Genomic DNA, 71,149 nt, shown 5'->3' on the forward strand with positions numbered 1-71,149 from the left:
AGGAACCAGGGGCCCCATTAACCGGTGATGGCCCCTCGTCTCCCGACGGCCCGAGCCTCGATGCTCCTGGCCCCCAGGCATGCCCCGACGCCACCATGGGGGAGCAGGAGGCCCTGGCGGGCGGCCCCGAGGTCCCTCGCGCGGATGCAGGAGGAAGCCCCCTGGGGCCCCAAGAATTGAGTGCCCTGAGACTGGCGCCCCTGACAACAAAGATAGACCCCGCCGAAAGGTGCAGTGGCCCGCTATTTTGTCAGCGAGGCGCTACGGGACGCAAAAACCCGATACCCTCAAGCTTAGAAAATGCTTTATGCAGTTCTGATGGCCTCGAGGAAGCTACGCCATTACTTTCAGGCGCATCGGGTTTCCGTGGTAACGTCCTATCCTCTCGGTCGGGCAGATCCTGCACAACCGAGAGGGTACCGGACGGACTGTGATGTGGGCCATCGAACTAGCGGAGTTCGATCTGCACTTCAAACCACGACACATGATAAAAAGTCAAGTCCTAGCTAACTTTGTTGCTGAGTGGACACCAGTGGATGATCCCGACCTACCCCTCGACCCTTCCCCCTCCAAAGGCGGGGGGGGGGGGGGGGGGACCCGAACACCGACATCGGGGTAATGCACTTTGATGGTTCTTTGAACCTTCAAGGTGCCGGAGCCGGAGTCACACTGACCTCGCCAAGCAGGGACGTCCTTAAGTACGTCATTCCTCTCGATTTTCGAGCAACGAATAATATGGCAGAATACGATGGACTCCTCGCGGGATTAAGGGTTGCAGCAAGAATGGGCATCCTCGGCCTCCTCGTCCTGGGCGATTCTCAGCTGGTGGTGAACCAGGTCTCCAAGGAGTACCAGTGCACCGACCCGCAGATGGACGCCTACGTCCGTGAAGTGTGACGCATGGAGCGCCATTTCGACAGACTCGAGCTCTGACATGTTCCCAGGCGCGACAACGCAGTCGCTGATGAGCTGTCGTGTCTCGTGTCAGCGCAAGCCCCACTCCCCCCAGGAGTCTTTGAAGAAAGGCTCACGCAGCCATCGGCGCGCTCGGATTCCCCGAGGGTGCCTGACGCTGCAATCCCCACCTGACGCCTCGCGAGCCACAGTCCTCGGGGCCCGAGGGGGTCAACCCCGACCCTCCACGTTAGGTCGCCTAGATGGCCGACATCCGGGCATACCTCGACAATCGCACTCTTCCCGAGGATCGCGCGGAAGCCAAAAAGCTCGTGCGCATCTCCAAGCGCTATGTGCTAGTATAAGGGACCCTCTACAGGCGCGGTGCCAACGGAGTCCTCTTGAAGTGTATCTCTCGGGAGCAAGGCATCGAGCTCATCGCCGACACCCATGAGGGAGAATGCAGGGCCCACTCGGCCTCGCGCATTTTGGTCGATAAAGCTTTTCGGCAAGGCTTTTACTGGCCAACCGCTCTCCAGGATGCCCAGGACTGCGTCAGGCGATGCAAGGCTTGCCAGTTCCATGCCAAGCAAACTCATCAGCCGGCCCAGGCTCTGCAACTCATCCCTCTCTTGGCCTTTCATGGTCTGGGGTTTGGATATCCTAGGGCCCTTCAAGGCGGCCCGTGGCGGGTACCAGCATCTGTACGTTGCCATCGTCAAATTCACCAAGTGGCCCGAAGCTTACCCGGTCATCAAGATCGACAAGCATTCGACCCTCAAGTTCATCAGAGGCATCACATCCCGATTTGGAGTGCCGAACCGTATCATTACGGACAATGGCACCCAGTTCACCAGTGAACTATTGGTGACTACTACGACAACATGGGCATCAAGTTATGCTTCGCCTCACCCGCCCACCCCAAGAGCAACGACCAAGTCGAGCGCGCCAACGCCGAGATCCTCAAAGGCCTCAAGACCAAAACATACAACGTCCTCAAGAAGCACGGGGACTCTTGGCTAGAAGAACTGCCTAAGGTGCTGTGGGCCAATCGGACCACCCCGAGCAGTGCAACAGGAGAAACCCCTTTCTTCCTGGTATACGGCGCCGAGGCGGTCCTACCGTTGGAGCTCTCCCTAGGCTCGGCTCAAGTTGCGCTGTACAACGAGGCAGATCAGGATGGGCTCCGTCGCGACGACCTCGACTATCTGGAAGAGCGAAGAAGGCGCGCGGCCCTCCGGGTGGCGTGCTACCAGCAGAGTCTGCGACGCTATCATCAGCGCCACGTCCGGGCCCAATTACTGCAAGTCCATGACCTCGTCCTCCGCTGCGTCCAGTCGCGCTTAGGATTGAGCAAACTCTCACCAATGTGGGAGGGAGCATACAAAGTGATCGGCGTCCCCCGACCAGGCTCAGTTCGATTGGCCACGGAAGACGGCACAGAACTACCTAACCCCTGGAATATCGAGCACCTTCGCCGCTTCTACCCGTGCTACCAAGTGTCAATTCTTGTATTTCGACATCCTTTCTAGCAATAAATCTTTCTGTTTATTTAAAGCCATCGCGTGTTTTCTCGTTCCCTTCCTGAGTTTTATTTTGGCTTGGGAGTGGTTCGTGCTTACTCTCGTCCCTAGGCGGCGTCGGGCAACCTGAAAAGCGCCGGAGGTAGCCCAAACGCGGGCCGTGCCCCGGGCCGCAGCGAACCCCGGGGGCTCTGAAGGGCACACTCGGTCGTCCCCGACCCCCAGTCGCCGCGACTCCGGCCTGGCCAGTCCCGCTAAGCGGCTCCCCCGAGGTGACGGCTTTGCCCCTCGCCATCAGGGTCCTGAGTGCTAAGCGCGAGCTCCTTTCCTCATCCGAACAAACCCAGGGGGGAAACGGAAATAGCATTCCACCCGCTAAGAAAATAATTGGCGAACCTCCCGATTTTCCCATTGCAGGCATTCACAGATTGAAAGAGTGCAAGCAAGACAAGGAAATAAGATTTATGTACATACTGGGGGTGGCACGAAGGCCTAAAGTCATCAAGTGTTCATCACAAAGACACAGCAAAAAAGAAGAAAGGGGGCAGTCATGGGGTGCCCGGGCCTCCAAGTCCTGCGCCGCTGAAGACCTCGTCCCAGTCCTCGCCGCCACCATCGCTGCCGCTATCTTCGCCCGAGGGTAGTGCGAGGTTGAACCGAGGGGCCGTCCCCACGAAGATCAACACGATCACATCGGCCGCCTCTTGAACCTGCTCCCGGGCCACCGCCTCAGTCCCCGGAGGGAAGTCTTCAAGCGTGCACCAGGGGAGGAACTCGGGATTGTGGGCTTGGTAGCTCGCTAGGACGAGCTCCACCGCGGGCCGCGCCAGGGAAGCCGACGACGACTTGAGGACCGTGTCAACCTCCCCCTGCAACTTCTCCAGGTCGACCGCCATCTCGTCCAGCCGGTGTGCGAGCGCTGGCCTAGTAGATGGTAACTTCTTGTCCCGGCACATCGAGATGCCCACCCGTCGTCCCGCGCGCTCTAGCCGTTCGATGGCGTCGTGGAGGAGGCCAGGCCCCACGTCGTTGGTGAGATGAAGGGCCCTGATCTCCCCGGCTTGGTCCTGCATCAGGCGCTCCAGAGCGGCGAGGGCGTCCTGAGCCGTGGCGAGCCGGTCGGCTAGATCGGTGTCACTGCGCTGCTCGCGCGACGCCAGCGCCTTCTCCCTAACCTCCAGCTCGGACGCCCGCGCTGCCATCATTGCGGGCTCGGCCCGGGCGCCTTCCAGGTGGCAAGCCTCGCGGCCGGCGACGGCCTCCTCACACTACGTGGGATGGTCGCCCAGCCGCCGTGCCGCCACCTCGCAACGGGTGATGTCAGCCTCACGCTCGGCAAGTGCGGCATCACGCTCCCGCCAAGCCTCCTCCCGGAGGCGCAGTTCCTTCACGCGTCGCGCAACCGCTGCCTCGGCGGCGGCGGTGGTGCGGGCATGCTCGGCGGCGGCCTCCTCGCGGAGGCGGAGGGTGGACTGCGCCCGGTCCAGCTCCTCCTGCTCGCGGTGGGTGCGGTCGAGGACCTCGACCCACCACCGGATCGCGGCCTCAGACTCCTGGATGGAGCGAGCGCGCCTCTCCAGGTCAGACGCGCGTTCGTCCAAGGTCCTGCCTTGGGTCGCCAGCGCCTCCTCCCGAGTCCGCAGGGAGGCCTCGGCCTCCGACGCCCGCCATTCCTGGGCCGCGACCGTGTTGAGGACCCCGCGGGCGGCCTCAGCCCGCTGCACCAAGTCCTCGGCGTGGGCCTCATACTGCAGGCGGATGTCGCCCAGCGCCTCGTCCAGAATGCTGGAGGCGACGAGGGCCGCCTGCCACTCCACCTCCGTCTCGCGCATGATGGAGTCCAGCGTCTCCTCGCGCGCCTGGATCTCAGCCAGCTGAGCCTGGTGCATCTTGTGCCCTGGCTCGACCAGGGCATCCACGGTGCGGCGCCCCTCCTCCCCTCGCGCACGGTCTGCCGCGACCTGCGCCCACTCGGCCTCCAGGGCCACACGCTCATCCGCCAGGGCCTGAACTTGGACGTTGAGCCCCTCCCGGACAGTGGAGTCGGCGGTGGCGAGGACCTGCAGAAACGGCTCCATGCTCACGGGAATAAGAGTAGAGAAGGGCAGGGTCCACCCTCGTGATGACGGAGTCCGGCTGGTCCCCCCACGGGATTGCGGGCTGCGCTCGGAGCCCCTCCTGCGTGTCCGAATCCGAGGGCGCCCCAAGTGCAGAGGGGTGTGGGTGCTCTCGGCACCCTCCGCCTCGAGACCACGAGCCGACTCGGTCTCAGCCTCGCGCTCGGGCTCAGCCTCAACCTCGGCCTCTGGGCCGCGCTCCTCCTCGACCTCGATTTCAGGGCCACCCCCGAGGTCGATCTCGGGGGCGCGTCTGGCATCCCCCTCAGCCTCGCCCCCGGAGCCGCCCCGCCACCGACCCCCGGTGGCGTCCTCTCCTTCCTCACCGGGACGGTCTCAGCCATGGTGGACTCAGAGTCGGACCCAGTGTGAGGCCCTCGGGCCCTGCTGGAGGGTCGTGCGGTGTCCGCGGTCCCGGTTTGGCCGGCCTCCGGCCACCCCGACCTTTCAGGCTTAGATCCCCGGGGAGACTCGCTGTCGAGCCCCCTCGGGAGGGGATTTCGCTGCAACAAAATCCCAGGGGCGCCTGTTAAAAAAAACATAGAGAGAAAGGCAAAGCTAGAGTGAAGAGAGATAATGGAATCGGAAGGCGGCAGATGTACCTGCAGGCGGGGAGGGGGGGCGTTTGAAGGTCTACTCCGGGGGCTCGATGAAGCTCCCCCAGCACGGCTCCGTCTGCCCCATCTTCCGGAGACGCTTGTGGCTGGTCGGTGGCCGGTCGACTGTGCGCTCGGCGCCGCCGCCATGTGGATGGGAAGGCGGCTCGGACCCAGAAACCTTCCGCTTCCCTTTCGGGTTGGCGGCCGGGCCTCTACCGGCCCCGTGGCTCAGGCCAGGCGCCCTGGAGCCGCCATCGCCGGAACCGCCAGCCCGACCGCCGCCCGCGGCCGCACTGCTGCTCTCAGCGCCGTCGCCGCCGCCCGCCACCCCCAGCGGCACCCCTGCGGGACCGACCTCCGGCGGTGCCAACCGCCATCATCACGGCTAGAATACTCTCCCGGTCGCGGTCGCTGCAGAGGGGAAGGATCTCGTCCGGGATCAGCGTCGGCTCGACGGTGTCCAGGCTCAGCACCTGACGAACCACCGCCCGCGCGTCTTCCTCGCCCCAATCCAAGCATTGGCCCACATGGGTGTGCATCGGGTCGTTGTACCCAGTGTAGGCCCATGCTCCGCGGGACCGTTCTTGAAGGGGCGCGATGCAGCGGCGGAAGTAGTGGCCGAACACCGTCGTCGCCGTCAGGCCTCTGCTCCGTAGGCCCGTAAGGCGGTCTAACACTGCGTTGTATTCCTCTCCAAGCTCCGAGACCGCCAGCCAGCCAGCGGATCGCTCAGGTGGGCTGGTGGGGAGCCGGAGGCGGAGGTGGTCAGGCAGCGCGGTGTAGAACCAATCCCTCTTCCAGTCGTCCCACTTCTTGCGGAGGTGGGTCTCGATGTACTGCCCCATCACCCCCGCGCGGGGCTGAAAGTAGCATCCTCCCACCACCGCGGACTGCTGCAGCTGCGGGACGAAGAAGTACTGGAATAACCGCATGGATGGCCTCACCCCGATGAACATCTCGCATAGGTGCGCGAAGATGGCCAGGATCATCATGGCATTGGGGGCGAGGTGCAGGGCGTGGATCTCGTAGAAGTCCAAGACCTCGTGGAAGAAGCCAGAGAATGGCGGGATTAGTCCCGCCATGGCAAAGGACAGGAGGTGCACAGACCGCTTGTAAGTTCAAGTGCCTTAATTTGGTTTTGGTGATTAATGACAAATCTAGTTATATGAGACTAACATTTTTATGAGCTTTTGTTTGACTAGTCTCATTTGGATATGAAAGTAAAAATGATTAGATGTATGTATTAAACTTCACATATTCTAACTTGGTCTCTCTTGTGGATCCAAAATATAGTGTGAGCTCCCTCATTGATCTTGATTGATTATGTGCATATGTGTTCCTTTATATCCATATGTATGCACATCTTGAGGGGGAGGTTATTCTATATTTTGTTTATTATAAGATTTCTATCTTGATTTGAAATCATCTTTCATCTCATCTCTCTATATTGTTTATATCGGATTATTATCTATCACAAAAGAGAGAAAAGATTGAAAGATCTTGGATTAAACAATTTGTGTAATTGTTGCTTTGGTGATAGATGATAAACCGATGTTTATGGGATTAACCTCTCTTTTACATAAGTTTTCAACAAGGTTATTTCCCGATAATGAGATGTGGTAGATATGCATTCTTTGATGATGGACCTTAATCATGACAAGGATGAAATTCGATGAAATTCATGGAGATAAAGCGATATGTATCACTTCTTATCTCCTAGTTTTGATAGGTTCATATATATGATTTCCATGTTATTGTTATATAAGTGTGAGACTAATGTTTACTTGAGTCTTATCTTATTTAGTCTCCTTTACATTGAGAACATGGAGATCATGAAGGTATGTGTTTTTTGGTTTATCTTTATCATTGCTACATGCCTTCTCCATGTGTATAGGATAAACCCCATTGGTTCTTCATAACTTATGCATACACTTGCCTCTCTTGTATATTTATTTGTATGCATATATTTAGGGGGAGCAAATCCTATACATTTATTGTGCATGTTTTAGATCCACGTTGTTCACCTATTATTTATATTGGATCTTTGCATTTGAGCTTGCATACGAGTATATGACACTTGCGATGTTAATGAATACTCAACAAACATATCCATATCTTTCATATGCAACCGGTTGGTCACCAAGTGGAGGATGACAACCGATTTGTTGGTACTAATGTTCTTCTTTGAGATGTGCAAAGGAATAGGTCTAATTGTGATGAGGCTAATGGATGACACCATGGATTGATGGTCACCAAGCCAAGGGCATCGCCATGTCGACAAGAATGAAATCAAGCTTGTGATGAGAAGAAAGTCCTGACAAATGATGGTAAATACCTTGGTATAAACATGGTTGAATCAAATGGTCACAAGTGTTGATCTCGACTCAAGCTTGACCCCAAGATGGATGGCGCAAGGCAAAGGTATAATGTAGCTAAGAATGTTTTCTTAGTCTTTTCCCGGTCTTGGTGTTTGGTGTAGACCAGATTTGCTAGATAGGCGACGTACTATCAAGAGGGGTCTATGAAGCGAGCTTGTGGATGATCTTGTACCATATTAGTTCATATGCATGTAGGTGCATTTGGTGGGCTTGTCTAGCCAAGTGTGATGAGTTTTCTCAAGTCCTAAACCAAGAGAGAAGTGGGCATGTCCAATAGGAGTGAGTGACATCTTGTGGGTATGTCCGGTGGATATCCTTTGGAGTGTGAGCCCTTTATACTTGACTTAAGTTGTGTTTCTTGGATGGTTTTTTCATGGGTTGGATGGTCCTTTGAATAAGCTTTCCATAGAGTCCAAGAACGCCAAATTCCGAGATCCGAGTCAAGAGATATCGCCGTTTTACTAACAGTCGGTTGAGCTGAAAAGTGACCTGCGGTCTGACCGTGGGCCTTAGGCCGGTCTGACCAGACCTGTTAGCCGGTCTGACCGGCGTGGTAAGGCCGGTCTGACCGACCCCACTAGTCTGTTGCACTGGTCTGGTTTTTGGTGGCGATATAGAGCCGCCAGAGCCACAACCGGTCAGACCGAGCCGATGGCGGTCTGACCGAGCCGTGGACGGTCTGATCGGCTACTACACTGCGGTCAGACCGGCCAGGTTGAGTGGGCTCAATGATTGCCCTGTAACGGCTAGTTTTCTAGCTGTTACAAAGTAGTCCGGTCTGACCGGCCACTCTATGGCGGTCTGACCGGCAGAGCACAGAGTTGGGGATTTTGACTCCAACGGCTAGTTTTGGTGGTTGGGGGTATATATACCCACTCCCCAACAGCAAGGGCAAGGTTTTGGCACTCCATTGCATTATCTTGAACCCTTGCAAGAGCTCTCACACCCTTGTGCACTTAGTTTATCTAGTGAGGTGTTAGAGAGTGAGTTGAGCCAACCCTTGTGCACCGTTTGTGAGTGGTTTGGAGTTCACCACCTTCGGAGTGAAGGAAGAACTACCCCGAGTGATCGAGGCTTGGGTAGTCCTCTCCGTGGGCCGGCTCCCGCCTTGCCCACCCCTTGACGAAGGCGGCGTGCGGTGGCTTCGTGGTTGAGTGGTGGAGTTGGGCTCGCCTCAACGGGGATTAGGAAACCGGCGAGTTTCCGAACCTCGGTGAAAAATTCCTTATCTCTTGTCTCATTTATTTGTTGCATTTACATTTGTGCTATTTACATTCATAGAGACATATTTGAGTCCATATCACTTAGGTTTGCAAAACTTAACTTAGTTGCTTAGTTAACCTTGCACCTCACCTTGCTTAGCAACTTAGGTTAGTTTTTTTTAAGTGCCATTAAGTTTTAAAACCGCCTATTCACCCCCCTCTAGTCGGCCTCCTTGATCCTACACCGCTCCGGGTACCGCGGCCGCGGCCGCGGCTCCTCCGCCCTCACGACGGCGTCCTCCGGCATGAATTTGCGGACGAAGCTCACGTGCTTCCTCGACGTGATGCGCGAGGCCGGAAGAATGGCGTTGCCGGCGTCTTGTGCCATGGTGACCGACGAGAGCGAACAGGGGTTGGATGAGAGATGTGGTGGTTGAGGAGAGAGATGCTGGGGGCTGAGGTGCAGGAATGCGAGAGTGAGAATGGCGAAAGGAAGAAGAAGGGGTCTCCTCCTCTCCCCCTTTTATACTCGCCTCGTCTGGGCCCGCCTCCTCAGTTCTCTCAGTCGCTGTTGCCGCCCTCTTGATTCTCGCGCCCGCTCATCCCACTCGCCCCGCTCGTCCCACTACGTCCATGTCCCGCGTTCAATGCGGCTGACGTCGGCGTAACCGACGTGGGGCGCGCGATGATTTCGGATGTGGCCAGGCTGGCCCACCGATAATGTCGTTTCGCGTACCTGACGGACGCGCGATTGATGCGACGCCAAGCGATAATTCCGGATGTGGCCAGGCGGGCCCTCCGTTTTCCCAGATTGCACGCCCCCGTGCGTGGCGCGATCACCCATGGGCGACCTGTCATCATGGTGAGCACTTAAAGCTGCCCACATCGGTGACGGCTGCTCAGATTCCCCGCGGGGCCCACCATCACAAGACGGAGGTTATTAGGCACCGCACCAGACCGTCCCAGGTGGGGTGCGGTCGGACGTAGTGCCGGGGGCTACTATCGGTGATATGGGCCCAGGGGTACCCACGTTAGGGGGAAGGAGCGGAGGAGCCCTTCCCCCCTAGCCACGTGTAAGCAGCCGAGAGGTGCCCCGCGTCCACCTAGGGGCCTCGGGGTACCCCGTCGCACCCCTCGGGCCCGAGGGGTTGCGCCACCCCGAGGCCCCCGCTCAGCTACCACTCGGCGACTAAGTGGGTGGAGGAGGGGGCGCCGCTGGCGCATTTATGAACGGCATCCCAACCACCCACGCAATGCGGCGTGGCTGGTCGTGTGACGCCGCCCAAGTGATTGACGTGCGTCAATCACTTGGACCGGTCTGTGACCAGTAGCAGATAGATGGACGGGTGGCAGCGCACGCACGCCCCGCCCTGTGTCAGGCGACGTAGGGGCAGGTATGCCCCATCCCATCAGCCATTAGGGCTCAGCACGCACGACCGGTGCATTCCCGGTAACATGAGCCCACAAAAGTCTTCAAGGCTTAATGAGGGAATGACAGGGGATGTCCCCCGTGTCAGATGGGAGACGGCGCTGGGACCCACCACGGAGCAAGCAGCCATATTGCTTCCGGTCTAAGGCATAAGCGGGAGCAGAACCCGAGGAAGAGGGACCCCCCCTCCAAGAAAGATAAGACGAATAGAGGCAGTGCATGTGGTATCCCCTTGAACTATAAAAGGAGGACCTTACCCGCCGAGCAAGGGGACGACTTTTGATAGCTTGAACTCTAGGGGAAGCACAGTTAGGTTTTCCCAGGAGCCCAAAATCTCTTGTAAGAACTTAAGCATAGTTCCACACACAGGAGTAGGGTATTACGCTTCCGAGCAGCCCGAACCTGTATAATCTCTGGTCTCACTCCTGATCACTCTCGACAACCTTGGCCAAATCTTCGGCTAAGGTTGGCTCTTGATCGCTCGTGCCCTATCCCCTGGCCGAACTCACAAAGGGGGATCTCACGTCCTCCCGCTAGATAGCTAGGGTTACTCTTCGACATAGTCCTTTAGTATGTGTCATGAAATATAAGTACACATGAAATGATAACCGTGCAAATAAGTTGAGCTCTATCTATAAAATAGTTTTATTGGGAATATAATTAATTTGATATCACATATACTGTACCGAGTATCAAATATTGTAGGGTTCCATAAAAACCAATTTAAAAAGGATATGTTAAATTTAACTTGAGGATTGAAATTAGATAGAATTACCCTAGTCACGTAAAGGATGTTCCATCGGAATATTTAAAACATATCGTCAAGTCTCTCAGGACATAAAATTCAACTCGGCAAAATAATTTGCCACACAAATAAACGGAGGCAATGCTTTATTGCCTCTATAATGGTCCTAGTTGAATATTTAAATCAATATAAAAAAGTTATAGCAAGTCCCTGATTTCATTGGGATCAAATCTAAATTAAATTAAGGCAAATCATTTGTGGGAAGAAATCAATAATTCAAATTCAAGTGAAATATTTGAATTCCTAATAAAATTTTCAAATCCAAAATGTATAGAACTACATTTCAATCCAAATTCCTAGTCTCAACTATCAATTTGCAGCCAAGTCCCTCCCTTTTCGCTCTATTATTTTCCTTCTATTCATCTCTCAGCCAGCACTGTTCATGGTCCACCAAGGCACCAACCCGTTCGATCTGGGTCTACCCAAGAACGAAATCTCTCCCCAGCGCAACCCAGCCGCGCCGATACTGTACATCTCCTAGCGTAGCGTCACCTCCAGAAAACCCGGCGATACGCCGCACTTGCCCGCGCGAGCGTCCTGCTCCCGTCGCGCCAGGGTCGGCGCCGCGACCGTCCCTAACCCTAGCCGCGCCGCACCCATGTCGGACCCGCGTCGCACTGCACCATGCCGCTCCCGTGTGCCGCGTCGCGTCCACTCCGCCGCGATCCCGCTCCCCTGATTCTCTCCGGAGAATCGGCACCACGCCGTCCCGTCGCGCCGCGCGCGTTACCTCGATCGCCTCGTCACATCACCACAGTCGCGTCGCCATCACCCATAGCACATCGTACGTCGCCTCGCCACCGACGGATCGATAACGGCCGCCACGTCGCGCCATCGTCACCATGCTACGCCGCGTTTGCTGGTTAGAACCGCGCATCCCTAACCCAAGAACCCTAACCACGCCCTACGCCGCGACGTCGCCCGTCACCCTCACCATGACCCCGGCGCCGTATGAGAATACCATCGCTCCGCGCCGCCTCCGTCGGATAATGACGCGCTCTCCGCACCAGTCTAACTTCTAGCCCAGCATCTAGCTCGACTGCCCATGTCCTAGCCAGTAACTTTTCTATATTTTTTTTAAAAGAACACATTGTTTATTAGTTGAGAGTATTTTCTTTCCACTGTGCTTGTCTCAAACACAACCTAATACTCCCTCCGTACTACTTAAAGTGCAGCAATGATTTTTCGTGCCCAATTTTAATCGTCTGTTTTATTTAAAAAAAATTAAAAAAATAAAAATATAAGTAGTCATGCATAAAGTACTATTTATATTTTATCATCTCATAACAATACAAATACTAATTATAAAAAATTTTAAATAAAACAAACAATTAAAGTTGGACACGAAAACTCATGGATACACTTAACGTGGGACGGAGGGAGTATTCTGCATCGTCTCACTCGGACAGAGATGGCGGAGAAGAACCATCAACTTACTATCACAGTATTGGATTTGGACCGGTCTAAAGAAGCGTATTTGTTTAATTTCTCTGTCTTGATTTCAAGATGCCATCGCGAGATGATATATCCGGAAGAGGTGCTATGAGCTCTTCGACCAAAAATTAAACCGAAACTACTGTTTCACGTGGCGCTGAAAATCTAAAGCGAGCAGCTGTTGTTTCGACAGAAAAACTTAATTTCGAAGGGTACTCTTTGTATTGCCGGTACCAGGTTTAAGAGTGAGTAAGCTACTACAAATTATTCCCCGTCAGTATAATCGGTATAAAATTATAGCGGGAGCTAAACCAAAATGACCAAGAGCAAATAAGATAAATTTAGAGTTGGGTTACGATTTTTTAGGCCTTCTTAGCCTGTTGGGCCTTTTAACAACCTCAAACAAAATCTACATTAGCCCCTCATCTATAAATATATGGACCCCCGCCTCCACACTGTCTCAGCCCTTGTGTGGAAGGGAGGAGAAAGAAGAGAGACAGAGCAGATATGTCGCGAGTGAAAGCGCAAGATAGAAGGGATTAGGTTTGGAACTATAGCTATAGTACTCTATACCTAGTACAAATAGCAAGTCTAAAATTAGGGTGCATTCTTTTTACGGAATTGCTAACCTTCAGTCGACATGAAACCCATCTCCAAATCTTGCAGATTTTGGGCCACCGGATGAGCTTCGTGATTCGTGCCCCGGGCCTTCTCCTCTAACTCCGGCGACCTCCTCATCTTCTCCGGCGCTGATGACACCCTAGACTCCGACAGAGAACTCTACGGATTAGGGTCCCGGGTTGGGGTGGTGGTGGGAGGGGGAGAGGGAAGAGGGGGGAGTTCGCCGGCTTTAGAGGGATGGCCGTAGGAGGTGGCAGCCCGGCGGTGGGCGGTGGCGGCGTTATCAAAACCGCAGGGTCGAAAGCTAGTAGTGGGCCGGTGTAGATGCCAGGGGCAAAGCAGAAGGGCGTGTTAGGAGGAGGCGGCCGGTGTTGTAGCCCCGTTGCCGGAGACGGGGAAGACGGTGGCGCGCCGCCGTTGGCTTAAGGAAAGAAGAGGAGGAGAGGGAGGGGAAGGAGAAGGGGAGGAGGCCGGCCGGGAGGGGGGCAGCCTCACTGGCACCGTTGGCGCCTTTGGGCCAGCCGGCGTGGTGGGCGGCAGCGCGATGGCGGTGGGGGATCGGGCAGAGCGAGATGGAACCCACAAGGGGAGTGGTAGCGGCGGAATGCACGAGCTTGAGAGGAAAGGGAGGAGAGAGTTAGGATTGAGGTTTTGCACAAATCTTAAAAAGCATATCTAGCGGTCCAAAATTTGAAAATGGAAAGGGTTGAGGATTTTCTATCAACAGATATGTAGACAGTCACTTCTTTTTAAATTATGGGTTTAGGTGATTAGCTGCACACAAAAGTATGAAACAAGAAACGTGATTAGCTTATAGTTAATTAAGCATTAATTATTAAAAATTTAAAAAATGAACTCATTTTTAAATCATCCTCTATATATATGAAGTTTTTTACGGAACACACCATTTATCAATTTGAAAAACATGCTAAAAAAACGAGAAGTAGCTATAAGCTTAATTAGCTATTTAAAACGCATCCTAGATTCTCAACGCAGCTTACAAGCCAAGAAGCAGCAAATGAATTGTTGGAAGAAAAGAAAACTGATGGTGTTCAGGAGGCGCGACGACTTCCACAAACCATGAAATAGTTTCCACATATATAGTTAACATTTAAACTCTCTAGTCTCTAGACAGAGAACATACTACGAAATGTGAAGAGTGCAATTGGAGCTTGTTAATTCGACCACGATTAACACGAGTTGCCATCTGAAGCTTGCAAGAGCACAAGCTTGTCCGTTGGCGGCCAAAATGTCCTGGGTTGCTGATGAAGGACGAACTTAGCTAGCAACAAAATAGAGGCTCAACATAAGGCTGAACTCAACCTCTGCGCTCCATTTTGTCTTTCTTCATGGCCTCCTCGGCATCCCTGCAAGGAGAAAAAAAAAAAGCATTGTACTACAGAAACGGAAAAATCTCTACATGGGTCCCCCTTCCCACTTATAGCACGAAGCACAAGAATCATTCAAATGGCATGCAAGAAATTTTCCCGAAACGGTAACTAGGCACACATGCACAAAGGCACCAGGGAGATCACAAGATGCTACTTTCCTGAGAAGCAAAAAAGGCTTGCATACTAACCCGATTCCACATTTATAATATACATTCTTTTCTACTGAATCTATAATATAGTGGGCTCTTCACAGGATGAAGATCCAGAATAATTACCTTAAAGCTTTCTTTATATCTTCATTTGCAGGGTCCAACTTCAAGCCATCTGCAAAAGCTTCACAAGCTTTTCCATAGTCCTATACACAAAAGAACAGATCAAATTTTTGACAAATAAAATCGAATTTTAAAAAAAAATGCTCTTTTAGTCTTTTTTACCTTTATAAACATGAAAGCTGCCCCTTGTCGATAGCATGCTTTGGGCCAACTGGGCCGCAACATTCTGCACATGTTAGCATCAGCAATAGCCCCAATGCCGGTTGACAAACGCAACCAGCATAGGCTCCTGTTTGCTAGCAGGGTTGCCTTATCATGAGCACTTGTGCTAAGTTCTATTGCCTACAGTAAAAGTACATGCAACTTTTAGCAATACATAAAATGGAATGTATTGTTTGTCTATATTACTCACCTCAACTGTAGGTCTGTAGCTATTATCATGTCTTGTTAATTACGTAATCCAACAATGCTAGAGGTAGGGATGAAAACGGAACGGATAGTTTCCGCCCGCTCCGGAGAAAAACGAATACGGATACCTTTCGTATCAGATAATTCTCAGATAGTTCAGATACGGATACGGATATTTTCTCCGTCAGATACGGATAATAATTCGGATATCCACATAAGTTATGAGACATACCCCCATTTTTTTATAACTCTATGACCTTCAATAGACATTTTTAGATTTTAATTGTAGTTCATCTCTTATCACTAGTCCACACTATTAATACTATTTAAATTTTTAAAAATATTTATAAATCATACTACATTTTATATAAAATGAGCTAATTATATATGTTGATATTTGTTTCTATTAGAAGTTGAGTTGGTTTTCGTGTTCTGAGAAAAATTTGTTTCCGTATTCGTGTTCGATCATATTCGATTATTACTCGTATTAGAGATAATCCATATTTGTTTCCATATTCAAGCTATCCGTATTTGTTTCCGTGTCCGGCAAAAAATATGAAAACAAACATGGTATGAGCATTATCCGCTCCGTTTTCATTCCTAGCTAGAGGTAGTATACTGGTAGTATTGAAACAACTTTTTTAAGGGTGAACAGAGAGCTACAATGTTGACATGAATTGTCTCCAAAAAAACAACACATTTAGGCACTAAAGATGTGTTGCAATGTCTTACGTTAGTGTAGTGTTTTACTGCAAGCGCATAATCATTTCTCTCGAAAGCCTCTCTAGCTTGTAATTTCAGTTCAGCACTTTTCCTTTTAGACAGATCATTATCCTGAGAACAAAGGATTATCAGTAAGAACATGCATGTATAACTAATACCAATATGAAGCTGCATCTATGAAACGATTGGTTAACAAATATCACAGTCAATGATTCACATATCTTGCATAACCTGTAAAATATCCAGTTTGATATTCCAGTACTACTGCTTTGAAATCAGTTGACTCAACTACGAACTAGTAAATATCTGTGCACAGCGCATAACAAAATAACACATGGAAAGAACTCTCTAGCTTTCTATAAAAGCTGGGCCACTCAGGCCTTTTATCCAAAAAAAACACATGAAAATAAATGTTCCATATTACTCTAAAATTGCTTTAACTGTTCACATTCAGTACAACAACAAATATATACTGTTGTGTTGTGCTCATCAGCCTCATCATAACCATAACCGGCCACGTCAAATGAAGAAAAATACATAAGGAATTACCATAATAACTCTCAGGGGAAACAGAAGGGAAGAAAAATACATGAGAAGCTAAGTTTGCATTTGAGGTGGTGTGTTACTAATATCCATGTTTGTGATGGCACTAGCCTGATTTTCCAAAATAATTGATGGGGAAATGGACGAAAAAGATAACAAAGCTAAAAGAGTTCAACAATAATACAAGGAAACAGAAGGTGGCAAATGAATTGGCAAGCTCATCAAAACTAACTGAGAACTATAAATACTATCTATGCCCTAGATGTGCTTGAAGTGAAGAAAATGTTTTTTTTTCTACATATAAAAACAGTTAGTGAGCTAAAAATACTAAACTATCAAGTAGCAATCCAAATCAGCATGATTGACCTACGTACCAGAACATGCATCCAAGACAACATAAATTTTACTGATTAGGTGCCAATCTTCATGAATTCAATGATAAATAGTGAGCAATTACCTAATACTAGATACCCACATATCTTTTTAAATAACTAACTGAATGCCCATGCTTTGGTATGGATAGAAGAAATAATATTGTCTGAAATTAATAAAAATATATTTTCCTAGAAATGAGTTACCCATCCTCGTTTTGCCATAGGGAACATTCATCTCAATATTAAGAAGTCCAAGGGCTAATTTGCAAAATTTACAATGAGTAGGTGCCTAGGTGGGCTGGCAGATTCACTACCACCACCCCTGCCTTCTTTGTATAGATATAGATATTGTCTGAAACTAATAAAAATATATTTTCCATGAAATGTGTTGCCCATCCTCGTTTTGCTATATGGAACATTCACCTCAATATTAGGAAGTTCAATGGGTAATTTGCAAAATTTACAATGAGAGTAGGTGGGGTTGCAGATTTACTGCCACCGCCGCTGCCTTCTTTTAAAGTAGTATAGATATAGATACTACATATGCATACTTATTTTTGGATAATACGATATACTCATAGATGATTATTCAGTTCACCAGATATGCCTAAGAACTAATAAAGTTTAATTGACAGGATATCATGAGAAAAAAAATCGAATATCAAAAGAGGAATACTATATTCCAAAAGGAAAAAAGTCGACATTTGGACCCTCAACTATGGCCTCGGTCCAATTTCCATCTATGAACCATGAAACTGTCCACAATTGGTCCCTCAACTCTCAAAATCATTCACACTATTTCCCTGAGCCTAGTAAGGTGGGGTAGTAAGGGAAACTAATAATGATGATAAACAATGATATGCAATTACAAGTGGGCAGATAAAGGAACAAATACCCTTGGCTTCAAACCAAAAGTTTCCACGTGAGAAATAATTCCATCGATACTCCAATCTGACAGTGTTGAAATTGGTGAGGTTAAAGGAAACAACATTTCAACAATGTCCCTTCTGCCATGATTAGCGGCAACTTCAATTGGAGTCGTATTGAACTGCAGGAGTAAAAGAACTGGTTGATTTCATAATAATTCACCACCAATGCAAATATCACAGATATTGCAAATAATTTTAACAACTTCAGCACTAACAACTAGGATCCCATGTTAGAAACATAAGGCTGTAAAATTGTCTGAGCTAAGATTGTAAAATAAACATCAGGTTAAATAATATAGTAAGGATAACCCAAGGTTCACAAAAACAAGTTTTTATATCATGATTTGTCAAAACAGGATAGGATGAAGGTTCAAAGGGTACAACCCAGGACATTAGTTTGTCCAATGATCACTTACAGGGGCACTAAATATTTTCCCACTCGTAGATTGGTAAACCTTAGTATTTTCTCATCATCCCTATATCAAGCAGCATCAAACAGTAATGAAAATCAAACCATATATCCACCCTTTGGAGTGGAATGTGAGCAATTTCCTTTGAGATGACATTTCAACAATTGCATTCCTTTAGAGCAGCATAGAAGCACTGCCTTCTTCTCATGCAGACTTATCCATTGGTACAGTTGATAAAAAGAATAAGTGAGTAGATTATCCTAATCTCTCAAGACCATACAGCCTGTCGCAACAACATCCAGTCACAGGCTATAGAGGAAAGAATATTACTCACTTCATCTGGAATGTTTGGATTAGCACCAGCATCTAGTAAGCACTTCATGATGACAGAAGAGCCATGATTTGCTGCAACCATTACACAAGTAACGCCATTGGAGTCTCTAAAATTCATGTCAGCACCAACCTGTATAAATGAATTGTTATTTGAACATCAGTGATTGTGTCTCAGTTGTCATCCACAGAGAAACGAAAAAGAAAATAAACCAAGGTGCTACTACAATTACAAATATGAATATAGACATCAAGAAAAAGGTAACCGACTTTGATTAATAGCTTCACGCATTCCAATGATCCAGAAACTATGGACATAATCAACGAGGTACCATCAAGATTGAAAACCCTGTTAGGCTGTCAAAAGTAGAATAATCAAGATCTTGCAGTTTAAAAAAAAGGAGCAAAAGAAAATTAATATCAGTACTCGTACATTGAGTGCGTGTTGGTATTTTCAGGCAGGGACAAACTGAGATGCTTATACAGGAAATAAATTGCATTTATAGCACTCCTGAGGAAGTGAGGATGTTGCACTTTGAGAGAAACAATTATAATCCAACATTAATTGTATGCATTGCTCCAGACCAACAGCTTATTCAGCTAGAATTTGCCAAAGTAGATTTCTCCTATGCTCCTCAGTATTGCAATACTGCTCATGAACTAGCTCAAAATGGGGTCACCCAGATCAGTCTGTTGTTTCGACTGATCCCCTCCCGGAGTCTGTAAATCGCCTGGTGGCTTGTGATTACACTGAGCCAATCGAGTAATAAAGAGGCATGTTTGACAATAAGAAAACAACTTTGACTCTAGATGGGGCACAAGTGTTGGAGGACATTTTTTTCATTTTTTTTTCATTCTAATGTGTTATAGTCCAAATCAGTGATACTATCCTTAAAAGTTTAGTAAGTCAGGCATTTCTTTTTGAAACTGATAGGTCAGGTGTTTCTTTTGCACAGATGAGGGAGCAACAAAGAAACTGATGTCTTACATCATCATGATGCTCCAATAAGATCTTCATCGTGCTATGTTGGCCACTAATCGCAGCTGTCAGCAATGGGGTCCCAGCGATAGAATATAAATCCACATCAACTCCTTTTGAAAGAAACAACTCTACTATTTCGCAGTGTCCTGCAAAAGAATAATTTATACATTACTAACAAGAACAAACTAGAAAACAATGTTTATCATAGGTATAGAGGTCTTCATTGGTAGATATATGTTGAAAATGGACTTGGAACAATGTTCAGCTCAATCAGGAACAGCCTAGAAACAATTATTAATAGTGATTCGGAACAGTTATGTTTTCAAAAGGAGTCTGTTGGATAACAGTAAAAATTGGATTTTAAGTTTTCATAATTTTATTATCTAAAAAGCTTAGCTTGAACAAAATTCAACATATTAACAGCAAATATGCTTATAATCAGGACAACAATAACGAAGTATAGGAACTAAAGTTGTTGTCCAGAAACATGTAGCTGTTTCTTTTTCATCCAAATCATCAATCAAATGAGAATCAGAGCCATGCAAACACCCAAGAGAGAAGCATCATTCAAGACTTTGTGTCATTGTCAGAATTCTATATTCGTCAACAATTTTAAGTACTCCCTCCATCCCAAAATAAGTTAACCTAGTACGGGATGTGTGCCTGTCCAGATTCATAGTACTAGGATATGTCATATCCCGTACTAGATTAACTTATTTTGGGACGGAGAGAGTAACAAACTACAAAACAAACTTACTAGTGACAAAATACTGATGCAAGGACTTAGTCTCTACGTGCAATTTGCCATTTAGTTGAATAGTTGTGAGAACTTGTTGCGAAGTTTTTCACGAAATAACAGAAATCCAGAGTCATGACTATAATATAGTGACCAGTAAATATGTATCACAAGGAGTGCCTCTCCCGAAACAACCTTGCACACAAGGGAAAATTTTATCTGGTTTCATCTGGCTACTGGCCCTGTGCTTATCCATTAAGTTTTAAGTACAAACAATAGTTCAAATATTGACAGAAATATTAGAAGAAAATAAAGGTAAATCTAAGTGAAGAAAGAATTCACTTGCATATGTATCAAATATATTGTTCAAAAATATATGTTGGACTCTGTGTTTGCGGTGTGTGAGAAAGAGACAGAGAGACCTTTCACTGCAGCACCATGAAGAGGTAACACTGTTTTATCAATCGCAGGATTGGAACCATGATCGAGAAGATATCTTGTAGCAGCAGCTCTCCCATGAATTGAAGACAGGAACAGTGGTGTTTGACCTGCCAAGAAAAACATGACATGACATAAGGACCATAGGGAACCCATATGGTCATATTGATCGAGCCTTCAACAATACAAACTACAAAGGCTACTGATGCATAATGTAAAATGGTATTGTTTAAAAAAAAAACTACTTTACCACCTAGAGGTATGGGGGCTCGTCTACTTACAGGCTGTTTAGTTACAGGTATGAGGAATCAACACATCTAGGACGGGTGATCCATCATGTGACCATCCCACAAAATTTGAAGAATGACTCCATTCATCCGATAGCTTATCATGTGCCTTTTGAGGATTGAGGTGGTGATGGATAAACTCATTCCATTCCCCAAACCAAATAACATCATCAAGGATCAAGTGGTGAATTCATCATCCCACTTCAAAAACCAAACAGTTCCTTCACACATTATCCCTTGAAGTATAAAATTTGGTACCATGTCCCCTATAGGTATTGAAAGCCATCTAAAAAACCCCTGAGATGCCAACATACCAAATGACATGGAGTAGTGGACAACAATGCAGTGATGGTCTGCATCCTAAAAATATTTTATCTGGTGAGTCCTCTTGTCAGAGGGTGAATTATCTTTTGTTTTCAAAGTTCAATTTAAGTACTTGAATGAAACATTGTTTCAAGAAGTGGGGCATTTTACTACAGATTTTATATTCATCTGCTAAGTCATCACCACATCACTACCCACTAGTCATATTGTTTACCATGGCGAAACCACCTCAGGGTGTTATTTGTACATTTTTAAATACTTCAGGGCACATGATATGTACCTTTTTTTTCTTCAGGGGGTTAAGTAGACTCCTTGTTAAAAAGATAAAATGTGCAACTGGACTGGCTAGTGCTAATGTAGTACCAGTGATTCCTTGTGATAAATGATTACCGTGAAAAGTATGGGAAGCAAGGAAAATAGGAAATTAGAATGCACAATTACTGTTCAGAATACTTCCAAGTCCAAGGAACACATTCCAATTCCATTGACAAGGTTGTTGTCTGCCATCAGGGATTGGAATTGACAATTCAAGTCCAAATCTCAGAGAAGGTATATATAAACAGGAAACCAGTTATCTGCGGTGTTACACAATCACGAACACCCTCACACAGTCAAACCCAACCCATGTCAACTCTCTAGCCTCTCACGCTGTCACGCATCTCCACCACGGTACCACCACTTCTGCAACTGCTGTCTGTGCAAGACATGGCCTCCCCAGTCACCCTACTTCTCAAACACATTACAGCTCTTCTCCTACCATTGCTCCTCCATGCCAGCTTCTGGTCCACAAAGTGGTGACCTCCAGCACCCACATTGACAAGACTCTCCGCGTTGCTTAATTACGTGATATGTTTTGGGTTCTCGTTCTGTGTGATGATTGTGTGGTTGAATGGGGTGAGGGGTTGAGCAATTTGTTTCATTTTTGGTTAATTTGTTAATTGCTATGACAAGTTTTTTCCACGAGATAGTTCAGTAGGGACTGTCCTATTAAATAATCTTTCTTAATAATAAATTGAAGCCACCGAATTTGGAGTTTGATATCAATCTAAATTGTGGTTTTTCAATGTACACAAAAGAGGGGATGTTCAATGCTTGCACGAGGACTAGAATAACTCAAAGCATGAATTATTGTATCATTCTTGAGAAAAAGAATACTCAATGCATCTTGATTCGTATAAGAGCGAACTGAAAAATAGAACGGAAGAGAGGCAAGGCAAAGAGCGCAAGACCTTTGCCATTGAACTGGTTGACGCCGAGGCGGAGGTCCTCCACGAGGTACCTGAGGACGTCCACGCTCCCTCCGGAGGCCGCCATGTGCAGAGCGCGGTGCCCGAAGCCGCTGCCCTCCACCGCCGCCACGACGGCCGCCTTGCCCTGCCCGGTGTCCAGCCCTCGCGCCATCTCTATATCAACGGGTGAACATCGATCGGAGAAGCACAATCAGCAATTAAACCCTAAGGCCTCGTTCAGCACCAAGGGATAATTATACCCAGGTAAAACGGTCATCGGAGGGGATTGGGTTGATCCCCTCCCACCACCCAATCCCCCACCCAATCCCTTTCACCACGGGATTATCATTTGGTTTGTTTGGACAGGTAAGGGATTGGTGGGATTGATTTATTTGGACTAAGGTTTAAAGATTTCATTACATAAATTTTAAATTGTCACGAACAAAATTGCAGAAAATTCAAAACACCACCCAGAAAAATCTAAAAATGAGAAAAAATGAGAGAAAAAACAAAAAAGGGAAAATAACGAAGACTGGCTGTACAATTTATGTCGTGATTATTACAAAGTCTAGAAAAAAATGTCAATTCATATTAGAATATTAGTGCACACTAAGATTATAGATTCACACATGTAGATCTCTATTACAGTAATAAGTAGCAGGGATTAAATTACATAAATTGAAGCTAAATCATTAATATCTACTTGTAAAGTTCCTCAATTAACATAACAACACATTTCTCAGGTACATCACAATAACATTCTTGGTGCAGCAAACAAAAGTCCCTGAAAAAACATATGAGACGGATTATCACTGGAAAGAAAACTGCACAATTCAAAGGCCGAAAAATAGCTGATCAATATGCCCCTATATGGTCAACAGCCACATATATTTCCAATAACGAGAAAGTTTTAGGTTACTTAGTTCCAGAGGTTCAATAAGTTCCATGAATAATTCAGGTTTCACTGTGAACATTTCCAATTACCTGCAAAAGGGAAAGAATACATCATCCTCACTATACAGATCAGTCTATGGCATACACATGTTGATGTATTATGTACAAAAAAGAAGAATATTGTGTCACAACAACAACATATAATAGCTACTCCTATAACCAATAGTTGCTAAACCACATGTTTAAGCCCCATTGAAATAGCTTAACTAGCAGCAGTCAACAGAAACTACAGGTTAATAAAAACTACGTCCAATAGACAATTCATATATCGAAAACATCAACTGCATGACAGGCACCTAAAAAGTGTCTAATTACGGGAATAACATCAACTGCATGATTTCTCTATTTATACACTTCTAAAGATCTGGTGTTGGTCTATGAATTAATAAAAAAAGCACATTGAAAGGGAAAATGGCACAATCTACAGTTGTACTCTTCATCAAAGTAAAAAAAATCAGTTTCAGAGAACTGAAACTCCCAAACCTGCACATGATCTGAGACTGAATTTTCTAGCTAAATTTCAGCAACCTGAACCATAATTTCAGAATTTTAGAATTCAGAATTGAGCTCAATTTCAGCAGGTCCCCAACATATACACTGCACTAATGCAGTCAGTGGGTAAGAAACACAAGCACATTCAGAGTGTATAGATGGAATTGATGTTCCTACTCTTGTTTGTTTTTAAAACCAAAAGAATTGCATATTCCTGGGAAGCTGTTAAGAGGGAGATGTGATATTCCTTTGATCCATTTCCACAGTGAAGGACGCATTTCACAAGGGGCATCCTAAATTCCTAAAAATGATGGCATCCTTTACAGAATTACAGGGTCATGGGAATCAATAATCATCTTCAGCTTTCGTGGAACACGTGTTGTATTAACAAATCCAATGGCCAAAGCAGTTGATAGACACTCAAGCTACCAGAATTAAAGGGAAAAAAACAAAACAGAAACAAAATCAGAACAATACCAGATTCTATGCTAACTAACTAGAATATACTTGCTGTCCAATTTCAGCTAATGACTGTGAACAAACACATGTCATTCTCTATTACAAATGCATATATGCCATTCTCTAGAACTAATGCAGAGCAAATCTGAGCACCCAGGGACAGTAGTAAAACTTAGTACTACCTCTGTCCCAAATTAGTGGTCATTTTGGCTCTTTTCTTGCAATGTTTGACCATTCGTCTTATTTGAAAAATTAGTGCAAATATAAAAACGGATAAGTCATACGTAAAGTATTTTTGATAATAAAGCAAGTTACAAACAAAATAAATAATAATTCTATAATTTTTTGAATAAGACGAATGATCAAAAGTTACAAACAAAAACTCAAAGCGACAAGTATTTTGGGACGGAGGTAGTACTATATAAATCTGAGCACTGTTTAACAGAACATTATCGAAACTCAAGAACAATTAATTTAGGCAGGACATAAACAATAGAAACTTTAGGCAGAACATACCTCACAAAAGCACCCAATCTCATGTATATCAACCCTGTTAATACAAGAAAACCAGTTAAGACAACACGCTCTGAAAATTCGTGTGAGCTACTTACTACACTGCAGGGCTTGCATTGAAAGCTGAAGATAGCAATGTTAGCTAGCTTTTAAGCTAATTAATTAGCCAAAACTAGCCTAATTAACAGTGTGAAATTAGAAGGGTAGGTTTGTTTAGTGTTTTGCCGGGTATAAAGGCTTCAGGTTGGGTTAAATTATGCTGCTTGTTGGGGGGATTAACACTTAACAGCCGCAACTTTAGACCTTAGACACGCCACAAATGTATCTTGAAGCTAATCTCTACTATTTAAAAAATCCGTAGTGGTGATGGTGAAGCCAACGTAGACGCGTGACCTATCAACCGTGGGATCAGAGATCGAGATCGGACGCTTCTCCGGATCCGCAGTCGGCGAGAAAAATGGCGCCCCCCAATCCCCCCGTCGTTGTGCCCCTCCTCTCTCTCTCTCTCTCTCGCACACCCCCACCCCGCCGCCGCCTCCGCCTCCGTACCCCTACGCCGTGCCATCGCGCTTGCACCACTCGTCGCGCCCTCCACACGCCGCTGCATCAGCGCACGCGTCTTCCCCCTCTCTCGGTCGCTCCCTCCGCATCTCCCCTCCTCAACCCCTCGATCCACGTCGCCGCAGCCCCCTCCCTCGGTCGCTCCCTCCGCTTTCCTCCCCCGCATCGTTCGCGCTCGCTATCCAACCGCCGACGCCACTCCTCCCACCTCTTCGCCGCGCCCCGCCACGCCTCTACCGCCAGCGCCCCCATCGCCGCGCCGCGCTACTCCGCGGTGCTCGGGATTGAGGCCGTCGTGCTCGTTGGCACAGCTTGGGACTCCACCTCGTCGCTGATCCTGCTCTCTTCCACTGGAGCTCCCTCGCTAGCCCGATGCAACTACATAAATGCAAATAAATGCAAGCTGCAGGTAATACGCTAATGCTCCCCATGCCCAAAAGGTGTTCGACAAAATGCTTGCTTAGACGTTACAGTTGTGATGTTCAGGGAAATCACTTAGGTTTTAATCCTCGCTGAGCCATATCATATATGAACTACGCCTGCCGCCGCTGCTCCGCCTCCGCCCTTCGTGCCGCTCGGGAGGAGTTGCGACGGGGTCGAGCCCCTCATCGCCGACCACCCTTCTCCGCTCGCAGCCACCGTCGTAGCGTTTAAGTCTCTGCATATGCTGAATCTGAAAGTACCAGCCTGCTCTTTTCTGCTCGTTGGGGATCAATAGGAAATGAATTTCAGACCGATACTAGCCTGCTGTTATAAGTCTCTGCATATGCTGAATCTGAAAGTACCACTTATAGTCATTATAGAACCAAACAGGTTGGAGCTTGCATGCTCAGTTGCGAACAGATGTATTTAGGTGCCAGTCTCTTCGGTTTGCCCATGGCTGCGATGCACAATAGTAGTTGCGAACAGAGTTTTCCTTCCTCGTATACCTCTATGTCCTTCTGATGATGATATGTTCCCGTTTCGCTTCAAGAGGAAGCAATTTCCGGTTAGATTGAGCTTTGCATTGACCATCAATAAGGCGCAGGGTCAAACAATTCCAAATGCAGGCGTCTACTTACCGGAGCCTGTCTTCTCTCATGGTCAATTATACGTCGCGTTGTCTAGAGCAACCTCTAGAACAAACATAAAAATACTATGGATGCCGGTAGAAGACAAGAAACAAAAGAAAAAGTCTAAGCGTACTGGCGTGAAGGACAATGAGAAGAAAGGAAAGGAATTGTCTAAACAGGCTGCAACATACACAAAAAATATTGTGTATAGAGAGGTCCTCACAGATTAGAAAAGGTATATTATGCGACTAATTAACCATCCACAATATGCTTGCTTAAATTCCATTCTTTCTGTAATTTTTATATTCCAAGTCAAACATTTCGTGTGTTTTTTTTCTTGGACAGTAGTAAACATTACTTTCGGTGGGATTTTGGCAAGGCCTATATACACCATTACAGGTATTGTGATCAACTGCAGGTTTTTTATGTGCTACTTATACTAGGAAATGAAAAATCGAAGATTTTTGCATTGTCGTTGTGTCCTACAACTCTACAAGTTTGGATGCAGGATGCTAGCGGACAAGTTATCCAGTGCCTGAACTCTGCTTTATCTAACCTGGTGGCTGACATTGACAACAAATCTATTTACAACACTCTATTATTAGTCTATTACCTGACTCTGGAAAACAACCATCAACTGCAAAACCATTTGATTCACATCCCTTCACCTGATCCCACCTGGTTTCTTGCTTAGGTAGCTTCATGGTAAGGTCAATATGGAGCTGATGATACTTCTATATGGTTCTTTTTTCTTCTTCTTTAATTTTTTTACCTAACAAAAGTACTGAAGCATAGTTCTTAGGTCTGATGATTTATTTAGCTGAATGCTGATTGTTTTCTCTTAAACCTTTCCACGCAGACTATGACAAAGGAAATTTGGATGCAGGCATGTCACAAACTGATTTCATCATTATGGAATCTGCAGAAATTCCAGGCTTTGGTGGTACTAGCTGGACTGACCAGGAGACCTTGCTTCTTTTGGAAGCTTTAGTAATTTTGCAAGCAAAATGGGGTGACATTGCAGAGCATGCTGCACTGAGCAAGAGCGTTCTATTTGTTCAGTAAAATTTGTCGGTCCATTTGGTTGAAATATCAATTATGTAATAAGCGCATTCTATTTGTTCAGTAAAATATCACACAATCCTTTTGAGTTGATTAATGGTACTATGTTTTTCTGGATCAGTGATAACCAGGGTAGACAACTCTTAGCATTGATAGTACCAGGAAACTGAATAAAACATTTCCAGAACTGGTGAAATAAGTTAGTTTTTTTTCACTTCAATGATTGTCTCCTCCAAATCATGACGAATACTTTGAAGGCCAGAATACGAGCGGGCGGCACGGAGGGCAAACCCTACCGATATTTTGTAATGTGGTATTCCTCTATGCAGTTTCTCTGTAAGACTGAAGTTATTTCTTTCATAAAATTGGTTACATTCTGATCGGTGCAGTTTATGGCTCTTAATGTTGCCAACATACAAGTCATTTTATGTAACGAGTTTGAGCATTACTGTTGCTACTCCTTAAATTTGAGTCAGCGAGTAGTTCTGAAACACTAATTAAATTATGTTGGAATGCTGGAGTTCACGGCTTTATCCCCCGTGATCAACAAAATTCCCCGTAGCAACGCACGGGCACCCTACTAGTTGTCTGTAATGCTGATAATTGACAAGCATGCATGTGCCATCTTGAATCGTCGATGGAGTTCAGAAGAAGGATGGTGTTTGACATACCTAGCTGATGTAGCAGAAGATGCTCCTCGAGGAGGTTCTTGTTGGGAAAGACCCGGTGTCCGGACAGAGGTGACTGAACAGAGAAGTAATTGCCAATGGATCTTGCATGGAGGGATGGCAGCAAAACATAAGCTTCTTCATCCACACGAGCAGCGACAGGGAGAGGAGTAAGGGACTCACCTGATGTCTGCACTGGGAGGAAGGAAGGCGGCGCCGGGGAAGTCAGTGGTGGCCGCGGATGCGTCTACAAGTGACTGCTCCAGCAGATCCGATGTGAGGTGGCGGCGGTGTCTACAGCGAGAGCCGAGAGGAGGCGGCGACGCGGGCGGATGCGGTGGAAGGCAGCGGCGCAGGAGGATGCGGTGGGAGGCGCCGTCGCCGGTGGATGCGGTGGGAGGCGCCGGCGCGCGACGGGACGAGGAGAGCGGCGCGAGAGGCACCGACGCGCGATGGGGAGAGACGGCGCTTGCGCCTCTCGGGTGGAGCGTGGTGGATTTCCACCGGTCTGGGTGGTGGATCAGTATCCCTAGGGTTTGGGGGGTCATGGGCCGGGATTCCCACCTTCCCGGACCGAACCGAATGCGATTTTTGTCAGCACAGGGGTTTTTTCCCCGCGTGGTGGGCTTCCCCGAAGGGGCCGGGGATCCCGGCCTTTTACACTCGAACCGAACGAGGCCTGAGGAGGCAGAGGTTGCCATCGTAGGCGGCCTGGAGGAGCATCTTCTCCTTCTCTTGCTTCCCCATCATCCCCTTCTCCTCCTCCATGGAGAGAGAGGATCGATCGGGATCGCTCGGGGGTGGAGAAGGCGAGAGAGCGGTAGTGGCAGGCAGTGTGCTACTCGCTACTAGTAGAAGCCTAGGCCCTAGGCATTAGCCCTTGACTGGAGGAGACGTAGCGGCGGAAGAGAAGAAGACGAACGATGCGGAGTGGGTTTTGTAGAGACTGCGGAGTTGGTGGGGAAGGCAGCGATAGTCAGGTCGTGGATACTGGATAGATGATGGTTAACCAAGGTTAACACTCAATTTCTCCCTTTTTAACGATGGTTAAGTTGGAGGTTGGTGTTGGGAACCATCCCATACATGGAAAACGGAGCGGTTTATTAACGCGTGATCAATTAAGTATTAGCTATTTTTTTTCAAAAATAGATCGATATGTTTTTTTAACAACTTTTGTATAGAAACTTTTTTTAAAAAAAATATACAGTTTAGCAGTTTGAAAAGTGTGCACGTGAAAAACGAAAGGGGAGTGTTGGGAACTTGCTCTTGCAAAACACACCAATTTGCACAATAATCTAAACTCAAACAGTTTTTTTAAATAAGATATATATTATATTTTTTAATATTGGCAGTTTACACGCGCAGTTTCTCACGATTATAAGGGAGTGTTCAGCACTCTGTTTTCCCAACTCATCTCTCTTTTATTCCGCGCGCATGTTTTTCAAACTATTAAACAGAATATTTTGTTGCAAAAAGTTTCTATACAAAAGTTGCTTTAAAAATCATATTGATCCATTTTTTAGAAAAAATAGCTAATAATTAATTAATCACGCGCTAATAGACCACTCCGTTTCCCGTGCGCCAGTAGATTTGTTCCTAACGAACTCAGCCTAAGGCGCTTTAAAATGCAGATAAGAAAAACATATGAATAGAAAAAAAAAGTAAAGTCTACTGGCGGTTACTAAACTTATGTGGTTGTGTCATCTACCTCTCTATACTCTTGAAATGTATTTACGGATCCCAAATTTATCTTGGTTATTATATAGGTCCAAACGGAATCCAATCCACTCTAAAGGCTAACGTGACAATGTCACAATTGGGGCCGACCTGCAAGTGGGAATGACATGTCAGTCATATAGAAAAAGATAAAATTAAAAAAAAAAGGAGATAATATGTTTTTAATTTTATTTTTTCCCAATGACTGATACGTGGGTCCCACTACACATATGCACCACGGTGGCATGCCTTGTCAATGTATGAATCGGGTTGGAGTCTGTTTGGAGCTGTAGGAAAAAAAAAGTTTGGGATGTAAAAATATATTTTAAGTGTTTAAGCACACAGATGACATAACTGAACAAAGTTTAAGAAGCACTTGTGTACTCACTCTAGAAAAAAAACATAGAAATTAACGTAGTACTAGATGTGTGAAAATAGATATGGAAAGAGAAGCCATTTAATTACACTATATAAACAATATAACTAAGGCGTAACGCCGTGCTTATTTTTCTATATATCTGTCCAAGAGGTTTGACCATAGGAATACAATCCTATAAAAAAACAGATCTTCCCCCTGTGAATTGAAAAGGACCTATAGGAAATTGAATCCTTCCTTCTTCTTTTTTTAAATTACACGGTACAACGCATACACTCACAACACGCACACACACTCACCCCTATGAATACACGCACGCAAACCCTACCCTTATGAGCATCTTCGAAGATTGGGCCAGCAAATCAATCTGGAGATTGACGACGTGTCACGCCCTGAAGTTCCCCAACCTTGCTTTAAATTCATAAAATAAATCGTCCAAAGAAATGATTTAATTTAACCTAGAGATGAATCCCTAAATTAATAAATGTAAATAATAATCGGAATCGGCATGTGGAATTTTTCTTGGATTCTACATGTCAAAATATGCTAACAGGATTTTTAGTGGAATTTTCAGAGCTCAATAAATAATTTTAACCAATTAAAAACTTTAAACCACAATAAATAATCCCAGGAAAATCCTTTTTCTTTTTCCTCCTTTTCTTTTCCTTCTTTTTCTCTTTTGGGCCGCCAGCCCAACTCGCCTCCCACGCCTCCCTCCTTACCGGGCCGGCCCAATACTTCTCCCCTCCCCCGAAGTCCTACCTTCCTCCCCCTCTCCCCCTGGGCGCCGACAGGTGGGGCCCACCTGTCGGGTTCACCCCTAACCTCCAGCCGCCGTGCCCTATGCAAACCGCCGCCCACGCCGCCGCTTCCCCCGCTCCTCCCATGCCCCACTCCGCCTGTGCTCCGCGTCCACGTCGCCCGCCCACTCTCCCGCACGCGCACACACCCGCTTGGAGGTGGGATTCATTTCGAATCCTCCCCCCTCTCTCTCTCCACCTCCCACGTTGCCGGCCAAATCGGCCACCTTCCCGGCCTCGTCCGCCTCCCCCTTCGCCTATAAAACATTCCCCCGAGCCCCCTCTCTCTTTTTCCCCACTCGCCGCGCTCTCTCGTGCCTCCTACCTCCGTCTCGCCGCTCGCCACTAGCGCCGCCGCTTGCCGCCGCCTCCGGCCGCGCGCCGCCGCCGCTGCGCCACGCCGTCGCCGCTGCTAGCTTCGCCGTCGTGGGAGCTATCCCGGCCGCCGCTCGGTTGCCCCTACCGCCGTCGCACCGCTGTTCCCACGCCAAGCCACGCGCCGCCGCCCATTGTTGCCTCCATCCGCCGCTAGCCGCCGCTAGGGTCATCGTCGAGCCACTCCGTCATCGTCGTCGGCCTCGCGACGTCGAGAGCCGCCTCGTCCACCCCGTGCACCCCGCCGTCCACCGCTTGCCGCCGCCGTCCGCTGTCGTCTTCACCCATGCCGGTCGAATCTCCGGTGAGGCCTCCCTCCCCCTCTTTTTTTCCCTTCCTCTCCCTCCTAGCGCCGGGCTACGCCGTGCGTCACCACCCTTCGCGCCGCCCGCCGCCGCCTCTCACCGCTGATTGTCGTCGCAGACGACGCGCGCGCGCAGCCGCCCTTGCCATAACCGGCCGGCCGCCTTGAAGCCGAGCCAAGCCAGGTCGCCTTCCTCCTCCCCTTTGAGCCACCGTCTGCTGGGACCCACCCACCAGGCCACCTCCTCCTCCTCTTGTGCCGCTGACATGCGGGGCCCGCTTGTCGGCGCCGCCCCCCCTTGCTGATGTCATCCGGGGTTATTTATTGCGCAATAAATCTATTAAGGTCTTTTCTTTATTAGTAAAAACACAAATAATCTTCTAAAATTCATATCTAATCCATCCAAGCTCCATTTAAGTCCATTCAAGTCTCAGTAAATTCATAAAAATGCATAGAATCCATTAAAAATGGTTTTGTTTCCTGTTTCAGTAGTCTTATAGCATGTTTTCCTTGTGTGCTTTGTTTGTCGCGTAGATTTCGGCCGCTTCGTCGATCCGCGGTTTCTCAAAGACGTTGATGTGGTCTCATCAGTGCAAGAGCAAGGCAAGTCATGCACTACGATTGATCATATTGTACCCAATTTACAAATGTCCCGCATTTCTATTAAATGTTGCATCATTTTACAATATCATGTGGGATGGGCCCAACTACTCAGCCATATATTGTTTACCTTATATTATTGATAACTTGGGTATCCAAATGATTAGATGTTGGCTTAGGAAATGCTTAGCCATGCTTAGTTCAACTAGTACACAAAAGGGGAATCACATTAATGCATAGACTTTGATTATTGGCATAGCTTTGGATTAGTGCCACCGCAATGGTGTTAGTTAATTAAAATACACTACATGGTGGGCTATGGGTGCATGGTTCTGCTAGTTGTCACGCCCAGAAATGTAGCCCAAATTTCCAGACTATTTTGTGTATTAAATCCCTGTTCAGGACCAGCCAGGGTACACAAAACGACAAGTAATATACAGTTCCAAACGTAAATAAAGCGTAAAATACTTACAGAAGAGGCACTTAGTCCTCACACCGAAACAAAAGCAGCAGCAGCGGAAAAAGGCGATCCTAGCGGGGCTTTAGCTCCACTCCACAGGCAAAACTCAACTGGGGTCTGAGCCTTGGTCTTCTAACTTCGTCTTCAGCTCAGAAGCACTACACTTCTGAAAAGGGGGAAAATAATAGCAAGGCTGAGTACAACCACCGTACTCAGCAAGCCACACCAACGATGCAGACGTGCAAGGGGACACAAGGACGGTTTGTGGCTATTTGCATAAAGGCAGTTGTAAAACATTTTATTGAGCAAAAGACTAAAACTGTTAAGTAATTAAGGTAATATTAAATCTCCACTGATCAACGCTACACCACGTTGAACAGGCCCAACCAACCCACCTGAACTACAGTGCATTGGGTCGATTTATTAAGGTGTGACTAATCACGGTGAATCTGGTTGACCGCCCATAACCGCGGGCACGGCTATTCGAATAATTTTACTCTGATCAGAGGTGTACAACTGTACCCACAAGACACAGCCCCACGACACGTTTCCGTGCGCCGACATGCCACTACGACATACCGGAAAGAGGCTGTGACAGGACCCTTCGCATAACCCTCTCTAGCCAAGCACACCACACCTCAGGTTTCACCCCCACTCCTCGCAAGGCAGCGGGTAGTCCCCTCTCGTGCCTAGGTGAATCCGGAAGCGACAGAGGCCGTCGCAGGGCCCGCCCCACTCCATCACGCCCACCCTTGCCTGGATGCGTCGGCTAGAGGAAAGCTACACTACAAGCCCAGCCGTTGCCCACGCTGGCTTGTGGTAAGTACGAGAAATTCTTCCAGGGTTTCCCGTGAACCGGTCCTTAATTGCCATGGGTGCGACTAGCAAAACCATGCACCCACAGCCCACCCTTCAGTCGCATTTTAGTTGGATAATTACGACCATGAAGCATGGCCAGATGTCTCGAGCACGCAGCTCATTCTAATACTAAAAGGTCTAATACTGTAATTATCCCATCAACCGAGCTAGTGATAATTAAGCATAGCTAAGCATATAGTTCTAGCTAGGTCACATAAGTAACATGAGCTAGTCGATCTATTACCCAAACTTGACAAAGGACAGATATCAAGTAAACATGGCACAAGCGAGCAGATAGGTAAAACCCTGACCCCATGTAATTAGCAAAACATGCATATTTATTTGCAAACAGTAAAACATTTGTAAATTGGGATCAACATGCTCAAGGGGAATGCGTGACTTGCCTTGCTTCTTCACTTTGATCTTCCGAACTCTTTTCCTCGCGACCGCGGACTTCTGAAACGACGGATTCTACACGCTAGCACGCAAAACGAGGAAAAAATCTAATAAAAACCAAGAAAACAGTACATAAAAACTAAACAAACATGTAGAGCTCAATTTTAGATGAATTTTGCAAGTTGAATGGCTCAATTCGGAGTTCGAATGAATTAGGTATGAATTTTAGAAGTTTTGAGCCATTTAAATGAATTTCTAGAATTAAACTCGATTTATTGCGCAATTATTATTTATTTTTACAAAGGAAATGGAGAGATGCTGACGTCAGCAAGGGGCGCCGGCGCCGACAGGCGGGCCCAACGCGTCAGCGGGTCAAGGAGGCAACCCACGGTGGACACGGACCACCACGGTGACTGGCTACACCGTGGACCAAGACCACAGTGGTCCATGGTGAGCAACAGGCCACGGCCAGCGTGCGGCAACGGCATGGACCCGAACGCCGACGGCGGTGCACGGCCGGACGGCCGCCGGCGACAAGACGCGGCGTAGCGGCGGGCATGGGAAGCGGCCGACGCAGGGAAAAAGGGAAAGTAGTTGGGGCTCACCGAGCGGCACGGCGGAAGGAGGCGGCCGGCGGCGGGCATCTCGGGTGAGGACGCGGCGGCACTCCGACGGCGTCCCGCGGGCATAGAGCAGCGGACGGCGGCCGGAGGGACCTGGGAAAGGAGGCGGGGCAGTTAGGGGAGGGAGAGGCGTCGCGCATGGCGAGGGACGCCGACCAAACATGAGGAATTGGTGGCGGGACTCACCCGGGAGGCGCGGGGAGATGAGCCCGGCGACGATTGGGAGCGGCGGAGCGGTTGCCGGGGAGCGGCATGGAGCGGCGAACGCGGTGGTGGCGGTGGGGTGGCGTGAGGCGGTCAGAAACGGCGCCGAGCGGCGGCCGGAGGCGCAAACATGGCGGTGGCCTCGGGTGCACGGTGAAAGAGGAGTTTCGGCGATGGTTTGAGGAAACGGAGTGGTTGCCGAGCTTGCCCTCGAGATGGGGAAGCCAGTGAAGGTTGTCGCGTGGGGTGCCGACGGCTAGGGCGGCGGCGAGGTGCGGCTGGAGTAGGCAGCGGCGACGGAGAGAGGTGGTGCGCGTGGCGGTAGTGTTTCGGTAGTGGATCGGGGAAGAGGGGCGGTGGACGGGGTTCGCACGGTGGCTGCGGTGCCGGGGAGGACGACGGCGTAGTGCGGGGTGGACGGGAGCGGCGGCGCGGCGCGGCTGGAGCACGCCGGCGGCTGCGGAGCTGGGGCGCGCGTGGGGAGAGCGGGAATAGGTGCCGCGGGCTCGGGGAGGAGGGGGAAACGGGAGAGGAATCCCTGGGGATGCTCTTTATAGGGGAGGGGAGGCGGGATCGAGCCCGAGAGAGGTAGAAACTGGCCGGCGACGTGGGAGGAGAGAGAGATGCGGGAGGCGGCGACGTGGCCGGATTTTGCGGGGGGAGTGGGGGGAAACGGCGCGGACGTGGGCGACGACCGCGTCCATGCACGCACGGGAGAGGCAGTCGCGCGGGAGAGGCGGCGACGTGGGAGGATTTGGCGGCCATGGCGGCGGTTGGGGATGGAGCTGGAGGTAGGAGATGACAGGTGGGGCTCCACGAGTCCCACCTGTCGAAGAGAGGGGGAGAGGAAAACGGGCTAGGGAGGAAATGTAGACTTGAGGGAGAGAGAGAGCCGAGCGGGCCGAGGAGGGGGAAAAGATCTTGGGCCGAAAACGGCCCAAAGACAAAGAGGGGAAATTTTATTTGTTTTCTTTTTATTTTAATTGATTAAATGAACTTTGTGACTTTAAAATTATTTCTTGAGCTCCGAAAATTCACGAAAAAAATCCGGAGAGTATTTTAGGGCAAAAAGAATATTGCGAAATATTCCCGGCCAATGATTTTTAAAGGGAAAAATTTTAATTCTCCCAATAATTCACTTGGATAAATTGCTTAACTTTTTATTTAATTTCTAGGAAATGCATTATTTAATGATTTTTAATCCCGAACGAAAATCGGGGCGTTACACTAGTCGTGCCCATGGCAATTAAGGATCGGTTCGCGGGATGCCCTGGAAGAACTTATCGTACTTACCACAAGCCAGCGTGGGCAACGACTGGGCTTGTAGTGTAGCTTTCCTCTAGCCAACGTACCCAGGCGAGGGTGGGCGTGATGGAGTTGGGTCGGCCGAGGTGTCCGGTTGATCGGCTTCCGGATTCACCGCGGCATGAAAGGGGGGCTGCCCGTTGCCTACTGGGGACGGGGGCGAACCCTAAGGTGTGGTGCGATCGGTTAGAGGAGGTTATGCGAAGGGTCCTGTCACGGCCTCTTTCCGGTATGTCGTGGTGGCATGTCGGCGCACGGTAACGTGTCGTGGAGCTGTGTCTTGTGGGTACAGTTGTAAACCTCTGATCAGAGTAAAACTATTCGAATAATCGTGCCCGCGGTTATGGGCGATCGACCAGATTCACCGTGATTAGTCTCACCCCTAGTTTAGCTTAATGAACTGGTATAGTTCAGGTGATTGGTTGGGCCTGTTGCAATGTGGTGTAGCGTTGGACAGTGATTGGTTAATATTGATTAATTGCTACAACTGTTTTACTGCTTTCAACTACTGCTTTTAAATGCTAGCTTTATGCAAATGAACCTCTAGCCTCCTTTGGTTATACCCTGCATCATACATTCTCTTCCGGTATGACTTGCTGAGTACAGTGGGTAGTACTCAGTCTTGCTCTCTTTTCCCCCACCCCAGAGTTGAAGTTCTTCTCAGTTGGAGATGTCTCGAAGAAGTTAGTTTCGTCACTGCCGTCAAGGATGCCTGTGGAATAGAGTCGCCTCATTGCAGGAGTCAAGTCTTCAGGCTTAGCTCGCTTTTGTCTTTTCCGCTGCATTTGTAATCTTTTATATTTTTGTAAGACGTGGATCTGTATGTCAACAATTGTCGTTTGTGTACCCTGGCTGGTCCTAGACAGGGATTTAATGCACATTCAGCTTAGAAATTCTGGTTCGTTAATTTCTAGGCGTGACACGACGTCACCAGTCGAACCCAGGACCTATGATGGTACTGAGGCTCTTGTAACTAGCAGACTATAGGCCCTTTCGCAATTGTATCCTTCCTTTGCCAGTCCTCTATTTCAAAATGGACCTAAGAGCAACACCAAGAGATTGGCTAAATCTCATCCCTAAAATTTTGGTTTTTTTCAAATTCTAAACATAATTTGATGCGTGAAAAAAAATATCCCTCCAAGAGGTTGCCAAAAATTGACTCCCTAAAATAGAAAACGTTGGCCTCATGTGAAACTAACCATAAAAATCAGTTTATTCCTCTTCCTCCTGCATGATTGTCGGGTACAAGACTTGAGCGGCAAGAGCACGCAATTGGAAGCGGATCAGGAAGGCCCGCTTGTACGTTCCTCACAAAGCGAAAACTAAAGGGATGGGAACTCCAAACTTTTGGCAGTAAAATGAGAAAAATACTAGGTGATACCCCGCGCTTTGCTGCGGGATTCATGGATGAGTATATGTTAAATATTGTTGAAATGTTGAGAAAATAATGTGAGAAAGATGATTTGACACATTCTTGTTGATGATGTATCATGTTTACATGGGATTTAAAATAGACTAGAATATATTTTTTTTAAAAAAAGGCTAGAATAGTAATTGCTAGTGAGTGAAGATGTGGCATGCTTGCATGGGATTTTAAATAGGCTAGAATAGTAATTGCTAGTGGGTGATGATGTGGCATGCTTGCATGTTGAGCTTTAGCTTCTAATAATTATTAGTGGGTACCAACTATATAGAAAGTATAGATTGGAGTTGGTTTTTTTGCTAGTAATCCCAATAAGTACGGGGTAGGGGCACTACTGGACATGCTCTAAGGAGAGTTATCTAACCGACCTCTTCTCCTCACGTCATTGGCAGCACATAATCATCTTCTACTCAAACCAAAAGAGTAGAAGTACATGGACAGTCCTTCAACTTATATGGGTGTGTCGTGTAGATCCCTAATCTCTCAAAATGTACACCTAGATCTAGAAAACTTGTCAAATTGTGTCATTCCGGTATTAAATTGCCACGGTCACTCCGGGATCCTATGTGGCATTCCATATAGACGTTGACATCATGACATGGCATATTCAGCAATTCTACACTGACTGATAAGTGAGGCCTATTCATAAAAAAAATATTTTACTTCTTTTCCTTTCCGTTTTCTTCTTCTTCATTCAGATGTACAAACTACGATGAGACTGTGAGAGCTCGAGGGCAGCTGCCAAGGTGAGCTTGACCAGAGGCAACTAGGGGCGATGTCAGCGGCACGGAGAGATGAAAGCAAAGCTAGAACTTGCCTGCTCACATGGAGAGGCTGAAAGGGAGCTCACTGCCGCACGTTGTTGGATCTGAGTAGAAGGTGTCGACATCGGGCTTGGAACAATGGACCAAGACCAAATCGAGGGGCTTGTGCCCGGTCCATGCCCACCAACTCAAGCTTGGTGAGGCTATGCCAGATGAACCCCGCCGTACAGAAGGCAGCAACAATAAAGAGGAGTCAGAAGCTTGAGGTTGATGACCCCTCACCTTCCCCTTGCTGCGCTATTTCCCCATCTTCTCTACCATGCTAGCTTGCTTCACCTGAGCCACCTTCTTTGAGGCCCTCCCATTTCCCGCATCTCCTCCCTCACGGGCTAGATACGCCTGGGCCGCCATCGCTGAGGCCCTCCCCCTTCCCACATCTCCTCAGCCATGCGGCTAGCCACATCTAGGCCACCGTCACCCCCTTCCCTTGTTGGCGATGACTTGAGGTTGTCGAGATGAGTGCCGCATTCCGCGGTGGCCTACAACTGTAGTGAGAAGGAGAAGAAATGGAAAAAAAAAAAAGAGAATAAAAATAACAAATAAAGAAAAAGGAAAATTTTTAAGTGGATCCCTATTTGTCAGTGAGCCATGATGCCATGTTTATCTTCGTGTGGCATGTTACGTTAGTCCCACGTAGGATATCAGAGGGACTGTGGCAATTTGGGATCGAAATAACATACTTCGACAAATTCTAGAACTTCAATCTGCATTTTAAGAGTTTAGGGACCTACTCCCTCCATCATATTATAAGTCGTTTGATTTTTTCTTAGTCAGACTTCTTTAGGTTTGACCAAAATATAATAATATTTTCAATACAAACAACATTATATCAAAATATATTTAATGTTAAATTTAATGGAACTAGTTTGGTGTCCTAGCTAGATGTTGATAATTTGTTTTTCTGATAATAGATTGAAGCGGTTCTAGAGTACTGGTTATTACAGTGCACTCTCATCGCCCCACACTCTGTTGCGGGATATATATTAGATATTGGAAAAACAAAGAAATGATTTGGATTGAAATATTATGAAAATGATTTGAGAATGATGATTTAGCATGTATGTGTTCAGTTTTAGAATGAAATAAATTGTAGACAATTACTATATATTTGCATGTTGAACTTTATGTGATTAATGGGTTGATGCGACACGCTTGTAGGTTTTAGGAGTGCTAATAAATATTAGAGAGAATCTCTTATATGCCACTCTAAATTAACCGGCTCCCTTATATGCCACTTTAAATTGGCTTCTCCCTTTTATGCCACCGGTTCAAGTTTCTCCTCCCTTTTATGCTATTGCCGTCAGTCCACCGTCAGTTGACCATTAACTTCATTGTAAAAAGATTAATATAGCTACTGGATACAACATATGAAAATTGATTTTTTTCTACATCACATGCAATTTTAGCCATCACCATCACAAATAAATTTTCAATATAAGCATGAAACATGCAGTTTTCCAACAATATTTTTAATATAAAGAGCATTTTTCGCTGGTTCTGATAAAGTTTTGTTCACTCAAAAAGGATTTAAAATAAATTAGTTATGATTTTTTTGAAGTTTACACGTTTTTTAGTTGAGAGGGCATATTGGTCATTTATGAAAAAAAAAACTAACCTTTGACTAACAGTCAACAAACACTATAGTGGTGGGAGTGGCATAAAAGGGTGGAAAAACTAGTGGCATATAAGGAAGAAACTAATTTTGAGTGGTATATAAGGGAACTGGTCAAATTCTAGTGGCATATAAGGGATTCTCTCTAAATATTATGCTTGCATGTTGAGTTCTAGGTGTTTAATTAATGAGCATTAGCTCTATAAAAAGAAGAGGTTCCCTCCCAATTTTTTTTTCTGAGCACATGCAGCCCTTCCATTGCTTATATGAGCACGCAATGTTCAGAATTCCATTTCTAAACATGAACAAAAGGAACACGTCAATCCTTGACATATAAAAATAGCAAATGGATTTTTTCATGAAAAAAACATTTTGCAGCCTTGTTTATAGCAAGAACGAGCATAATTAGCAGCATAGTGGCATAAACTCACCTATTTAAAGCTAATAGCACTTGTTTAGGTTCCTTAGCTTGCTATGTTTAGATTATACTAAGACTAGTAATCGTGCACGTGCAATGCACGTTTTCGACATATAAAAACACTAAAATATTATTGCATTTTCCTGTAATGTCACCCAAAACACACAAACATATTTTTAAGAACCGGTGATTGAAAAGGGGCACACTTGGTGCGGCGAGGGAATTTGTGATTGGAACTCATGATCCCAACATATTCACCCTGGTAAAATTTCACTAAATATTCTTTTGAGCTATTTTAAAAACAAAATTATTGTTTGTTCTTTGTATGTCTCTACCCTGCGACAATCAGTCGTTAAGATCATTTGAAAATTGGATGGGCTGAATAGTCGAGCTGTTTGAGCATGACACAAGCATACAACTCCAAGGTAGTATAACAGGGAATTGATCTAATCATACTGAAAGGGCCCGTGCTCGTTAGAAATATGAAGTCCAACAGATAAAAATGTAATATATGACCAATCACAGATATATATTTTTTAATTTTTTTGAACCTTTTCATTTTTAGTTTTAAAAATAAACCTTCCCAAAACTTATTTTTGAATATGAACATTTTTTCCACGAGCAAGTGCGGATGGTGTGACTATTGCAAGCGAGGCGAGGCGGAGTGGGCAAGAAGGTTCAGGTTTAGAAATAAGTATCGAGATGGTTTATTTTTAAATTTAAAATCCGCCGCTCACTGCCGGGCTGCCACCTCTCATAGCCATCCCTCTAAGCCCGGCCACCTCCCCCTTCTTCCCCTCCCACCTCCACCCCACCCCACTCCGGGACCCTAATTCGCCGGCGCCGGAGAAGAAGAGGAGGTCACCGGAGTTGTAGAAGAAGCACATGGAGCACGAATTGCGAAGCACATCCGGTGATTCAAAATTTGCAAGATTTGGGTATGCATTTTCTGTCGACAGATGCTTAGCAATTCCGTATAAATTATATCAACAGAACGTGTTGTCGAAGCCTAACAGGGCCATGGAACAAACTTGCTCCAAACTAAAACACGGTACAACTCACTGATGTTTTAAAACATACCAGCTTCCTTCCAAATGGAGATTCCATCCTTGATGTCAGCAAATAGTTGGGCTGCTGTGCTTCTCTTCTGATCAAAGATTCTTGCAGTACGTTCCCTTCCAAATGAGCCAATAGACCAACATAAACAAAGTATCAAACGGCTTCCTATAGCAAATTAAGAGGGAATTGAATACTTTGCTTCAGATAAGACCAATGATGTCATTCTACCACTCAGGATTCCGAGTGAATTTTACCGATCTACAAAACAAATTTTTAGAATAATTTATGAATTATATCAAACATCATTTCAGTTTTGTGGTAAGAAAATTATGCATAATCTAGAATCTCTGTTATACCTCACCATTAAAAATTCATTCTTTCTGATCTATAGGGAAGAACATTTTCAATTGCTGTAGTTGAATCTTGAATCATGTACAAAGGTAAATCAGATTGACATCTGCATATGTAATTCATTTAAATCAGAGTGCAAATGAAATAAAACCGCAGGAAACTTGGGATAGATTTGTTGCCACAGTGTCTGCACATACAACATTAAAACCATTCGATTCTGCATCAGTAAAAATATGCAACACATGCAATCAAATTTGGGAAGCAAAGAGTTGCACAGGTGGATTTGCAGATAATGGATGGACAAAATGTTTACCTGCTACTCAGTCATAAGCTTGTGGAATCAGCGAGTTGCATGGCACCTTGAGACCAGGTCTGTGTTAGCAGACCGATTACTCCTGTAGTTCAGGTTGAACAGAGAACACCACCAAAGGCAGCCGCATCGACAGTGTTACCTGCTGCACATCTTGGAAAACCAAATTTACGGTCATCAAATGGCACATGAAAATATGATGGCAAGAGCTCCCTCACATGGCTATATTCGGTGTATCATGGCAGCGAACTTGATTCTTGAAAAGTCATTATTTTTAATGGTATGAAATTAAGAGATAACTCGGAAAGAATTTTAATGTTACCAAATTAAGATATGATTCATACAAGAGAAGTGCTTCTATGCTCCTCAATAAAAAAACCTTCACAAAAATTAAAGCACATCAATGGTCTGGATTAAAAAGTGATTAACAGGGTAAACCTCATCAGCGAGGGGCAATTTCGTCCCGGAAGCAAAAGTTCATATCCATACCCACCCCATACCCAGCCGTCTCTCATCGATCGATTCGCGACGGCAATTCCCTCGCGACGCACCTGGAATGATATTCAGATAAGATCTGCATCATCTATGTCAAGCGGCCAAAAGGATTAGCTTTTGTAAAGGACGAAAATCACTGAATCAAAAAACAGGAGAATCGTTGGGATTTCTTTCTAGGTTTCACTAGGTACAAGAAGCGGGTATTCTACCATGCAGGAGTTTGAGTCATCATGGACGGCCGCCGCCGTAGAGGATGCGGCCATTCTCCATCTGCTCTGCCGCTTCCACACCACATTGCCCTTCGAGAACTGGTCCTATATCTCGTCATACTGTATAATCTGTCTCAACGCCGAGCGCAACAACGACAAGTCGACAATAGCCCTCACAGCTCGTCGCCCTCCCATTCCTCACACATGCCCGGCCGATCTGGTGATCTTCACCATCTAGCCCTGTTGCCGTGTCGACCTCCCAGATCGATGGATCGATCGGCCTGGGCTGGATGTGGGCTTTCACTTCCTGGTCGAAATTGCCCCTTGCTAATGACGGTTTACCCTAGTAATCACCTTTTAATCCGAACCATTGATGTGCTTTAATTCCCGTGCAGGTTTTTTTCAAGGAGCATAGAAGCACTTCTCAAAAGGATGACACTGCAAAAAAAAAAAAACATAAATCACGCCAGCTTACCTAGTAGTGTAGCCTGGCAACTTTTAGTTGCATACAAACACAACTGAAAACCTACCCAAGTCACATCATCTTGATTTTAGCTGCTACAAGTAATATCACGTAAGAATAATAAAACAGGAGAAATTAGAAAACATTAAATTTGGCTTGATGAAGCTATACTCCGCAACAGAAAATCACACAGGAATCGACATGAGGAACCGACACAAGATCTGAGTATATTTCATACAGAAAATCGAAGGGGGATTGGCAAGCAATTCAACAACCTGAAACAACTCGTCTCCATACCGATGGATGTTGTTTTGGACTTCTGGTATAAAATCTATAACATCCAAAACAAAATTAGTTAGTACTCCTCAGTGTTAACCAAGGGGAGAGAGGAACAAGCGACAATAGAGAGAGCAACGGGTTGTGTGGTAGAGTAGAAGGAGGTGAGCGGCAAGAGATGATGGGGATGGAGGGGATCGACGAAGGGATTGGCACAGCAGCGGATGAGGAGGACGTCGGCGCCGGTGGCGGCGGAAAGTCAGCTCCGGCCGTGGCGGATGGGGCCGAGGTCGGAACCGGCCGCGGCGGGGAAGAAGCAGCGGCTCCGGCGGCAGGGATGCGACAGCAGTCCACGCGGGGAAGACGCACCGGCTCCGGCGGCAGGGAAGAATCAGCAGCTCTGGCGGCGGCAGTCCACGCGGGGAGGATCTCTAGCGAGGATGCGGCGGCACGGCGGCAGAACATGCGGGGAGGAGGAGGAGCGAGCGAGGAGGAGAAGCGAAGTCTTCACGTGTGGAGCGATGTCTTCGCGGCTGGAGGAGGAGGAGCGAAGTATTCGGCGCGGATGGACGGTGCAGATTAATCCGGATGATTTCACCTGTAGGATTGGAGGGGGACAACTCCTCCTTTTTATATTAGTATAGAAGTATAGATACAGAAATATAGGTGCAACGATGATTCGAAAAAGCAAAATATGCCGATACGAAGTTAAATTAGCTACCAACACTAAATATGTAACTAATATGCTAAATAAATGCCATGTACATAGTTGAAAAAATTTAATATGCAAAATCACTTGGTTTTTTTTAATTTCTTTTTTCCTCTTGTTTTTTTCCCTATGATACATGGAAGGACTACATATGTACAAACATGATATCATGTTTAAGGTCTTGTTTGAATAATTTAAAAGTTCAAGTATAGAACAAAACTTACCGTGGCTATATATTCTATTTCTTCCTACTGCATTCATCCCAAAATATTGCTATTTAATATGTGATTAAACACTTTATAGCATGGAGTAATAATTTTGGACAGCTAAGAGCGAGTTTAATAGTATAGCCAACTATTGGCTTCAATTTATCTATAGCCAATCTAATAGCTTATTCATACAATAGTTATGTCAATGGGTGATACCCATAGACCAGATAAGTAGGGTACTGGGGTACGTTGGTACGAGGATCTACACGATACGACGTCAAGCAAGAAAAAATACAAGGATTATACTAGTTCAAGCCCCTTATCAGCTAATAGCTAGTCCAGTTTATATGGGATTAATATGGAAAACCACAGAATACAATAGGAGTAGGCAAATTCGGCTGTACCGACGAGATCATAGTCGATGGATTCGACGAGATTTTCTGGTGACTTGGCTTCACGTGCTCCGGCTTTGTAGGCTATGGTAGATGTGTTGGTGGTGAAATTCGATACCCGAAACCCCTCCCGAGGTGTCCCTTTTACACCGTGAATCATTTCCATGTAGAACTTGAAAATATCGGACCCCGTACGATATAGAAGACACCTTACCTCCTCCGAGTGGGACTTTGTTAGTCTCCCGACTCGTAAGGATATTTTCCATAATATTTGTTGAATTACCTTAGTGTATACGGAAGCAACCTGTGTACGCAAAGGTATATCATATTCGTATATTCTATAAGTCATAGGATAGGAGATATACCTTCTCCGTAACCATAACGAGTTACCTATAAACATATATTACACCATTAATATTTGGTCCCATCTATCATACACACACAATATATTGGAGTCCGTGCTGCAGCTTTCCTTCTCTCTCTTCTCTTCTCTTCTCTATTTCACATGTGCTTACAGCTAAGAGCAGGTACAATAGCATGCTATAAGCCAGCTGCAAATATATTTTAAGGAGATAAATGAGGTGAGAGAAGAGCAACGGGCTATAGATTTGTAGCAAGCTGTAGCACGGACTTTAAGACACTGTGTGTATGATAGGTGGGACCAGATATTAATAGTGTAGTATACAACTATTGTATGAATGAGCTACTAGATTGGCTATAGATGAATTAGAGCTAGCAGTTGGCTATACTATTAAACTTGCTCTAGTATTTTGGGTGAAGGAAGGAAAAGAAAGCACCGATTGACGTGGAAGGATGGGCCCGGGGTCAGCGGCGTCATCTCCGTCGCAACAGAATCAACGCGATCGCCCCCGCCCAGGCCGCTCGTCTTCTCTACTTGCAGGCTGCAGGCTGCTACTACTACTTCACTTCGGTATGGAGTCTGGAGTCTGGACGTTTCGCCTTCTCCGCGCCGCCCGCTCGATCGATCGCCATGGAGGAGAAGGGGATGGGGAAGCAGCGGTGGGAGAAGATGCTCCTCCAGGCCGCCTTCGACGGCAACCTTCGCCTCCTCAGGAGTCAGTACCCACCCAACCCTCTCTCTCCCTCCTAGGGTTTCCCCCCATTAATTCCTATTTTCTTCCCCCTTCTTATCGCTGGGCGTAGAGATGGCGCGCGGGCTGGTCACGACGGGGCGCGGCCGCGGCGAGGCGGACGTCCTGGCGGCCGTGGCGGACGGCGGCAGCGGGAGCCGCGCGCTGCACCTGGCGGCCACCGAGGGGAGGATGGACGTCCTCACGTACCTCGTCGAGGACCTCCGCCTCGACGTCAACCAAACCAACGACAGAGGTTCTGATCTCTGATCCCCTTCCATTCGCTCTAATGTACGAATCGTTCACTTATCCTGGATGCTCCTACCCGGGGAAACGGAAGAGATCGATATGCGTGTCCATATAGTTTAATATTCCTCACCTGCGACAGTTGGTTTCATGCTGGTTACGGACTATATGAGCTTGTGGTGTTATTTGCACGCTTGTGCAACTTTTGATGCTGTGCAATGCAATGTATGCATTTTAAATTTATACTTCAGGTTCTAGCTTGAATTGCTGCGGAATATCAAATGATTATTACTATATCAACTATAGCAGTGCCTCCCCCATTGTGTTTATATCTAGAGCTGGACCCAAATTTATATATATCCTAATGGAATTTGAATTTGATTCCAAACAATAATACCAATGCATTCTATCGGGTTGTGCTTTTTCAAAAAGGGGTCATGTTCATTTTCTATGTGCATCAAATCCATATTTTAATATGAGATCACACACCAATCCACTGTGCTTTTATACTATTAAAGACGAGACGATATTTAATTTAGCAGAATGATTTTATCAAGAAAGAAAGGTCCCACCAAACAATTACCAAAGGAACTGACTCTTGGGCAGCGGCGACGGTTTCTATTATTATATTCTGACTAAGAATTGAACTGGAATTTCCAATCTGATTCTTGCTGTCCTCGAAACTCCCATGTCATAGGAATTGAATTCCAATTCCATGATTCTAGAGCAAATTCATGGGTGCCAAACGGGGTGCAATATCATTAATTATGGCCAATGTCATTGGCATATAAATGTTTTTTTTCCCGTATTTTATTGCACAAAATTTCTGCATTACTAGTTGGACACTTTAGTTCTTTTCAAATCAGTGGTATTACATTAGGATCACTGAAGATAAATCCACATTTTTGTTGTTTTAACAGCAATAACTGCAGATATATTTTACCTTGTGGAGCAGGAGCCTTTGTAGTTTGCATTGTTGAAGGCAAGAATGGTATATGACCATATGAGTTCCCTAAGCTCTTAATATTCACTACCTTTTCTTATCAGGTGAAACTCCACTATTCCTTTCTGCGTTTTTTGGGAGAACTGCATCTACAAGATATCTGCTTGATCATGGTGCTGATCCAATGATTGTTGGTAAATCAGGATCACCTCTTCATGCGGCTGCCGGGAAAGGTATCTCTCTCACACTACGCATGTTTTGAAAAATATGTTTGATATATATGTGTAAATACTTTGTCACTTTAGATTAACCATCGGTTAATTTGTTCTATTATCTACTCTATTAGTTTTCCTGAGCAGGACCAGGGATTGCAATTTATTTCTGAAATTTCGCCCCCCCCCCCCAGCCGCAAGCACATATCTTGCCTGAAATTTTCGGCATTTTGCAATTTTTTTGTGAATTTGGTCAATTTATTCAAATTCATTCAAAATTTGTCAAATTTTCTAATAATTCCGGCCAAAAAAATTCGGTACTTTTTCTAGTAAATCACAAAAATTTGTCAACACTAGGAAATTTTCTAATAATGTCGTGAATTTCAGACCGACACCCCCCCCCCCCCCCCCCCCCCGCATGCGCGCGCGCGCGTGCTCGGCAAAAAACATTTCGAAACTGAAAATCCTCAGCAAGGCTCCAGAATTTGCACCGTTTCAGTCAAAATTTGAGCAAGTATTTGAACATAATAAATGCTGCAGGCTGTCAATTCTAGCGTTAAAGACATAATTAGTTGAGCAGCAGCCAAATGAAACTGGAGAATGCTATCTTTCTTTTTTTGTCCTGAGAACTCAATGGAAGGTCGAGATGACCCAACTTAGTTTATATATACTTCTAAAGAGGTAGCACTACGGAGACAAAAGCCCAAGACCGGACGAGATTACAACTTAAAAGAGATGGGGAAGTGAAATAAGTACAATAAAGTTATGTTACAATCTGGTGTCATAACTTAATGAAGTTATGCAGATCTCCAATGGCACATACTGATGTGCCAATAACTCAATCCTTTGCCAATGATTTAAAAATCAACTCACACATTATACAATCCAGAAAACATCTTTTATGGTAAAGGGTAGGGGACTGCGAGCACCAAACACCAACCCCTTTTTTCAGGCAGTGGGGATATATTTTTTCCTAGTGTTGTATAGACATATGTGCTCCTAACATGACGGATGTCTCTCATGCCTATAACAATTACAAAGAACTCAAATAACCAACCAGCCATTTTAAAAATGTAATCCCTATTTACTGGTTACCAAGTGGTTTATGGTTGGTAAACTGAACCCTGATCCTGAGTCTATTTTGAATATTTTCCTTGAATACAGGGGAATTGATTTGAATCAAATGTGACATTTCTTAGGCCTGCATCATATGCTTCTGCAGATACTATAAACATTTTGTTGCAATTTAGTTTTTTTTTTTATTTAACAAATGTTCTCTTCCAGGACACTGTGAAATAGTAGAATTGCTGCTGTCAAGAGGAATTGGTATTGTTTTTGATTCTCTCTATGGGACCCCATTGCATACGGCTGCTGCTCATGGTCAATGTAGCACCATGAAGATATTATTGGACCATCATGCAAATGTAATATTTTCTTCATTTTATTTGTTCCTTTCTTAGGTGTATAACAGAAAACTTATATGTTTTTGCCTTTGGTACATGTGGTCCATCTATATCAACACTTGATTATAACTGGTTTGAATGAAATAAAGATGCCTATTTGCTCAGAATTTATGTAAATGCTGTCTAATTTCTTTGCAAGCATGCATATGATTGATAGTTCTCTATTGATCCTTATTTCCATCATTTTACTTCCAACAGCCTGATAAGGTTTTCAATCTTGATGATACCCCATTGAATATGGCTATATCTTCTAAATCATTGGAATGCGTCAAACTGCTCATCCAAGTCAGTGCCCCTTTCTTGATACGGATATTCTTATAGTTGTATTTGGAAGCTCCATTTTCATTCCATGGACATTTTCTCTGGATAGCATCTGAAACACAAACTGAACTGATCAAATAATAATTCATTTATACAGGCTGGGGCTGATGTGAACTTTAGAGACTCCAATGGTGCTACTTATGTTATGATGGCAGCAAATTATGGTTTTTCTGGCATCATGAAATGCCTATTAGATGCTGGTGCTAATCCTAATATTCCGGACCAAGTGAGTTATACTATTTCCTTCATTTTTCAGTTGCCATGAGCTATTAATGCGAGATTGGACATTTCTTAGCAAAATCCAAATACTGACGGGAATCAACTGAAAATCTTATCGGCACTCACTGGGTCCTCAGTAGTCTCCAGTCTGTTCCTCCATCCCACCAAACCAAGGTTATTAGACTAGGCGTCCAGTATTCCACTCCACCAGACCAGCCCCAATCCCTCATGTTTCGCATCCCCGTGCCTCAGGACATTGAGGTTATGAAGAGGTGAGGTTCAAGGCCTGAGGAGAAGCAACTTGAGTTTGCTGCATCCCCGGCCAAAATGCCTCAAGGATCCCATTTAAATTCCCAAGGCTTATGGTTCTCGTAGTAGGGGTCTGTTGATATGAATTGATGTGTGCCTTGTCTGGTGCATGTGGTTCTATACAGTAATTTGTCCTAAAAAAGAAAGACTACCAGATTGAAACACCCCGAGAATTTCGGTGCATAAATTCCTGAAAAAGACTAACAAAATTATTTTGGTAAATTCGGTGTGGCTTCTATTTTTCTAACTGATTTTTTTGTTGGCAATGTTGGTGTTGTCGATTAAAATCTTGACAATAGAAAACTTGTTTACCTAGGTTCTATTTGTCTGTGTTACCTTCTGAGGTCTAGTCAGACAAGAGATGATTTATATAAAGGTTCGAGCCCTCAGGCCTCCCTAGACTGTTGCTTTATTGATATATGGACAAAAGAGGTGTATGTGTCTATCCTAAGCTTATTTGTTATACTCCGGTGGCTCTTGGCAGGTCGATGGATTGATGTTAGCGGGGCTTGGTTGGCGTCGTGGTTTAAGTTGATTGTTGTTCTGTAGGGTTATTCCTTGGCAGAATAAGGGATTGATCTTGGTAGGGCTTGGTTGGCGTCATGGCTTGAGTTGATTGTTGTTCTATTGGTTTCCTCGTCTGCACCCCTCCTGGGGCCGAGTATTTATACTCGTAGGTCTCGTTTCCTAGGACTTGTAGAGGTGTTTTTGGTACCAGTAGTTTTAGTGGAGTCCTTGTCGAGTCTAAGTAGGTCTCCCGCAGCCTTCCCAAAGTAGGTCTATTTGACGTTTCCTAAGTCTCAGGGGTGTGCCATAATTTTTACACCGACAGTTGGAAAACTAAGTTTTCTATGTGGTGGAAAAACTGAACTGAAGAAACCAAGTGGTGAACGAGTGTATCAGTGATTCCAGAAATAGATACTTTGCATCAGGAGGAAACACATTGTCTTGATAAAGTGTAATGTACAGTGTGGTATGTTTTACATTGTGTATATTGTATAGAGATGGTAATGATATTATTATTTCTTCCTACTGTGCGCTTCCTTGAGTGTAACTTTCAAGGCTTCATGTGCAAGAATATGCTTGTGTGATGGGTTTCATGTGGTGCCCAAGATGGTGGGTTAGCTTGGAGGCATTGTGGCGTAGTGTTTCTTGTCTTCTTGGCTGTCGTATTGTTGATGTTTGGCATTTTCACAATGACACCACCTCTATGGCTCCCAACGTTTTACTAATTTTCTATGGTGCATTGTGCTTCTGCTCATGTGCACTTGTCTTGGGTTGGGTTTGACTTGCTGGTGGTTGCCGTCGGTGTTTTCGGTGCTGGCATAGTTGTTGGTGTTTGAAACTTCGGATGTTTGCATCAAGTTTGGCATGAGCCCGCCATTTTAATGCATGCATCATGGCTGGCTGCTTGTAGCTTTGTGTTTTTGAGGTTTTTGTTTTCTTTTCTTGGTTTGGTACCTTAAATGCCTTCAAGCTGGTGTTGGTACCACGGTGTTCCCTGCAGGGGTTGGTCTCTCTCTTTGTATTGTTTTCTCCTGTTTTATTAATATAACTGGAAGGCCTGCTACTTTTTTATTAAAAAAACTATCCGTGTCGTAAAATTAATGTTTCTTGAGAAAGTAGTCAAATTGGATTTGACTAAGGTGAAGGGCATGTATGCTAATTGCATTGCTTCAAACTATCACTAGAACATGCATGTACTAGAAAGATTGGTGATGAGTTAGCTGTAGAAAGCTATGATGGCAATGGGTAATCCAAATAGAAATTTCTAGCTATGCCCTCCATTTCATATTATAAGTCGCTTTGACAATTTTCCTAACCAAACTTCAAGTTTGAACTAGTTTATGGACAAAATTAGCAACATCTACAATACCAAATTAGTTTCGTTAAAACTAACATTTAATATATTTTTGATAATATGTTTATTTTGTATTTGATATGTTGTTATATTTTCCTATAAAGTTGGTAACTTTTTTAAGTTTGGCTAGGAAAAAGTCAAAGCGACTTATAATATGAAAAGGAGTGAATGTCGATCCTATGAGGGAAAGGAGTGAATGTTGATCCTAGGAGTGAAAAGGAATGAATGTCGATCCTACGAGTTTGACTAGGAAAAAAGTCAACTTTTTTCGCCGGACCGAACGAATGAGTCCATCTATTTGGTCTGTTTGCTGCTTTGAGTGAATGTCGATCCTGGTGTTGGAGCCAACAAATAGATCCAAATTGTCCGTAGCCTGATCAAACAAGCTAAATCCTACTTCCACAAGTACAGTTTTGTGCCCTCCCATGTATAATTGTGGTCTTTCATCATACCAACATGTCCTTGCTTTCTGTGTGTGTCTGATGATTTAACCTATGCTCTCTCTTTTTTCTTTTTCTTTTCTTTTTGCGAGGAAACCTAATGCTTTCTGTGCGTGTGTGACGTTACCTGTCTTGTATAGTTGTACTGGGATACTGCAACCATTGGGTTGAAATATTTCTAATTTGGTTCAAATTCTTTGCAATTTTATATTTGGCATTTGTACTAGTCATGATATATTATGAAAGAACTTTTTTTTTCATCTTGCAGTTTGGTGTTTTTCCAATTGAAGTTGCTGCTCTCCAAGTCCATAGGGAAATTGTTGAGATGTTATTTCCTTTGACTTCACCAATTTCAACGGTGCCAGATTGGAGTATTGATGGAATCTTTGCCCATGCAAAAAACTTTGGTTCGAAGCCATTGGTATCTTTTTTTTTTCCATCCTTGTATTTCCATAATGTTATTCTCCAACTTTATTACTCTCGATCATTTATTTTGTAATTGCTCCTGATGTTCACAAGGACTTGGACTTGAAGATATGATGGTGCCATTTTTTTACTTCACCTTTTTTTTTGCAAAAAAAAATGTTTTCCTTGATCAAGAACAGCTACTTGTATATTAGGGGCCAAAGTTGTTGAAGTTTTAACATGCGTAATCTAAAGCAACATCCATATATACTGAAACTGCCGAAGTAGTTTTCTGAATGCATCTTCATGTCAGCATTAAATGTACTGCTGCTCTAACAATAAGTTTGTTCTCAGCCTGAAGATCTTTGTGTAAAGAAAATAGCTCAAATGAAAGTAGAAGGTAAAGAGGCTTTCAAGAGAAAGGATTATTTACTTGCGGCACAACTCTATACAAGTGTAAGGCATTGCAGAACATCTTTATGTCTTGAAATGGATTGTTAATTTGTATGGAGATGACTTGTATCAATATTATAGCTCTGTTGACTATTTACAAAAAGTTATTGTATATAAAGATAATTTGTTGATTTCTTTGTACCAAGTAAATTGTCTTTAAATCACACCTATTAATTGAAGGTTCTTTCTGGCCAATGTCATGTGCCTTGCATCTGGTAGGATTTGTTCCGCTGTCTGTTGGATGAAACTTGGGTGGATTTGAGGCATGGGGGTATTCTGATGTTTTTTTTTTTTGTCTGACAAACAAGAACAGATGTAGATTATCTCTAAAAAAATGAATATACTTTTTTTAATTTGTTGGTCATATTGAAAAGATATATTGCATGAATGAACTAAATGTGTTTTTGTCAGGACAAATATCTGGGTAGGAAAAAAAAGGGTGAGCCTGAATTGGAAAGTGGAGTCGTTTAAGAGAGAAATATACCCACATGCTGGTCAGCTTGTATAGTGCTGGTAGTCATGGGCTGTATCATCATCCCCTGACTCATTGCAAACATTATAGCTCTCTTATGACTGTAGCTTTACTGAGTAAAATTTTGGTGTCCGGGTGAACCTGAGCCTGCGTTAGAAAATACATCACGATGCGGTGTTTCAAAAAATACGATAACATTATGCATGCAACAGAAAGAAGTTATGCAAACCTGCAAACACTTGAGATGAAGAAGATAAACAAGTCATCTATCTGACACTGTTCATAATTACTGGCAGTACTACTGTTTTTTAGTATTAATATTGGCGATGATTTTAAAAATGATTTTTGGAAGGCTTTCAGAGCTTCATTTGTGTGATGTTTTTTTGGTTATTGCTGAAAGCTGTGTACCTGGTGTAATGTAGGCACTGGGACTTGGACCTAGTCCTGATGATTCTGCAACTCTGCTGGCAAATAGGAGTCTCTGCTGGTTGCGCTTGGAAAATGGAAAACAAGCTCTTGCTGATGCTAATATGTGCAGAATGTTCCGGCCTCATTGGATAAAAGCCTGCTATCGGCAAGGAGCAGCTTTCATGCTTCTTAAGGTTTTTTTAGGGAATAATTAAGTTATTAAAGAACATATTACTCACAAATTTTTTTGATCATAAAATTGATTAGTTGTTGCTCTGTGCATATAGGAATATGGTAATGCTTGTGATGCCTTTTCAGATGGCTTGAAGCTGGACCCAGCAAATGTTGATATTGAGAATGCTCTAAGGTACCTGGTCTTTATTTTCGTTGTGGCAAGTCTCGTTACCCTTCACTGTGATGGGTTGAGTAAAGGAATATTTGCTGCTTCTATGAATAGTAAATGTTACATCCTTTTGGAATGCTAGTATTTCGTCTGCTTGTTGCTTGCCTTGTTATTATGAAGTGATAGTTCCTTAATACTCCATGAAACATTGCCCGCACAAAGCTGGAAAAGCTGTCTATAAATTATGCTGTCTAATGCTTACCCTGAAAACATTTTCTTTATTGTAGGGCAGCGCTTCAGGCCGTGAAGAATGACCGGTGCGTTAAGAATAATCAGTGACTTGGCTTATATTGTCAGTAGAAGTTGAGCTTCTGCTCTGTTGCTAGTTCCAGTACATCTTTTTGCCACGAAAACTCTTGTGCTTTTGTGAATTAAAGTTGGCACGGAAACTGGAGTGTTATTTACCCATTTTAATATTTTTTACGCCTATCCACTTGTAGCTTAGTTTGTAAGTGTGGCAGCTTAGTTGGGGTGGTAGTCATTGTTCTTCCTGCCTGCTTAAATAGCTCTGCGTGACATGCCCACATCATCTGATGGATTTGTGGCGTCCTTGCTGTAAATTGGACATGCAAATCCTGTTTATAAGGGGCTCTAACTCACTGATTCTAACTCCTAACTCTGACTTCAGTGGGAACTAGCTCCTGTGCGATATGGAGTTTGCCTGATAGTGTTTGGCTAGTAAGATCAGCTCTAGAAATCCTACAAGAGAGGATATTAGGAGGATGGATAGAACTACTACTGGAGTTAATTTTTAAAATCATGAACTTTTAGGCTATGTATGATCACTATGTGGAATTTGGTGGTGTGCTATCCGGTGTTTGGAGAAGCCATTAGTGTCGCCCTTAGTTATTTGTTGGCGTCGGTGTTGTGATAGTAGGTTGCCGGTAGTTATTTGTCGGCGTTGGTGTTGTGGTAGTAGGTTGCCGGTGATGGGATCAGCAGTGACAGGAACACGGTGGTGTTGCATTGGCGATGGAAATTCGCCCTTTGTTCCCTTTAAGCACGCCTTAGGATTGGTAGTCTTGGGGTTTTGGGAATGGTTTAGCGTACGTGAGTTGTCGCTCCTGCATGGGTTAAGCCTAACCAGTCCAATCTTAGTAAAATAGTAAACCAAAGTAATGTGTTATAGCAGTCAACATAATGCTTCTATGACAACAATACCTATAGTCATCATAATACCTTGGTAGGAATTAACTTACTTTTATTGGGTGTTAATTAATTCTTATGCCCCTATATCTAGGATTTTGTTAAAGGCATTACTTTTCATATGCACCGGCTAGCAACATAATCTTACTTCAAATTAAGTTATAAGTCTATGTAGTGTGGATCCATGAGCATGAACTTCACATTAATATGCTCATTTAGTAGTTTGATCGTGGGACCTATCTTTCACAACATGATGTTAATGTGTTCGGCAGAAACACATGACATTGTTACTCGAATAGCAAACTGCGAATTATAATGTTGCGCAATCTCATTATCGTAGTACATTAAGTGGTTTAGAAAGCAATCTATCACTCTTAGTTGCAGAAAAATATTATTAAGTCATACTCTTGCTTATTAACATGTTACAAACTTAGTTTGCATTGTCGACTAGTTAATGTTACAAACTTAGTTTGCATTGTCGACTATGTAGTATAATAATATTTGGTTCCATTAACCATGGATTTTGCTCCTTATACAAGAATAAGAGCATAACTTAACGTGGATATTATTCACGTACCCTTGAAAATTAATATCTGAATAACTTAACTCAAAAGTCATCATAATTTCTTATTGTGAACATATCTTCGAATCACTTAGAAACAATATGCAAGACACTTACAAACAATATGCAAGACATCCTAAATTAGTAGATACTTTTACTCTGAACTTAAATCTACCGAAGTTCCCGATACATAACACAAAACCTATATGCATCCAGGCTTAGCGCTTATTTTGCTTCCGACAACAAAAACATAGGGCTTATTTTGCTTCCGACAACAAAAACATAGGGAATCAACTTAACTTTATCTGATTAACTAATTCCCCCCTAATTAGAGCAGATGTGAAAAATCAACCTCACATTATATCCCAAAATTTCTGCCACTGTATGAAAATAAGTCTAGTACTTCTTTGGACTTAAACTTAAACGTATATCCCTTCACTAATGCATCTCTTACTTATGTGCTTGCTAATGGGACATTAGACATATAGAGTATGAAAGTGCATCTAGGCCCCAAATGATTTTGGTGATTAATAACAATGCGATTAGAGGGGACTAACAAATTATTTGAATATGTGCGAAGGAATGTTAGCCCTCGGTAAAGCATGGTTCAATACAAAACCCGGCGAAAGTGAGAAAACGATGTGATGCAGCATATGATCAAATGGTATAATGTAAATTTTATTTTGTTTGTGTCATTAGAGAAGGTGTACTATATAGGGGAATGATGCATTGATAACGAGGAATGCGTTGGGTGCTCAAAAATCAATTTTTCAAAGTGTCTCCTCAAAATATCAGTTCTGGAGTTTTTCGGACTTGTCCGAAATGTGTTTTCGGAATTTCCGAAAGTTGTCTGAGTTGAGAAAATAGTAGTACAGTTCCACTTTCGGAATTTCCAAAAATGGCTGTGAAGTCGAACTCGGTTTTGGAAATTTTCGGACGTCCGAAAATCATTTTCGAAATTTACCAAAATGGCTGAGCGACCAAAATGGTTCAGGATGTTTTCGGACTTATTCGAAAACTATTTTTAGAATTTACGAAAATGTCTGTGCAAGCAATTTTGGTTTAGGTCATTTTCGAATATGTCCAAAAAATTTTCAGAATTTCCAAAAATTGTCACTCTTGAGCCACTGATCTACTTGTGGCTGGCCAGGAGAAGTTTGTGAATGTCGGATCTCACCTCCGAAAGGAAAGAGCCGAAAGGAAAGAGATAGCACTACTGGAAGTAATTCTTTGCGTAGCCTCTAGAGGAAAGGGTTAACGAAGACCCGGCTTTTCTGAGCTCCTCAAGAGAGACTAGAATCCCCTCAAGGATTCGAACTTCGGGAACACCTAATCTTACAAGAACATCGGTGAAATCTCTCTCCCCCTCCTCTAGCTTTACTTGTTTGTGCCGCTATAAGTCTAGTTACTGTTTGTGCTAGTTATTCATTCTCGTGGGTAGTTAGATCTAGCATTTCTTTACCCGTGCGCACACTTTGTGTTTTTCGGAATTTCCGAAAATTCTTGCTTCTACGTTTACTTAAGTTTTGAAATTAGTCTATTCACCCCTCTCTAGACCTAAGTGACCCTTTCAGAGTACTAGTAAGGTTAATGTCCACCCAAAGGCAATTATCCATCTCATTCAACCTAAACTTGAATTTACCGATGACCTTATGGGATTTAAGGTACCATTATTATTGACAATAGTTTTGACATCTAATCGATATGCATAGATGAATTTCATAAGACCACAATATTTTTGTGCCTCTTCCACAACCAATTTTACACAAATTAACTAATGCAAGTCAACATAATAATTGGAATTTAAATATCCATCCATCGAAACAATTAGTGTTATGCCAACTTAATGAGTCCTTCTTAAAGGCAAGACTATTTTACTTAGTTTCCTTCTCCTTGTGAAAAACTCTCTTCTACAAGCTTAGACAATGCTTGTAGATAAATACTTTATGTCCTAGACCACTTAAATGCATTAGAAGGTAAATAATTATTCATGATGAAGCTCTTAAAATTAAGCTCCCACAAATTAAAACATCACTCTTAAGCTCCCACATATTTCATTATTCTAAAGACAAGTCTAATTTATGGGCAACTATACCAATTCCAATAAAAACAAGTAGGAATTTAGTACTATGCCCTGAAAATGCCTACAGAGGCCCATATAGAGTGTAAGAAAGAAGCATAATTAGTGTTTCTCCCATAATGTCTTCCTCTTTGTCTAACCGCACTATTAACATAATGCCGATTTTCTAATTTAGCTTTGATTTTTCTATTGCTTTTAGAATAGTTATTTAGTGAAGGAGATAGAACTTTAGTGGGAGATTTTTATTGGTGAAAGGGAACTTTATAATTTAATGTTCCTCTGCTATATTTAGAGACTTTAGAGTTAGTAAATGTGTTTCTAATGTAATGAGACATAGTCTTCTCATTCAAAATGTGATCTAAGCAATAATGTCACAATTTTGATGAGGTCTCGTACAACATCGCAAATATCTAGCATAGTATCATAATGGAGCGATTATAATTTGTCTCGCTCGAAGGCAAGACTCACAACTTTATTATTGAATTTAATAAATATCCCTTATTATCAAACTCAGTATTGTAGCCATAGTCATAAATGGAAATAAGTTCATAACATAAAAAAACATAATGAAATGAAACAACAAAGGTCTTCCTAGACTAAGGGAAGATCATCAGTTGTCTCCTAATCAAAATTGATTCCCATTAAAGTGGCTTTGTTCCTATTTTTCTATATTGAATAAGTGTAATGCACCTATGTCATTCAACAAGAATTAAATGACATTAGGTGTTACACAAATGTATCATAAGTATGGGCAATAATATTGTAATGAGTAAGATTACCCTTCTAAGGAAGCCATTTTCTAAAGCCTTCGCAGTCCTCTTGCTCATGCCTAGACTTATGGTGAAGCTTGGACACGATGGTGGCACTTGACTCATTGGGCTCATCAGTGATATTCTCATTGGTCTTTAGAGCTTTAGTGGGGAAAGCTTGCTTATTACGCCTTTCGGCATTTTGTTGCTCTTCCTCATTAACATCATGACTTATTAATTCTCTAATCGACCATTTATCCTTCAGAGTATGATAGCTTATCTTTAGTGATTTAAAATCTGATTGCAATGAATTCATAATGAATAGATAATAAAATCATTAGAATAGTTATGTCCATAGCTCTTAGTCGCTGAACCATGTTGATGATTGACATTATGTGTGTTGCCACACCACTTTTACCATCATAACAGGATTAACGCAACCTTGTAATGAGGACATCAATATAAATAGTAGAGGAGCCTTTAAAGGCTTTCTCCACATTCGCCATATAACCCCAGGCGGTATCAACAATTGGAATGCCGCTTCAACTGCCAGGTGAAATTGAATCCTTGATGACCATTAGGCTCATGCGATTTGTTTCTTCCCATAATTCCTCCCTTTCTTGATTACCCCTCTAACATTAGGGTCTACATCAGCAGGGGGAGCAACAGGAGCATCTTCTCACATAGCAATGTCATAATCGAGAAGCCCAAGAGTAAGTCACACCCTTTCCTTCCATTTTTGGAAATTTGTGCCATTAAGTTGCTCAAATGTGAGCAATAATATTATTCGGGGCTGAAATTTCATGATCAATGACATCGATAAAAAATGTGTATAATTAACCCTATGTTGGTCTGATCAATCATGCACATCAACATGATGTTTCACTCTATAAGATAAAGTAAAATAACACCATTATCAAAAAGAAAGTGCATTAATTGTACACATAATTACATAAGGCTTTTACTCCATTGCATCACTTAGGTAAAATGAAATAAAAATGCCAAGACATTAATGTGCATAAACATAATGTTCCACTCTACAATACCGTTGGACCAAAATAGAGTGAAACGACATGATTGAGGTAAAATACGCACATAAATAAATTCTACCCCATAATGCCATAAGGCAAGATGGGATAAAATCATATTAGGACATGAAATGACAATTGACGCGCACAATTACATAAGATTTTTAATTTATCTCACCATAGGGCAAGAAATGAGAGGCTACATGTAAAAAATGTCACCAAGATTAATACAAACACAAAATTCTACTTAATGATACTATTGAGCGAAAATGAAGCAAAATTAACATTAGTATCTTAATAATGGAAAATCCTATATCGTAATTTCCGTTGGGTTGAAACAATAAAGGCAATAAATTAAATATTCTAGCCAAATTTCTAGTTGGTTCCATTTAGCTAGACATGATCTTAGTTGCATAAGGATACTTATAATGCAATTTTATGGCATCAAATTATGGCTTAAGCTGATTAAAAATGCATTCATGTAATTAGAATAACATTGATTCGGGCTAAAATATAAGAATAAACTAATTTGGCCCAAGTGCTGGCCATAGCCCAAAATTGCATCCGGCCGACCCATTATCGCGCGCGGAGGCCCGTACAGCCCATGAGGGAGATCAAGACCGCACATGTGTGGCCCAGCTTGCCCACAGGCCCATGAGCAGGCTCCGTTGGATCTAATCGACGGACATGATCACCCAGGGCTGGTTGATGCGGTGTAGGTGCAGTGTCGACCGTCCAATTCCGATCAGAAGACTCAGCTCAAACGTACCCGGAACAAAAGCACCACCGGTTTCCAAAACCCTAACCCTAACCATTACCCTCTCTCTCCCTGATTTCACCGACACAAGGAGCGCGCGCAGCGGCAGGGATGCCGGCGGAGTGGTGACGTTGAGACGCCCGTGCGCAGAGAGGTTGATGCTGAGCACGTCTCCGGCGGGGTCCAGTGGGTTGCCGTGGCCGTAATAAGTGCCCATGCAAGCTAAGGCTGGTGACATAGTGTGAAGGCAGGTCATGGACTCATGGTGTGTGGCGGACTGATACCGCGCGTAATCCCTTCTTCCAGCTTTAGTTCTCCTCTCCAGCGCAGTGCAAGACCACGCCGAGACAAGCCTCGACCTCAAGCGGAGGACTGATGCGGGCATGAGGCCGGTCCGAGGCGACGGCTTAGGGGATGCATAGCGGCAGTGAAGTCGTGTGCCATTCACATGAAGACGATGGAGAACTCGGAACGATCGCGCACGACGGACTCATGCCGCATATGGCGAACTCTGGCAACCTGAGCCCAAACCGTGAGTCTTCTTACTCCCAAATCCTTGGGGTTTCTGATTGAGTTGGGATTTACCGGTTGGGTTGCACTTAATTTGGGAATTCGTTATGATTTAGGGAATTGAATGATCTGAGTCCCCTCCTTGGCTCCTTCTAATTGCTACCCAAGTCGAACTTGATTAGTAATAGCAATCTAATTAATACACTAAAACTTAGCTCTAATTGTGATCAACAGAACATGAATAATAAATTTGACTTAATTTCAACATGAACAAAAAAACATACACTGAACATAAACCTTAAAACTTTAAGAAGCTGACACTTAGGGAAAACTTGATGCAACCTTTGGCTTCAATCACTGGAGTGATGGAACATGCATAGTCCTAAGAAGGCTCTGATACCAGAATATTGGAGTTAATTCTTAAAATCATGAACTTAGGCTATGCTTGATCACCTCATTAAGCTTACGAGAAATTTGGTGTACTGACCGGTATTGGGAGAAGCCATTCGGCGTTGTGATAGTAGGACACCGGTGATGGGATCACCGTGCGGCAGTAGTGACAGGACCGCTGCGGTGTGGCAATGGCGATGGAACACTACAAGAATCCTATTAATCCGTGATGAAAAATTTCCGTCACATATCACTAAAAAACCGTCACCAAACAACATCTGTGATGGTTTCAGAAATCATCACGGATTGAGCATCATGGATTGACCTGCGTGACGGTTTGTCGAAAACCATCACAGATTAACAGAATCGGTGACGGTTTTAAACCATCATGATGGAGCCCATGGTCTAGTTAGTCCAACCAAGCCCATTTCCTGTGATGAAAAATAACCGTCATGGATAGCTGCCACGTAGGATATTTTTCTGTCACAGATTAGCTGCCACATAGGATATTTTTCCGTCAAGGATTTGAATCACCACGTATGTGCCATGTGTTCGCCAAGGTGGACGCTAATGTGTCATCGATGCCATGTAGGACTTAGCCCACGTGTTTTGTGGCCCAATTCTTTTTCCAAGGAGCTTTCGGCCCATTTATGACCTGATGAATTTTTTTTTGTTTTGGGCCGGTTTTTTTTTTGGAGTGTTTTTTCGGCCTTTTAGTCATCATTCAGCCCAGTTCAAATTGGGCTACAGCTAGATTTTAGCCCAACTACAATTCAGTTGCTGCTAAATTTAGCAAAATACAAATATTTCGTCCATAATTTTAGCAAAATTAATTACCGATCAATTAACATTCTCTCATCATCAGTAACAAAATAGTTATTGATCAGCACAAAAATATTCTTAAAACACATTACAACCTTCACATCTCATACAACATAATTTTTTAGCATATCTCATACAACATAATTAAAACCTGTTCAAAAGCACATGACAATACCCAACAGCCACCAAAGCATTTTGGCCACTCCATCAAAGTTCGCATATGTTTGAGCCCAGCAACCTGATAGTACAATACCATGTGTTAGATTATTTTTTTATGCTCTAGAGAAACGAGAAGAAACAATCTACCGATACGATATTAGTTTTTGAATGATAGGGCTACTTTGCAACACCAATCTTATGTCCCATAATACATTGCACTAACAAAACTCAATGTCCCCATCTACCTCATTTCATTGGCCAAGCAAGCAAGCAACTGATGCTATAGATTGAAGGAGAAAATAAATGTGGTCCTTTTGCAGGACAGAGCAAGAAATCCACAGTTTCTGAAGCAAAGAAACGCAACAAAACAGAACTATCAAAGATTTGTGTTATGTACAATTAATCTTTAAACATCTTACTTCAGGAATAGCTCTACATATCACACGTACTGACAAAAACCTCTGTACAAGAAACTAAAAATCAAGGCAGTGCACAACTAGTTCAGAGTTGTTCTGAGTTCAGAATGCTATTTGAATGAACAACGTGGCATTCACGGCCAAGCAGATAATTCACATCCACCAAACTATAGATAGATTCACAAACAACTAAAGTGGTTAGAGATATACACAGACAAATTCTACTGACAAGACCTGCTCATCATGGAAGCAAAATCAAATATGGCATTTACAGCCATAAAACGACACTGCTAGTTTGGCTCCTTTTGCAGCTTAAGAAAGTTATCAAGTATATACATCAAACAAATCTACTTGGTTTATTTGCAGATTAAGAAAATGAGCAAGGATATACATCACCAAATACTTGTACTTACTAGCCAAAATTATTATCTTTTGCAAATTTACAGCCATAAACAAGGGGTTGATAGCAAGTTCCTAACTCATTTCAGATATAATGAAGTGCATCGACCATGTTGTGAAATTGAAAACTTCAGTGCATTCATAGAACTGATTTCAATCTGAAAGTAAAAAAAAAAAAACAAATTCAGTAGTAGATACACGTCTGGGATGGAACTGTAAAGACGGGAAGACCGCTGCAACTATGACGAGGAAGTGGATGACGACGGCCAGGACGGATGGGAGGCAGGCAGGACGTGCTTCTATTTGCACTAATTCAATCTATTTGAAATAAGAGAAAGAAGGGGGAGGAGGATGGGGGTACCGTGGGATGGATCTGCCGCCATCGCTCGCCTCCTCGCCGCCTAGCGCCGGTGCACCACACCACCGCCGCTCACCTCCTCCTCACCGCCGCACACCGTCGAGCCCTCCTCACTGCTGCTGCTGCCGGAGGAGATCTCTCGCGGTCGCTGCCGAAGCGGTTGGCAGCCATGAGGATGCGCCCCCGATGGCGCCGAGCACCCCGCACACGAGGAGAGCGGCCGCGAAGGCGATCTCCATGACGGACGTGCCCCGGGCCCGCCCACGGCGCCGCCGACAAGGTCGTCCTCATCGGAGATGGAGAAGGAGTGGTCCACGTACGCCACGCATGGCTACCCTCGCCTCCTCCTCTACATCTGCCTGTCAGTGCCGGATCCGATCTATGAACTACTCTTCCCCACCTCCTCCTTCCTCGCTCGCAGCCTCGACGGCGCCACCTCCACCATCGATACCGCTGGCGGCGGGAGAAGGAGGCCTACCTCCGCGTCGAACAGGGCGTACTCGCCGCCAAACCATCTCCGCCGGATGTTGAGGAGGAAGAGGTTGCGGATTCAGATGGGGACTTGGCGGCGGCTAGGGTTGGGGATTGCTTCGTTTGATTTTGGATCGGCTAGGGTTGGGGAACATGGGTATGAAGCAACAACGGATGCGATTTTACAAGAATAGCCTTGGTGCATGTACTAGCTTCTGACACTATTTGGACATTTCACGTCAATTTTGGCTTGACCGCGCGCAGTGGCACCGCGATGCAAACCTGGCCGGAAAATTTTGGCGCTTGCAGTATGTTTATTTTTGGCAAAAAAAAAACTAAAGATCTTATGGTAATTTTTAATTTTAATTTATGAGAACTTTAAATTTAATTTTAGACTGATTTTTGTATTTCAAATGAAAAAATCATAAATAAAAAAATTGTAGAACTCATCGAAATCTACAACTATTGTATTGGTCCTTTCTACAAATAAGTTCATTTGAACAATTTCAATTTTGAATTTTCAGAATTTGACAACTTCGAATAAAAATTGGGGTTAATAAATGATTTTAAATAGAAAAGTCACCAAAACCAAAGATGTAGAACTCATCAAGATGCAAAGTTTTTATTTTGGTCATTTCTTCATTTGACTCTATTTGAACAATTTGAAATTTGAAGTTCAAAGTTTGAACTTCAAATAGAATTTTTTATTAGTGAACGACTTCAGCTGAAAAACTCATCAACAACAAAGTTGTATAATTCATCTAGATCTACAATTTTTATTTTGGTCATTTATTCATCCGACAAAGTGATTTTAACATTGTTCATAAATTTTACATATCTCCAATATGGTTTCATAAATTATAAGAGAGATGTGTACATTTTGTAAATAATGTTACTATCACTTTGTCGGATGAAGGAATGACCAAAATAAAAGTTATATATATTAATGAGTTATACAACTTTTTTGTTGATGACTTTTTTAGTTGAAATCATTTACTATTTGAAAATATTGGTTGAAGTTATCATAATTTGAAATTTAATTTGAAATTCAAATTCAAATTATTGAAACAAAGTCATATAGCAAAATGACCAAAACAAAAGTTTTAGATTTTGACAAGTAATACAATTTTGTTGTTGACAATTTCATTTGAAATCATTTATTCCCGAAAAATTATTTGAGTTGAGAGGAGGGATGTAAAATGGACTTCTCGGCAAGGGATGAGCAAAAAGGGCTGGCGGCCCGAAGAGGGAGGAGGAGTCTCCGGGAGGCTGCGGGCTGAGGGAGGGAGAGAGTAATACTTGGGCCAAAAAAGGCCCAAGTATAGAGAGATGAATTTTAATTTGTTTTTCATTTATTTTAATAGGTTAAATGAACTTTGTGGTATTAAAATTAGTTATTGCGCTCTGAAAATTTATGGAAAATTTCAGAAAATAATTTAGACCACGTAGAATATTACAAAAATATTCAAGCAATGATTTTTAAAGAAAAATTTTAGTTTCCTCGTTAATTCATTTGATTAAATTGCTTTAATCTTTAATATATTTTTCTAGTAATGCTATATATAAATATATGACGTTTTATTCAACTATAATATATTATAGAATCCTATTAGAACACATCAGGCAACTAGCGCAGTGGTAGGATGGGTTATCTTCAACTAGAGGTCATAGGTTCTATTCTCGTTGGGCGCACGTTTTGAGTTCTTTTTTCCTTTTTTGAAACGCCAACTCTGAGTTGCTGGGCCAACTCGAGTGACATTGGGACAAATAAAAATATCTAAGTGCACATTGGGACATCTAGAACAAGTGGTTCAAAGGGTAAGACACATTCCTACCTTCTAGCTAAGTTGTGGGTTCAAATCCCACATGCTGCAGATTTTTACCCATGCGCACCATATTTTTTTAGTTTGCCATATTATGCATCATATACATGTAACAAATTAATAAAATTATTTTGTTCAAATTTAACAAACCGTATTTTGCGTTTGATTCTTCTTGCAATCACATTTTTTATTTTTCTTTGCGCTAAATATGTTTTATTTTTTATTGCTTTGGGCTAACTAGAGTATGACGAATTTAAAATCATACATTGTGACAGTCTTGATAAAACTGTCACGAATTAGCAGGCCGTGAATATCCACTGGGCTCATCCGTGACGAAAAACAAAAAATCGTCACGATTATGTTTGTCAGTGACGATCTATAAATCCGTCACCGAAAATCCGTCATGGATTAACAAGTTTCTTGTAGTGGAAATTCGCCCTTCGATCCCCTTCAACACGCCTTAGGATCGGTAGTCTCAAGGTTTTGGGAATGGCTTAGCGTACGTGTCTCGTCACTCGTGCACAGGGTTAAGATTCCCTTTATATGTATCTTGTGGGGATCGGGGGTGATTCTTTCTTGAGGAAAACGGTGTATCCGATCATAGCGTTAAGGAGAGAAACATGCATGAGGATGCGTGGGACTCGCTCTTCAACGTTAGGGATCGCGTGGGCGTTGGTGGGCTGAGCCCATCGCTCTCCTTTCTGGCTCGGTGGTCAGAGATCAACCAACAAGTATTACCGTTAGGATTTTTGTTTTTTACTTGATGAAAGATTGGGAGGATGGACAATACTAACCTTAGGATTTTTGCTGTTTACTTGATTTAAAATTAATACATGATGATTATAGGCAAATTTTGCTACATGACACCGTGACTTCGTGGTTTTAGCTGTAGGGCACTGCACGAAGTGACTTTTGGGGGAAAACACTTCCATAAGTTGGATATTTGCTGGTAGTCACTGCACACATTAAAGTAATAATTTCCGGTTAGAGAGGAGAGAGAAATCGTGTGAAATGTCAAAAATGCCCTTGGGCCCACATGTCAACTCTCCTACCTCTCTATCCCCTCCTTCTCTTCTCTCTCTATCCCACATGTCTGTGACGCTGGTAGGCAGGCGAGGTTCGGCGGCGGCGGTGGGCCGGTGAGGGTGGAGCGGCCGAGGGCGAGGGCAAAGCGGATGCGACCAGTGACGCGCGGAGGAGCGTCGGCGCCAGCTAGCGGTGCGCCCGGACAGCGGCGCAGGCCGGACAACAGGCGAGGTTCGGTGGTGGCAACAGCGTGTGAAGGAGCGGCGGCACAGCTGGACGGTGACGGCTGCAACGCGTCGAGTGAGGAGGGAGGGGAGCCGTCGGTGGCCGGCGCCGCTGTCCGGGCGCGCCGCTTGCCGGAGCCGTCGCTCTCCCGTCATCGTAGCCGCTCCGTCCTCGCCCTCCCACCACCGCCGCCAGACCTCCCCTACTTGCCGTCATAGCTGACATGTGGGATAGAGAGAGAAAAGAGATAGGAGAGCTAACATGTGGGCCCAAGGGCATTTTTGACATTTCAAAAACGCGATTTCTCTTTCAACCGGAAATTATTACTTTAATGCGAGCGATGTCCATCAGCAAATATCCATTTTTGACATTATTGGATATTTGCTGATGTTTGTTAGATGTTTGACCTGCGATTACTTTAATTACTTTGACCTATATTGTTTAGCAGATGTTTGTCTTGTAGCAAAATTTGCCTTGATTATAAGGCCTGAATATGTTTCGAATTTCTCATACATAGGTGAAAGTTAATTTTCTCAAAAATCTGCTAAACAATCTGCTCTACTATGTACACAATAACATAATCGGCACGATCCAACCCCCCTGGGTCTCCAATATAGCAGAAAGGTTGCCGCTTCATTGTCACGCATCCTCATGGAACAACATTACATGTGCAGCGTGCGTCTATCTGCATCGATATGGAAGATGGAGAGGTTATCTGCATCGAAACGGGAGAGGGAGGTTATCTGCACATATATATACATCGTCTCGAAATACAAATATTGACGACAACAACTTGCATAAAAAGCGAGAGCAATACGATATCCATAAGATAACGTTGAGGTTTCATAAGTCATAACCATGACCATATGGTCTCCAATTCTCCATTCAGTAACTGCAATGAGATAGATATCTCTTCATGCGCATATCTGTTCTGTTCAAATAATGCATCATAACAGAATCTGGAATGGTTCATCTCCCTACACAGAATGCAGCAAGACCAGAATGTACATGGTAAGAGCACAGCATTGCAGCAAAAATTGCACACTATTGCTGACTCCTAAATGCTTAGCTAGGGGGAGGTTCAGCTACACCAAAAGGGTTGCAACAGATCACACGATAAACTGCTGGGTGAAACCATCAACATGAAGCAGACTCTAATACTGAAAAAATAGCTGTTCCACCCGGAACTAAAAACCCAAAACACGGTCATTGTTGCTTTGGCTCCTAAACAATACTGAATTCTTTAGAGCAGCAGCAATAAGATGTACGCCACGAAATTCAGTCTTGATTGTCACGAAGATTGACTTCAATAACATGTAGCTGAAGAGTAATTGTTCTGCCAAGGTGGATGAAGAGCGATACTGCTGCTGCTACTTTCCTGACACTTCAGCAGATTTCCCCTAATCATCACCTTCACACTGAAGTGGAAAATTCAACAAGAAAGATTGTTAGAAATGTTTCTCTTGGAATAAATATATATCGCCAGAAATAATGTCAACAACAAAAGTGGCAGTCAGCATGCAGTTTCATGGTATTTGTAAGGTGTGCGGACAACATTAGTGATGTAACACTTGGTGATAATAACTAGAAGTGCCATAAACAGAGGATCGAAATAGGAATTTACATACCAGATCAGCAAGCATATCAATAGTTAGTTCTGTATCAAAATCATGGGCCCTCAGTGCTTCAACAATGAAGTCAGCAGACACATCTGGGAACATCTTCGAGAGAGATTCTACCACAGCAAGATGATTATCAACACCATTTTCCTCGTAGTGCGATGGATCAAGCGCGGTACTAGCAGCTCCTTTTGATGAAGATTCTGCAGAAATGTTGAGCTTTCCTAGGCTTTCACCATAGTCGTCCAAAGAAAGGGAATCTGGGAGCTCATATTCAGAAGACTTGTCAGCAGTCTCATCCTTTTCTGAATCACCTACTTGCTTCTCAGAGGCCTTCCTTCCGCTCAAGCTTTCTTCAAACGAAGACCTTGGGGGAGGCACAAAGGGAGTGGCATTTGGATTCAACTGAGAAGACCGCTCCATTGTTTGTGCTCCAGTAGACCTTTCAAATGTGCAAAGAAATCTTGGTTAAAATGTGTACAAATTGTGAGCATTCATCATTTCATGTCTACCAAATTCTGCTGAGAAATTAACTTGTTCCATACAACATACCTACTATGAGGATCAGTCAACCAAAAAGGCAGTACAAAAATATTATCAACTAATGAGAAATAACTAGCTGAGATATCTCCCTGTCCTTTTCTTCTGTCACATAATAGTTACAGCACACAAAGTCACAGACCACCATATAAAAGTTTGCCACAGTACTATGTCTCAAGTGTATCAGGTCCTAGGCAAAGTATTGCAACAACCAAAAACTGATCTCATACTGCTTGATCAAAAAAAAGTTGCCATCCAGAAAACTAAATCTTGGAATTGGGATTATAAAACATTTTAGTATGATTAGCACTTAGTAAAGATGACCCCACAGTCCACATCAATTTTAGTTCCAGAACAGTGCAATCTATAATTCAGATGAAAAAAAAAGGGTCAACAATTAGGGAACAACTGCAAACTGTAGCTGGAACCATAATAGAATAGTTTATAACAACCTATCGCGTTGAGTTCCAAATCTATCACCCAACTTCAACCAATAACAGCCTAATCATCATAATAGAATAGTTATATAACAGGGCACACGTGTATTCCACATCCGCACTCCAGCACAAAAATAGACCTACCATAAGGTTCCAAAATATATAATGCAACTTGAACAAAACGAGGAGTTCACTTCCTGGTGACACCCCTACATATTAGACACCTTCATTTCAGATTTATCATACAGCCGGGCTGAGAAATTAGGGCAATGTCTGGCGACAGGGCACACCACAACTCGATCAACTAAGCAAACGATGCATTACACACGAAAAAAAAAGGAAGCATCCAGAGCCAGCAATCCGCGAAGCATGGAGCACACCCCAACCCCCCTCTACAGCATATGAGCATCATCACCAACAACAACAAAAAAAAAAACCTCTAATATTACTAGCTAGGATTCGCACGAAATCCAGAGCATCGGGGACACCACCCGGCCATCCAACACCGCCACGTAGCAGGAGACACCCGCGGGGGATCATAAGTGGGACAGAGAGAGAGAGGCGCGCTTGCGGGCATACCTTGTCGTCGCCGGCGGCGGCGGGGGAGGAGGAGGAGGAGGAGGAGGAGGAAGGCGCGACGAAACCCTAGTCGCCGCGGCTCGCCTCGCGCTGGGTTGCCTCGTCGTCGGGGAGGAGGAGAGAGCGTAATAAAGAGGTGAGGGGAGACCGGGAGAGAAAGGGAGGAAACGGGGAACGGAAGGAGGACGGGGGTGGTGGGCCCGGGCGGCGTGGGGGGAAACGGTCGTGGAGCCCGATCGACGGCTGGAGATCGGCGCGGTTCCCGGATGGACGGCTGCGATCGTCTCTTGCTCCCACAACGTGTTAATTTCATCTTTTATTTTCCACCTTCTCCAAGTTTTAGGGGGCTTCTGCTATTGATGGAAAGCTTTTTCTGGAAATAGGCTTTTTGGACGAATTTAAATAGTAAGAAAAAATGTTTTGCTCTTTGTTATTACAATTAAAATGAGAAAAGAAAATACATAGGCCGAGTAGTCAACGGGTCAAATATAAGTCAAACAGGGACCAAACGTATTTGCATTTGTAATTTTAGACAAAAATGAACACCTAAGAAATGGTAAGTTAACGATTTTTTACACACACATCTAGTCCGTCCAATTCCAAAATAAATTGGTTTTTAGATTCACGTAGGAGTAGAGAAGCGAAGCGAGAAATAAGGAATGGAAGATTCCAAACAACCTTTTTTTCCCACTCTTATATACATGCATCGATCAATTTCATGTTTCGTGCAGTGCACGAAGCTGCAATGGATGAACATCTCTGGACCAGACATCAAACTGCCAGGGACTTTTTTTTTTTTTTGAACGACTCACACGAGACGGTGCGAAGTTCTATTAACAGAGCATGAAAAAAAAATACAAGATTACAATCCTGAAGAGTCGTAACCAGGAAAAGAAAAAAA

At 44.3% G+C, this 71,149-nt stretch overlaps 5 protein-coding genes across 8 annotated transcripts; 3 read left to right on the forward strand and 2 right to left on the reverse strand.

Moving 5' to 3' along the window:
* The first annotated feature begins 1,778 nt into the window (after positions 1–1,778).
* On the forward strand, positions 1,779–2,426 carry LOC127784635 (uncharacterized). Its single transcript, XM_052311980.1, has one exon. The coding sequence runs from the start codon at positions 1,779–1,781 to the stop codon at positions 2,424–2,426; it is 648 nt and encodes a 215-aa protein (XP_052167940.1).
* Positions 2,427–13,881: 11,455 nt separating this feature from the next.
* LOC127785466 (uncharacterized) lies at positions 13,882–22,745 on the reverse strand. Of its 2 annotated transcripts, XM_052312920.1 has the most exons (10): positions 22,379–22,742; positions 20,523–20,648; positions 19,371–19,510; positions 18,653–18,739; positions 18,387–18,515; positions 17,609–17,761; positions 15,806–15,907; positions 14,828–15,007; positions 14,669–14,748; positions 13,884–14,369 (listed from the first exon to the last, which is right to left on the reverse strand). In XM_052312920.1, the coding sequence occupies exons 1-10, from the start codon at positions 22,548–22,550 to the stop codon at positions 14,321–14,323; spliced, it is 1,218 nt and encodes a 405-aa protein (XP_052168880.1). In that variant the 5' UTR covers positions 22,551–22,742; the 3' UTR covers positions 13,884–14,320. The 2 variants fall into 2 exon arrangements, with proteins under 2 accessions (XP_052168882.1, XP_052168880.1); XM_052312922.1 differs by lacking the exon at positions 15,806–15,907 and having other exon boundaries at positions 13,882–14,369; positions 22,379–22,745.
* Positions 22,746–25,253: 2,508 nt separating this feature from the next.
* LOC127785467 (uncharacterized) lies at positions 25,254–27,454 on the forward strand. The gene is made up of 2 exons (XM_052312923.1): positions 25,254–25,766; positions 27,269–27,454. The coding sequence occupies exons 1-2, from the start codon at positions 25,254–25,256 to the stop codon at positions 27,398–27,400; spliced, it is 645 nt and encodes a 214-aa protein (XP_052168883.1). The 3' UTR covers positions 27,401–27,454.
* Positions 27,455–45,820: 18,366 nt separating this feature from the next.
* Positions 45,821–54,737, forward strand: LOC127785336 (uncharacterized). Of its 3 annotated transcripts, none has more exons than XM_052312770.1 (11): positions 45,821–45,982; positions 46,071–46,253; positions 47,291–47,419; positions 48,683–48,822; positions 49,060–49,146; positions 49,280–49,408; positions 52,280–52,432; positions 52,771–52,872; positions 53,764–53,943; positions 54,037–54,116; positions 54,385–54,737. In XM_052312770.1, exons 1-11 carry the CDS (start codon positions 45,898–45,900, stop codon positions 54,404–54,406), a joined length of 1,290 nt encoding a protein of 429 aa, XP_052168730.1. In that variant the 5' UTR covers positions 45,821–45,897; the 3' UTR covers positions 54,407–54,737. The 3 variants fall into 3 exon arrangements, with proteins under 3 accessions (XP_052168730.1, XP_052168731.1, XP_052168728.1); XM_052312771.1 differs by having other exon boundaries at positions 54,068–54,116; positions 54,380–54,737; XM_052312768.1 differs by having other exon boundaries at positions 45,822–45,982; positions 54,380–54,737.
* Positions 54,738–67,639: 12,902 nt separating this feature from the next.
* On the reverse strand, positions 67,640–70,400 carry LOC127785087 (uncharacterized). The gene is made up of 3 exons (XM_052312509.1): positions 70,249–70,400; positions 68,702–69,134; positions 67,640–68,491 (listed from the first exon to the last, which is right to left on the reverse strand). The coding sequence occupies exons 2-3, from the start codon at positions 69,113–69,115 to the stop codon at positions 68,474–68,476; spliced, it is 432 nt and encodes a 143-aa protein (XP_052168469.1). The 5' UTR covers positions 69,116–69,134; positions 70,249–70,400; the 3' UTR covers positions 67,640–68,473.
* Between the last annotated feature and the right edge of the window lie 749 nt (positions 70,401–71,149).

Source organism: Oryza glaberrima, chromosome 9, assembly GCF_000147395.1.
Source record: "Oryza glaberrima chromosome 9, OglaRS2, whole genome shotgun sequence".
Lineage (NCBI taxonomy): Eukaryota > Viridiplantae > Streptophyta > Magnoliopsida > Poales > Poaceae > Oryza > Oryza glaberrima.

Bases quoted from the DNA above. Each gene is read 5' to 3' on its own strand.
- LOC127785467 (XM_052312923.1), top strand. From the start codon at position 25,254: ATGGCGCCCCCCAATCCCCCCGTCGTTGTGCCCCTCCTCTCTCTCTCT. The intron at 25,767-27,268 runs GTAATACGCTAA...CTTTCCACGCAG, and splicing joins CAAATAAATGCAAGCTGCAG to ACTATGACAAAGGAAATTTG.
- LOC127785087 (XM_052312509.1), bottom strand. From the start codon at position 69,115: ATGGAGCGGTCTTCTCAGTTGAATCCAAATGCCACTCCCTTTGTGCCT.
- LOC127784635 (XM_052311980.1), top strand. From the start codon at position 1,779: ATGGGCATCAAGTTATGCTTCGCCTCACCCGCCCACCCCAAGAGCAAC.
- LOC127785466 (XM_052312920.1), bottom strand. From the start codon at position 22,550: ATGGCGCGAGGGCTGGACACCGGGCAGGGCAAGGCGGCCGTCGTGGCG. The intron at 20,649-22,378 runs GTCTTGCGCTCT...TTTTCTTGGCAG, and splicing joins CAACCAGTTCAATGGCAAAG to GTCAAACACCACTGTTCCTG. The intron at 15,908-17,608 runs GTATTTGTTCCT...CTTTGTTCTCAG, and splicing joins CTTTTGGTTTGAAGCCAAGG to GATAATGATCTGTCTAAAAG.
- LOC127785336 (XM_052312768.1), top strand. From the start codon at position 45,898: ATGGAGGAGAAGGGGATGGGGAAGCAGCGGTGGGAGAAGATGCTCCTC. The intron at 46,254-47,290 runs GTTCTGATCTCT...TTTTCTTATCAG, and splicing joins CAACCAAACCAACGACAGAG to GTGAAACTCCACTATTCCTT. The intron at 52,433-52,770 runs GTATCTTTTTTT...GTTTGTTCTCAG, and splicing joins ACTTTGGTTCGAAGCCATTG to CCTGAAGATCTTTGTGTAAA.